At 42.1% G+C, this 72,089-nt stretch overlaps 1 protein-coding gene and 1 pseudogene across 1 annotated transcript; one reads left to right on the forward strand and one right to left on the reverse strand.

Annotated features, from left to right (window-relative positions):
- Window positions 1-23,214: 23,214 nt before the first annotated feature.
- Window positions 23,215-23,544, reverse strand: LOC102186670 (annotated as a pseudogene).
- A 28,530-nt stretch (window positions 23,545-52,074) lies between these two features.
- On the forward strand, window positions 52,075-67,795 carry IGSF1 (immunoglobulin superfamily member 1). Its single transcript, XM_013976275.2, has 20 exons — window positions 52,075-52,144; window positions 54,479-54,597; window positions 54,746-54,772; window positions 55,196-55,480; window positions 55,838-56,125; window positions 58,032-58,316; window positions 58,558-58,851; window positions 59,319-59,597; window positions 59,917-60,037; window positions 61,883-61,953; window positions 62,050-62,082; window positions 62,465-62,755; window positions 63,059-63,337; window positions 63,936-64,223; window positions 64,975-65,262; window positions 65,528-65,815; window positions 66,010-66,297; window positions 66,409-66,687; window positions 67,084-67,207; window positions 67,369-67,795. The coding sequence occupies exons 2-20, from the start codon at window positions 54,528-54,530 to the stop codon at window positions 67,502-67,504; spliced, it is 4,014 nt and encodes a 1,337-aa protein (XP_013831729.1). The 5' UTR covers window positions 52,075-52,144; window positions 54,479-54,527; the 3' UTR covers window positions 67,505-67,795.
- Window positions 67,796-72,089: the final 4,294 nt, after the last annotated feature.

Genomic DNA, 72,089 nt, shown 5'->3' on the forward strand with positions numbered 1-72,089 from the left:
TGAAAGTCATTCAGTCGTGTCCGATTCTTTGTGACCCCATGGAGTATACAATCCATGGAATTATCCAGGCCAGAATACTGGAGTGGGTAGCCTTGCCCTTCTCCAGGGGATCTTCCCCACCCAGGGATCGAACCCAGGTCTCCCACATTGCAGACAGATTGTTTACCAGCTGAGCCACAAGGGAAGTCCCTTTGACATGAAGTCAAACATCTGGATAAAAGTGAAAAATTCAGGTAAATATTCAGCTGTAGGGGCACTGCATGTGCAAAATTTCCAGGTGCTTATTTGTGTTTTTCACCATCTGAAAGAATTACACTATTCAGTCATGCTTACAAGAATGGGCTCACCACTCAGACTAGCTTCTGAGCCTTGGCTCTTTGACCTTAGACTAGTAAATTAGACTCCCTGATCTTCAAATCTCTCATGTGTAAAATGAAAATACTAGTATCTACCTTAGTTCAGTAAGCTATTATGAAGATTAAAAGAGATAACACTTGGCATGTAAAACCCTTGGCATGTAAATACTCAATATATGTTATTATTTTAGTAGTTATCATTTTGATAATGATCATTGTTATTGGATGTCATTTGGCCCTTTCTTGCTTTGAAACAGTAAAGAAATACTGGTGAAAGTGAAAGCGTTAGTTGCTCTGCTGCTGCTGCTAAGTCGCTTCAGTCGTGTCTGACTCTGTGCGACCCCATAGACGGCAGCCCACCAGGCTCCCCCATCCCTGGGATTTTCCAGGCAAGAATACTGGAGTGGGTTGCCATTTCCTTCTCCAATGCATGAAAGGGAAAAGTGAAAGTGAAGTCGCTCAGTCGTGTCCGACTCTTTGCGACCCATGGACTGCAGCCCACCAGGCTCCTCTGTCCATGGGATTTTCCAGGCAAGAGTACTGGAGTGGGGTGCCATTGCCTTCTCTGGTTAGTTGCTCAGTCATGTCCAACTCTTTGCAACCCCATGGACTGTAGCCCACCAGGCTCTTCCGTCCATGAAATTTTCCAGGCAAGAATACTGGAGTGGATTGCCAGTCCCTTCTCCAGGGGATCTTCCCAACCCAGGGATCAAACCTGGGTCTCCTGCACTACAGGCAAATTCCTTACCAACTGAGCCTCCAAGGAAGTCCAATATTGACCAAGGAGGTATCCAAATAATCATACAGCAGTCTGACAACTGAAAGCAGAAGCTAGAGACCAAGATTCTGGGGCTTCTCAGTTTTGCCAGGGCCTCAGCTTACTATCACCTTTGGCAAGCAAAATACAAGCTGGGCACCAAAATTATATATTAGTTGATTAAGCAGCTTCTGGAAGCTTTGAGTCCTGCTGTCCAGCAGCTGGCTTCTAATGGCAGCCCAAACAATAAAACCAGACTGGATCTACCTTATTCTTTTGCAAGAACCATATTTCCTTTGATATTACTTAATTACCATGTTTCCCTTACTAAAATCCTTCTGACAACAACAATTAATATGATGGGACACAAAGCAGGTGTGTAATAGGAATAGGCCAATGGAAAATGGACTTATTGTACTTCTAAGAGTTTAATCCCAGCTTAATCACACACAATTATTCTATGTTCTCTGGCCACATATGAGATCCTCTTTCAGTTTCTTGAATCTGTAAAACATTTTCTGCATCAGAATGCTCATATATGCTATTTCCTTTGCTTTGAATACTCTTCCTCAAAACTTGACTGAGTCAGCTCCCTCTTATCCTCTGTTCTCTCCTTAAATTGACATCAGATAAGACACTGCCTGGCCACTCCATCTAAATTAACTTCTCTGTCAGCACCATCACCCCCATCTGGTTAAACTTCATTTCAATATCTCTTCATTTACCTTAGCACCTAGCAAAGTTGTGATTAGCCATTTGTATATTTCTGTTTTTCATGCCTGTCTCCCAGAACCTCTGTGCCTACCCAATAGTAAGCACTCAATGCATATTTGATGAATAAATGAACAAAGGCTTTTGGGATCCTCACTCCTTGGTTGGTCAATGGGTAAGATATTCAGAGGCTGTAGTTTTGATAAATGAGTAGCTAAAGAGGGTTTGAAACATATCCACAAATTCTTTGATATTCCTGCCATCAAAAGATAGGAGTGATGTCCTCTTCTTAATCTCAAAGACCAATAGAGTAAAACAAAGGCCCCTGGGCACAATAGTAACACCCAGAATACAGGGAGTGACTTCCAAGGCTATGACATGAAGTGAGATTCAGCTTTTGCTTTGTTCACTGTAAACTTTCTTTTGGTACACTTAGATGACAGGTAAGAAGTCTGGCTCTCTTGGGGTCATCATGCGGCGAAGAAGACTAAGTCATATGGAGAAGCCACGTTAGAGGTGTTCTGGTTGATAGTCCCTAGGCAGACAGAAGCAATAGCTATACAAGGCCTATAGAGTATATTAAATATCTTGAGTTCTTTGACATTCCTTCCATTGAGAGGTGGGATCTATGTCCCTTCTTTTGAATATGCAAGACCCATGAAAGCTTGGATCAATGGAGCATGACTGGAGCATTAACAATGGGTGACAGTGACAACCAGCCTCAGCTGTCAGCTATGTGAGAGAAGATACTTAGAGATGATTCCACTTCCTAACTCTTTGGCCTCCTCCAATCATAAAGTTTTTTCAAGCTGAGGGCCCAGACTTTTAGAGGCAGAGACATTCCATCCCTGCTATGATCCCTCCAAATTTCTGACCCACAGAATTCATTAACATAATTCAGTTGTTGCTTTATTCCACTAATTTGTGGAGTACCTTGTTATGAAACAGTGGTAGCTACGATCGTGGCTATGGAATCCATGCTATTTTAGGAAGCAAAAAGTAGGCTCAGAAAATTCAGCTATATGGAAAAATATTTCTGGAACAACACTGAATGTTTAAACACATATCATTCAGTACATTGCTACATTCACTTGAAGATCATTTCCTCAAAACCTTCCCTGAACCTCCTAAGCAAAGATGTGTACTTTGTCCATCATGGGAGCCACCACTGTGCTGAGGATCCAACTCTATTAGCACCCTTGTCATACTTGCTGCACATGTTCTCTCCCCTCCTAAATTACTTTGTTTATATTACTTCTGCAACACACTGGAGGTTCAGTTAATACATTTTTGGTGATTAAACGAAGTTTCTAAGTACCATATTAATCTAGTCTTACTTGGTCTCCTCTAAATGCCAGGTTTCACTGTGTACCAAGTCGGCACCAACCTCCCTCTAACAAAATTGGAATATAGATGAGGGTCTGAACCATCTGTGCTGTTCTCTTTGATTTAAGGTCATCTGTGGCTTCAATATCCAGATTTCACCACTAGCATTTCATACATTCATTTCCTGCAGTTCTGCTTCCTACAGAAGTAAACACATGGAGGGGCAGTCACAGTAATAGAAAAAGCACCAATACATTTAATAATAAATGCAGCTGATAGTTAAATCTTACTATGCTCTAGGCAATGTACTAATATTTTACATACATGATCCCAAGAAATCTTCACAACAATATGGGATAGATACTATTATAATCATCGTTTTACAAATGAGAAATTTGAGGTTCAGAAAGTATAAATACCAAAATTTCACTGCTGGCATCCTGGTGTATCTGACTTTAAATATTAGTCTATGAACCCATATTCCCATCAATATGCTAGCTTCCTCTGGATTTTTAAAACCATTAATTTTTAATGGCAAAGGAAAAGCAGTGTATACCAGGAATTTTAAGGCATTTCAGGAATTAGCTTCATTGAATGGAAGGAGGGATGCTGCTAGAGTTAGGATGCAGCAAGGTTTTCTTTTCAGTATGAATCTATTCCCTTACAGACAGTTGCAAAGATGGTCACATTAGTCATTTCATAGGATAAGGGGCAGAGAGGAGGGTGTGTATGTGCTAAATTTAACCATTTCCCCTTTCCTTGTGGTGCACTTGTCCCTGGAGTTCCAGATAATCAGATTCAGAATCCATTTCTTCCCCCATGTTGCCATCTCTAGCCAGGGTTCTCTCCTCCCTCTCCACCTGAAATCCCTAGAGAGGGGCCACAGACTACCTTTTAAGGCTGACTAAGGACCACACGGGAAAGGGCTGGCTCTTGCAGGGCACTTCAGATGGGCCCTACGTGTGGCAGTCAGAGATCACTGTTGGACCAGATCTCAGATTTTATCCTTTGACAATAACAAGTGCTTGAAGGTGATGATTAATGACAGCTCAGTATGTGCACCACTGACGTGGGTGCAGATGAGGAATATACAAGAGCTGACAAACTCAGAAAAGAAACGGAGAATTTGATTTAACTGTGTGGAAGTAATTCTAATTACAGGCATTTATGCGAACTGTTTACAATTTATGCCTAATTGCCACCCAGCACAATAACAATTATGCATATCATTAAATATGTGTCAGATTAGTTTTGTTGTAAATTTTGATTATAACAGCAAACCCTATATGTGTATGCTCCGTCTTCATAATTTGTTGCTCAGATTGTTCACATCTTAGGAAAAAATGAGACAGAACGTTGGCTGGGGGGCCAAGAGTGGGGAGGTGGCAGAGGCAGCTGCCTGGGGTTGAATATTTACTATGGGTAGCGCACAAAGTGGGTAATCAACAAATGCATAAATCCCTGCAGCTTAACTTCACCAGAAGCCTGCAGGCAGCTCCACAATCTTTTATTCATTTATTGTTGATTCTTTGGGTTTATTCGTGCCCACGTCGTGTCCCAAACCTTTTCTAGTCTTCTTGGCCTCTCAACTTACTCCCTCCTCTCACTCTTGCTCAGTGGTAAGAATGGTCTCATCCTGGCCTTACACAGTAATGCTGGCGGATGACCCCTCCATTCTGCTCCCCAAATTTCTCTCATGTTGCAATCCCATTTTCTCAGGGATCTCTGGCTTCTGTCAAATAGATGTGTCCTTTCATCTGTGCTCTGGCCCCTTCCCCTCCCACCTCCTCCAAGACTAGTTTCTGGTTCCAGCATTTCATTATGTCTTAAATGTCTTTCCTTGCTTTTGGCCATGCACATAGTAGGTAGCAGGCCTTTAGTAAAGCTTTTGAAATTTCCTTCAGACACACATGGAACACAATGGGACACAAAGACACACACAGACAAACACACATACAACTGTCCTTGCTATTCCCCAGTTTCTACCATTTTCTCCCCTTCTTCCACTTTAACCTTGTACTTTCTTTACATCTTATTTATCCAACTAAGTTAGAGCTCAAAAAATGCTGAAAGATCCCCACTCATGGACACTCACAGGCTGTTTCCTGTAGAGGGACGGGGATGTCCAGCACTTTCTTCCCCAGCTTGCTCTTGGATAACCTGAGTAGGATAACAGAAAGCATGTGTCTTTGGTATCAGACAGACTTGAGTTCTACTCTAGATTCTGCCACTCAGTAACTAAGAAAACTTAGACAACTGCCTTCATCTCTCTGAGGTCCAATTACTTCATCTGAAAAATTGAAATAATAGTAGTACCTACCATACAAGATTGCTGTGAGGATAAAATGACAAGCTGATGAAAAAGGCCTGGTGCAGACTAGTAATGAGTCTTCTCAAGCAGAAACTTTTTGCTTCCGTGGCTCACTCATACCAATGATTGGTACCTCCCACTTTGGTAATAATATGAATTTCAACAACCTCAAGCCTTTCTTATTATCTGTATTCATCTTTTATTCTTAGCACTAGATCAGTAGTTTTCATTCCTATAAGACATAATGCTCCCTCTTGATAACAAATATTTTGTGACTCCCCCTTCACTATCCTGAAATGAAGTTCATAGATGATATAACCTACCTATGTACATAATTTTAAAAAATCAATATAGTAACCTAACTGAAATATAAATGAGAAATCCATGGAAAGTAATTTATAATAAAATGATATTTATTTCAATATAAAAATGCAAGGGCATGACTATACCAAACAACATAATGAAATACATGATTGCATCAAATCAAAATGAACAAGTTTATATTAAAGAAAAGTAAGAGGGTTGGTAGTCATTATATATATAAGAAAAGAAAACATTAAAAAAAACAGATATAGGAAACTAGCAGGATAAAAACTATTGTTGAGATAAGACAAGATTCAGATAATTATAAACAATTTTTCTCAGGTATGCTATTTAGGCTATACCAGAATATTTGAAAACTGTGTAGGATACAGGATAATTTTTCTTTATATGGGATTATTCCATCTATTTCAGAACAAAATCCCAGGGATGGGGGAGCCTGGTGGGCTTCCGTCTATGAAGTCTCACAGAGTTGGACACGACTGAAGCGACTTAGCAGCAGCAGCAGCAGCATTACTAGCCTGTATCCACTAAATGTCAGATCTCCCAACCATTGTGATAACCAAAATGCCTCTACAAATTCCCAAACATATTCTTTTTTTTTTATTCTAATAGGTGAAATCCTTTAGTTAAAAACCCATATTCTAGAGAATGGCCAGTAAAGAAAAAGGAAAATTTCCAATTTTTGCTTTCCAAGAATGTGGGAATCACCAAGGGTTGGAATTCCTTGTCTTTGCAATGTTTCTGGTGACCCTCTTGGGACTCTGAGACACAATGTTGAGAAGCTGATAGTGATATCAACCAGTTAACTACAGCCTTTGCTCCCTCATGGGCTTCTCTAGGCCCACTTTATCATCTTGAATACCTTTGACCAATTTAGCACTGTCTCACTGATATTGCCCATTATTTTTTTGTCACGTGAAGTTTTTTTTTTTTTTTCTCAAGACAGGCCAACTAGCCTACACATAACAGTAGTCTGCTAATAATCAAATGTTGTTCAGGGGCCGTAATGTCTTTGCCTGTCATTTAAGTTTCTGCCACTTTCAAGCCCCTTCACCTTTGATCACTCAGACACTCAAACCTTTAATATCCAGATAGTTAACATGTCATAGCTTATATGTTGTCTTAATTCCATCTTGACCATTTTTAGATGCTAATTTTTAATTTTAATCTGTTCTAGTATTAATAAGTCTAAAATGTACTCTGTTTTATTAGATTGTACTGAGCATTATCATTTCTTGATGTTCTATGGATACTGTTCAATTGAAATTGTTAATTTAATAACTATGTTTTCTACCAAAAAATGTTATTATAAAAATCTTCACAGTTTTCTGAATAAAGCTGAAAATATATTTCTGTCCTAGGATCAAATGCAGGATGCCACACTGTATTTACTTGCATAGTTCCTCAGTTCCCTCCAATCTATGACAGTTTCTCACCTTTCCTTGTTTTTCATAACCTTGTTACTTTTGAAGACCATTGGTCAATTATTTTGTACAAGGTCCCTCAATCTGGCTTTGTCTGATGCTTTCTTGAGATTACATTGGGATAATATGTTAAGGGGAAGAATACCGCAGAAGCAAAGTGTCCCTCTCAGCATATCAAAGGATACAGGAAATGAATTTACCAGTGGTGATGCTAACCTTGGCCACTTGGTCAAAGTGATGTCTTCTAGGTTTTATACTGTGAAGGTACTCTTCAGAGTAACATAAATACTCACTACGTATACACATACTGTTTCAATTCATAGTATTTCTAATATAAACAAGTCACTAAGTCTCACCCATATTTAAGTGGAGGATAATTAAATTCTGTCTCCTAGAGGGAAGAATACCAGATAACTTAGGGATGTTTCTTAACCACAGGAAGTTATAATATTTGAGAGAGATGCAAATATCCCATTTCTCCTTAAAGTTTCGTTCACTAATTTTGGCATTTATCAGTGAATTTCACCTAAAAGCATTCTGCTACTCTAAGGTGACTTTTCTTTTACCTGCATTCCTTCTATGTTTATTAATTGAAATTCATCTGTAAGAAAGGGTTGCCCTTTCCTCCCCCATTATTCAATTATGTATTTATACCAGTATGGGCTCACTTATTCTTTAAGTTAAAATACAATACTATCATTATTTAGTTTGTTTCTCAAACTTCAGTTACTGGGAACTCTTTCAGGTTGGGCCCTGTATCCTTTTGACATGGCCCTATCCCTTCTGGGGCTTTTAAAGTGTTTTTTGGCACCACAATATACTCCAGGGTCACCTTGTATTTTCCATGCCCCAGTCTTAGAAACACCCATTTCTTCAAAGAGACTTGGTTACTTTTACTGAAGGATGGTGTATAGAACACTATCTATGCCTAACTGTGCTTGTTGCTAGTGGGATATTATTGCTTCTAGCGGACAGAGCTAGGAAATCTGAGCATACACACCCATATCTATATTTTATTCTATATCTGTGTATGTATGAACATAAACATGAGTTTGCACTAATATCTCTTACTCTAATTCAGCACTATGGGGTTCATTTTATCATTACTCCTCTGTGGTGGTCAGAATAATGCCACCCCCCTCCAAAAATGGACACATTCAAATCCCTGAAGCCTGTGAATGTTTCCTTATACAACATAGGAACATTAGATTGCATATGGAATGTAGATTTCTAATCAACTGATCTTAAAACACAAATATTCTTCTAGGTTATCTGGATGGTTCCAATATAAGCAAGAGTCCTTAAAAGTGGAAGAGAGGCCAAAGTGGGAGTTAGAAGCAGATGTGACTGTGTAAGAAAGACAGAGATGCAACATTGCTAGATTTGAATATTGAGGAAAGGCTCCATGAACCAAGGAATGTGAGTGGCCTCAAGAAGCAGGAAAAGGCAAGGGAATAGACATCTCCTATAGTCACCAGACTCCTTCATTTTAGCCCATTGAGACCCAGGTCAGGATGCCAGTTTATCAAATGGTAATATGATGTGAAGAACCAAATCATTGGAAAACACCCTGATGCTGGGAAAGATTGAGGGCAGGAGGAGAAGGGGACAACAGAGGAGGAGATGGTTGCATGGCATCACCGACTCTATGGACGTGAGTTTGAGCAAGCTCCGGGAGGTGGTGAAGAAAGGGGAAGCCTGGCGTGCTGCACTGCATGGGGTCGCCAAGAGTCAGATATGACTTAGCAACTGAACAACAACAACATTAAGGTTGTGGCAATTTGTCGTGGCAGTGATAAACCAATTCACTTTCAGCGCTTATTTGTAACTTCTTTCTTTGGTAGAGAAATCTGACTGTCATTATCTATAATCCACTTGCTAATTTTTTTCTGCCCTATTACAGTTGAAATGTAGGTTCAGAATTACAGATTCATACCCTCATAAGAAACATATGTACCAATAAGAGTACAGTGTGTACAGGTCCATTTTTTATTATCTTTAAAACAGTATCTAGACAAACCAGTTTTGTAAAATAAGTCTGTTTCTTTTCTCTCAAATTTCTTTAGTTAAATTGTACCACATTTGTAACAGAGTTAGATTCATTTACCGTAGTCTTCATTCTATCATGGTTTCCCCAGACATGCTGGTTGATTTTTTTTTAATCTGCATACAATAAGACACTCTCCATGGGGGGCAGTTGTATGGGTTTTGACAAAGCATAATCATGCATCCACAATTATAGTACCACACAAAATTTTTCTATCACCCTGAAAATATCTCTATTACCTTGCATGGCCTCATTGCAGTCAACTCTTTACCCTCTCCCAGCTCCAGAGACCACAGATCTCTTTTCTGTCCCTATACCTTTTTCCAGACCATCATATAAATGGATTCACATACTGTGTAGCTCTTATGATCATGTGGCTTTCACCTAGCAAAATGTATTTAAGATGTATCCATGCTGTGCCGTGCTAAGTCGCTTCAATTGTGTCCGACTCTGCTGCCCTAAGGACTGTAGCCCACCAGGCTCCTCTGTCTCTGGGATTCTCCAGGCAAGGACACTGGAGTCAGTTGCCATATCCTTCCCCAGGGGATCTTCCCGAATCCCTGTCTCTTACCTTTCCCACTTTGGCAGGCAGATTCTTTACCACTCGTGACAGCTGGGAAGCCCTGAGATTCATCTATACCTTTTGAATGCTGAATAATATTTCATGCTACCCTAGTTTATCTATTCATTTTTTTGAAAGACATCTATATTGTTTCCAATATAGGGAAATAATAAATAAGGCACTTTAAAACTTCATGTATATCTTTTTATGTGAATATGTTTTCAATTTACTTGGGTAAATATTGAAGAGAGATTATGGATCATATGGTGTGTTTATGTTTGACTTCATAAGAAACTGAAAAACTGTTTCAATAAAATGTACAACTTTTGTCCATTTTTAATTTGTTTCTTGTCCACTCATTATTGAGTTGTAGAATTTTTTAAATATAACCTGTTATATGTGTATATAACAAACACTACACGAGCACATATATACATTTACATATACTATATATAATATTTTCTCCCAATTCATTACTTTTTCACTCTTAAAAATTCTTTTGATGAGCAGCAATTTAATATTTTGATAGAATCTATATTGTCAGTTTTCTATTGTTATTGTTTTCTGTTACCTGTATAAAAAATTCTTGCCTATGTAGGGTAAGTCCCCTACACATGAACAAGTTCCATTCTGAGAGTGTGTTCATAAGTCCAGTTTGTTCAAAGTCCAACAAAGTTAGCCTAGGTACCCAACTGACACAATTGACATCATAGGATTGTAATGTAATTGGTTTCTAATACTTTTTATACAAATAATATGTACATAAAAAACAAACAGAAAATAAATAAATAATTTTCAGTATAATACCTTAAAAAGCACAGTAGTACAGTTACAACAGCTGGTGTACAGGGGCTGTCACGCACATTCATATTTTTGAAAGTTTGCAAATTGAAGCTTCATATGTAGGGGACTTGTTGTATTTTGAACAAAAATATTTTCTTATATTTTCTTCTCAAAGCTGTATGGTTTTACCTTAACAATTAGGCCTATGATCTATCTAGAAATGACTTTTGCGTATGTTATGACAAAAAGTTTGTTTTTACACTTGGAATTTTTGTATGTGCTATCAAAAAATTTGAGATTTCTTTTTTATTTTTTTTCCCACATGGGTATTTATCTATCTGAGCAGCATTTGTTAAAAAGCAACACAAAACAAAAGTACTTCCTTTCCCCACTGGATTGGTTGGTCACTTTTGTCAAAAATCTCATGACCATATAAGTTTGGGTCTGTTTCTATATGTTCTATTTGGAGGATTTATCTGTCATCCCTAAGATGAATGTCACACTGTCTTGATTAGCTCATTTCAGGTCAGTCACTCAGTCGTGTCCGACTCTGCAACCCCATAAACCACAGCACGCCTGGCCTCCCTGTCTATCACCAACTCCCGGAGTTTACCCAAACCTATGTCCATTGAGTCGGTGATGCCATCCAACCATCTGTTGTCCCTCTCTCCTCCTACCTTCAATCTTTCCAAGCATCAGGGTCTTTTCGAATGAGTCAGCTCTTTGCATCAGGTGGCCAAACTATTGGAGTTTCAGCTTCAACATCAGTCCTTCCAGTGGACACCCAGGACTGATCTCCTTTAGGATGGATCCCCTTGCAGTCCAAGGGACTCTGAAGAGTCTTCTCCAACACCACAGTTCAAAAGCATCAATTCTTCTGCACTCAGCTTTCTTTACAGTCCAACTCTCGCATACATACATGACTACTAGAAAAATCATACCTGTGACTAGATGGACCTTTGTCAGTGAAGTAATGTCTCTGCTTTTTAATATGCTGTCTAGATTGGTCATAGCTTTTCTTCCAAGGAGCAAGCATCTTTTAATTTCATGGCTGCAGTCACCATCTGCAGTGATTTTGGAGCCCAAGGAAATAAAGACTGTCACTGTTTCCATTCTTTTCCCATCTATTTGCCATGAAGTGATGGGACTGGATGTCATGATCTTTACTTTCTGAATGTTAAGTTTTAAGCCAGCTTTTTCTCTCTCCTTTTTCATTTTCATCAAGAGGCTCTTTAGTTCCTCTTCATTTTCTGCCATAAGGGTGGTGTCATCTGCATATCTGAGGTTATTGATATTTCTCCCAGCAATCTTGATTACAGCTTGTGCTTCATCCAGCCCGGCATTTTGCATGATGTACTCCGCATATAAGTTAAATAAGCAAGGTGACAATATACAGCCTTGACGTACTCCTTTTCCAACCTGGAAAGAATCCATTCCATGTCCAGTTCTAACTGTTGCTTCTTGACCTGCATACAGATTTCTCAGGAGGCAGGTAAGGTGGTCTGATATTCCAATCTCTTTAAGAATTTTCCACAGTTTTTTGTGATCCACACAGTCAAAGGCTTTAGCATAGTCAATAAAGCAGTAGTAGATGTTTTTCTGGAACTCTCTTGCTTTTCCTATGTCCAGCGTATGTTGGCAATTTGATCTTTGGTTCCTCTGCCATTTCTAAATCCAGCTTGAACATCTAAAGTTCTCGATTCACGTACTATTGAAGCCTGGCTTGGAGAATTTTGAGCATTACTTTGCTAGTGTGTAAGATGAGTGCAATTATGTCGTAATTTGAATGTTCTTTGGCATTGCGTTTCTTTGGGATTGGAATGAAAACTGACCTTTTCCAGTCCTGTGGCCACTGCTGAGTTTTCCAAATTTGCTGGCATATTGAGTGCAACACTTTAATAGCATCATCTTTTAAGATTTGAAATAGCTCCACTGGAATTCCATCACCTCCACTAGCTTTGTTCGTAGTGATGCTTCCTAAGGAACACTTGACTTCACGTTCCAGGATGTCTGGCCCTAGGTGAGTGATCACACCATCGTGGTTTTCTGGGTCATTAAGATCTTTTTTGTATAGTTCTTCTGTGTGTTCTTGCCACCTTTTCTTAATATCTTCTGCTTCTGTTAGTTCCATACCATTTATTGAGCACATCTTTGCATGAAATGTTCTCTTGGTATCTCTAATCTTCTTGAAGAGATCCCTAGTCTTTCCCATTCTATTGTTTTCCTCTTTCTTTGCATTGGTCACTGAGGAAGGTTTTCTTATCTCTCCTTGCTATTCTTTGGAACTCTCCATTCAGATGGGTGTAACTTTCCTTTTCTCCTTTGCCTTTTGCTTTTTTCTTTTCTTAGCTATTTGTAAGACCTCATCAGACAACCATTTTGCTTTTTTGCATTTATTTTTCCTGGAGATGGTTTTGATCATGGCCTCTGTACAATGTCACAAACCTCTGTCCATAGTTCTTCATGCATTCTATCAGATCTAATCCATTGAATCTATTTATCACTTCCACTGTATAATTGTAAGGGATTTGATTTAGGCCATACCTGAGTGGTTTAGTGGTTTTCCCTACTTTTTTCAGTTTAAGTCTGAGTTTGGTAATAAGGAATTTATGATCTGAGCTAGTCAGCTTTTGGTCTTGTTTTTGCTGGCTGTTTAGAGCGTCTCCATCTTTGGCTGCAAAGAATATAATCAATCTGATTTTGATATTGACCATCTGGTGATGTCTATGTGTAGAGTCATCTCTTGTATTGTTTGAAAAGGGTGTTTTCAATGACCAGTGAATTCATTTGGCAAGTCTCTGTTAGCCTTTGCCCTGCCTCATTGTTATGACCTTTTAAATCTTCAGTAAGTTTTGTTACCTTAATGACTATTATGTTTGATATTAATAGAGTTGTACCAACATTTTGTGGTTTGCATTTTCCTGCTATCTGTTTAACCATCCTATTGATTTCTACATTTCTGTATTGGCATTTTTTTCATTTTATTCTTAAAAAATTATTTTTAAATCGGAGAATAATTGCTTTATAATGCTGGGTTAGTTTTTGCTGTACCACAAAGTGAGTCAACTATATGCTTGCATAAATTGCCCCCCTCTTGGACCTCCCTCCACCCCTATCCCATCCCTCTAGGTCATCACAGAGCACTGGGCTGGGCTTCCTGTGTCATATAGCAGCTTCCCACTAGCTATTCCAGTCATGGTCGTGTATATATGTCAGTGTTACTCAATTCATCCCTCTCCTTCTCCCCTCCCTGTGTCCACAAGCCTGTTGTCTACATCTGTGACTCTATTCCTGCCCTGCAAACAGGTTTATCAGTGTCATTTCTCTAGACTCCATGTATATGCGTTAATATACGATATTTGTTTTCTCTTTCTGACTTACTTCACTCTGCATGACAGACATCAGGTTCATCCACATCACTACAAATGACCTACTTTCATCCCTTTCTATGGCTGAGTAATATTCCACTGCATTTATGGACCACATCTTCTTTATCCATTCATCTGTCTAACCAAATAGAGGATTCCAATAAAGAGAAATTATAAAAAAATAAGCTGGACATAAATTCTGGAGCTGAAAAATATAACTAAAATGAAAAGTTTGCTAGAGAGTTCAAAATATATTTGAGCTGGTAGAAGAAAGAATTAGTGAAATTAAAAATAGACCAATTGAAATAGGAGGGACAGGTTCTCTAAAGAAAGCAAGTTGAGAGAAGAATGATAAAATAGGTGTAGGTATAGATTAGTTCAGATTAAGGAAGATGAGGGAGTTTTTGTCCGATGGATTCTGTTCTTTTTGGATAGTAGAGATAAGGATGAATAAGTGGGGCACAGGGCAGTTTTAGAGAAGTGAAACTATTATATATATATATAATGGTAGACATATAACATTATGCATATATCAAAATCCATAGAACTATACATTATAAAGGGTGAATCCTAACAAAACTGTGGATTTTAGTTAATAATAATATATTAACATGATTCATCCATTGTAACAACTGTATTACACAAATGCATAATGTTAATAATAGGAGAAATTGAGTGTGAATGGGATGGAGGGAGGAGAGAGGGGAAGTCTCTACTTTCTGACAATTACTCTATAAACTAAAAATTTTTTCTAAAAACTTTAAAAGAATTTAGCCTATTAAAAGTAATAAAATATAAAGGAAAATACGGGTGTTGCTAATCTAAAAATTTTCCTGTTTCGGAATAATAACAATAGAAATTTTCAAAAACTAAAAGAACTTATCCATTTGACTATACAAAATGAAAGTGAATTATATTGTGGTGGGAAATAAGTCTCTAATTATTATTATGATGATGACTCAAAAACAGGAGCCATAAGGAAAAGAGTTCTAGATTTGAGTAAATAAAAAAATTAAGCTTATGGACATGAAAAATTGCTGCAATTAATATTGAGTCAAACTACAAAAACTATTTGCAATAATCCTAACAAAGAGCTAGTAGTACAATGTATAAGAGTTCTTTGAAATCCATAACAAAATCATTTACTTCTTCCAATTAGACCAGAGATAGTAATATAAAATTCACAGAATAAGAAACACAAATGTCTAATAAATGTGTCAAAATGTTTAACATGACTGGAAATCAAAGCCATACAAAGTTAAACATTGATGAGTAACGTTTTCTTGTTAAATTGGTAACAAAGAAGGTGCAATACTCCATGTTGGTTTAGCCAACATGAAATTATTAAATTATGAGCACTTTGATACGCTAGTTGTGTGTATTATTCATATACCTTTGAAAGGGAATTTGATAGTAGTATCTACTTAGCGTTTTAACAAGTTTAGATCCTATAGAATATAATGCCATTAAAAGAAATTTAAAAAAATACTTGAATGATCTACATAAAAAAGTTAACATTCTTAAGTGATGGTATTGTTGGTGGGTTTTCCCATTTTCTGTATTTTCTAAGTTTCCTCATAATAAACCTCACCTTTATAATAAAAACAGACAAAGAAAAAATTTAATCCATCTCTCAGTGGGAAGGAAAAGCTGTCTGGTCATTTCATGAAAAGATCATGATATTGTGAACATAAAATTGCCCTAAAAAATAAATTCCTTTAAGAAAAACAGAAGATAAAAAGATAATATTGTATATATAATGTTATCTGCTCATTAGCAGTTTCCCCTGTCATAGTAAATAATTTTTAAACATCCAAAAAGACAGCTAGTGATAGGTAAAGGTCATAAAAAGATAAATTCTTCTTTCTGAATTGATAATAAGGGGAGAGATAGCTAGAGCTAAAGCAACATTGTTATTTTAAGAGAGTAAAAGTCATAGCATTAAATACAAGGAGATAAAGATTGTTACATGATAAGAACTAGGTTATCATCTCAACCAGTATAGAGTTCCCAAGGGAATTTTTTTGCTGGATGTGTCTCTCTGGTGCACTATGTTGCATTTAATATGGAACTGGTGTGAAATAAGCACCTTGTTTGAAGGTAGGGATAGGAACTGTAACATTTTATTCTCTGTATTTTCAACTTTTACAATAAAAAATGCATATACAACTACTATCTTTTGCTTGAGACATTAGAAAAAAACCACTAAACCATGCTTGGGCTTCATATTTATAAGGATTAAATGAATACAAAAGCCCAGTACAATTCTTATTCTATGTCTTGGTCTGCTCAGGCCTCTGTAACAAAATACCATAAACTAGTTGTCTTAAACGACAGAAATTTATTTTCTCACAGATCTGGAGACTAGAAGCTTCAGATCAAGGTGCCAGTATAGGAGGTTTCTGGTGCAAACTGTCTTCCTATATTGTGGACATCTGCCTTCTTGCTGTATGTCCTTAAATGGGAGAAAGAGAGAGAGACAGTGAGAGACAGGGACAAGAGAGGGAGGGAGGGGGAGAAAGAGAGAGAGATCCTCTAGTTGCCTTCTGTTGGAGAAGGAAATGGCACCCCACTCAAGTATTCTTGCCTGGAGAATCCCATAGACGGAGGAGCCTGGTGGGCTACAGTCCACGGGGTCGCAAAGAGTAGGACATGACTGAGCGACTTCACTTTCACTTTCACTTTCATAACGGCACTAACCCCATCATGAAGACCCTACAATCATGACATTTGGCAACTTACTTTCCAAAGGTCTCATCTCCAAATACCATCACACTGAGGTTTTGTTGGTGGGGTAGGGACACAACTCAATCCATAGCATTCAGGAATACAAAAATCACAAAAAGACTAAAGAACTGGTTTGTCATTTGGCATTTATTCCTCGTTTTAGTATTTCTCATTTCGACCCCATTATAGAGTATGGATCACTGATTTATTGTTTTCCTCACAGGCGTCCCAGAGAAAATAGCCTTGTATTTCCTGTGAGATGTTTCCAGAGGCCTCATCTTTCTCTTATGCATCTTTACTTTCAAAATGATCTTTGCCTAAGACATGAAATAAGTTTTTGGATTTATGAATTCCAATTTGAGCAAGAAAAAGTTACAGGACCAAGAAGAAGAAAACCACAGTGATGACTGTTCTTCTGGCTCCTCTTTCCATCACTTTACTCACACCTATCCAGTGTGAGTAGGAACACTTATCCCAGTTCCATGGAACTGGAATTCCAGTTGAGCTATTTCAAATCTTAAAAGATGATGTTGTTAAAGTGCTGCACTCAATATGCCAGCAAATTTGGAAACTCAGCAGTGGCCACAGGACTTGAAAAGATCAGTTTTCTTTCCAATCCCGAAAAAGGCAATGCCAAAGAATGTTCAAACTACTGCACAACTGCACTCATCCCACAAGCTGGCAAAGTAATGCTCAAAATTCTCCAAGCCAGGCTTCAATAGTACACGAACCATGAACTTCCAAATGTTCAAGCTGGATTTAGAAATGGCAGAGGAAGCAAGGATCAAAATGCCAACATACGCTGGATCATAAGAAAAGCAAGAGAGTTCCAGAAAAGCATCTACTTTTGTTTTATTAACTATGCCAAAGGTTTTGACTGGGTGGATCACACAAATCTGTGGAAAATTCTTAAAGAGATGGGAATATCAGACAACCTTACCTGCCTCCTGAGAAATCTGTATGCAGGTCAAGAAATGACAGTTAGAACTGGACATGAAACAAGAGACTGGTTCCAAATCAGGAAAGGAGTACGTCAAGGCTGTATATTGTCACCCTGCTTATTTAACTTATATGCAGAGTACATCATGCAAAATGACAGGCTGGATGAAGCACAAGCTGGAATCAAGATTGTCAGGAAAAATGTCAACAACCTCAGATATGCAGATGATATCACTCTAATAACAGAAAGTAAAGACGAACTAAAGAGCCTCTTGATGAAAGTGAAAGAGGAGAGCGAAAAAGTTGGCTTAAAACTCAACATTCAGAAAACTATCCTCATTTTTATCAAATTCTCTTTTTCTCTTCAGCTAGATGATTTCCACTACTATGACTTCCAGCTCACAGATCTGTTCCTCTGTATCATCTACTCTTCTGTTGATTCCTTTGACAGTATTTTTACATTTCAGTTATGGAATTTTTCATCTTTATTTGGTTCTGTTTATAGTTTTATACTCTTTGTTAAAATTCTCACTATATTCATCAATTCTTCTCCCAAATTCATTGAGTGTCTTTGTGATCATTACCTTGAACTCTTTACTGGGTAGAGTTTTTGTCTTGTTCTTCATGTGGAACATATTTATCTTTTCTTCAATTTGCCAGCTCTCTGTGATTTTTTCTATGTACTAAATAAGTCAGTTACATTTCCTGATTCTGGAGAAGTGGTCTCATATAGGAGACACTTTATGGACCACAGCAGCGCACTACTGGTCATCAGAGCTATGTGGTATAGAGGTGTCCCCTATGTGTACTTCATAGGCCCCTCTGCTGTGGCAAGGCAGATTACTGTGGACGTAATTGGAGGCTGGGCTGGCCTGGGTTTCGTTGCAGCAAAGCTATGTTGTCTTCAGTAGCTGCTAGCCCACTGATCAGTGGACCACATCTTGGGAAGCTGGGAACAAGGCATACCGGATTCCAATGCCTTTCAAAAGAAGCTTCACTGAAAGTACTTACATGTATGATTCTATTATTTGAAGTTCTAAAACAAGTAAAACCAATATGCGGTGAAAAACATAAAAACAGTGGCTGCCCCTAGGGCATGAGGATGAGGCTATTTGTGAAGAGGCCTGAGGAACCTTTTCATATGAATCAGTCAGCCAACTCCTGGATATTTACCCTAGAGAAATGAAAATTTATGTTCATATAAAAACTTATCCTTGAATGTTCATATCTGCTTTATTCAAAATTGCCAAACACCTGGAAACAACCACAATGTCTTACAATAGACCAAGGGTTAAACAAACTGTGGTATATCCACACAATGGAATACTACTCAACAATAGAATATAACTGCTGATACACACAACAATCTCAATGAACCTCAAAAGCAGTACATTTAGTGACAGCAGCCAACCTCAACAGCTGACAGACTTAATGAATCCACTTACAAGACATATGCGAAAGGTAGGTTTTTTTGAGATGGAGAACAGAGCAGTGGTTGTCAAGGACTGAAAGTGAAAGTTAAGTCACTCAGTTGTGTCCGACTCTTTGCAACCCCATGGACCGTAGCCTGCCAGGCTCCTCCATCCATGGGATTCTCCAGGCAAGAGTACTGGAGTGGGTTGCCATTTCCTTCTCCAGGGGATCTTCCCGACCCATGGATCGAACCCAGGTCTCCCAGATTGTAGGCAGACACTTTACCATCTGAGCCACCAGGGAAATCCACATCAAGGATTAGGTCTGAAGAAAGAGTTTGACAACTATTAAGAGTTTAAAGTTGTGGTCCACTGGAGAAAGGAATGGCAAACCATTTCAGTATTCTTGCCTTGAGAACCCCATGAACAGTATGAAAAAGCAAAATGACAGGATACTGAAAGAGGAACTCCCCAGGTCGGTAGGTGCCCAATATGCTATTGGAGATAAGTGGAGAAATAACTTCCGAAAGAATGAAGGGATGGAGCCAAAGCAAAACCAATACCCAGTTGTGGATGTGACTCGTGACAGAAGCAAGGTCCAATGCTGTAAAGAGCAATATTGCATAGGAACCTGGAATGTTAGGTCCATGAATCAAGGCAAATTGGAAGTGGTAAAATAGGAGATGGCAAGAGTGAACGTCCACATTCTAGGAATCAGCGAACTAAAATGGAGTGGAATGGGTGAATTTAACTCAGATGACCATTATATCTACTACTGTGGGCAGGAATCCCTTAGAAGAAATGGAGTAGCCATCATGGTCAACAAAAGAATCCAAAATGCAGTACTTGGATGCAATCTCAAAAACGAAAGAATGATCTCTGTTCATTTCCAAGGCAAACCATTCAATATCACAGTAATCCAAGTATATGCCCCAACCAGTAATGCTGAAGAAGCTGAAGTTGAACGGTTCTATGAAGACCTACCAGACCTTTTAGAATTAACACCCAAAAAAGATGTCCTTTTCATTCTAGGGGACTGGAATGAAAAAGTAGGAAGTCAAGAAACACCTGGAGTAACAGGCAAATTTGGCCTTGGAGTACAGAATGAAGCAGGGCAAAGGCTAATTGAGTTTTGCCAAGAGAATGCACTGGTCATAGCAAACACCCTCTTCCAACAACACAAGAGAAGACTCTACACATGGACATCACCAGATGGTCAACACCGAAATCAGATTGATTATATTCTTTGCAGCCAAAGATGGAGAAGCTCTATACAGTCAGCAAAAACAAGACCTGGAGCTGACTGTGGATCAGATCATGAACTCCTTATTACCAAATTCAGACTTAAATTGAAGAAAGTAGGGAAAACCTACTTTAGGTCAGGTATGACCTAAATCAAATCCCTTATGATTATACAGTGGAAGTGAGAAATAGATTTAAGGGCCTAGATCTGATAGATACAGTGCCTGATGAACTATGGATGGAGGTTCATAACATTGTACAGGAGACAGGGATCAAGACCATACCCATGGAAAAGAAATGCAAAAAAGCAAAATGGCTGTCTGGGGAGGCCTTACAAATAGCTGTGAAAAGAAGAGAGGCGAAAAGCAAAGGAGAAAAGGAAAGATATAAGCATCTGAATGCAGAGTTCCAGAGAATAGCAAGGAGAGATAAGAAAGCCTGCCTCGGCGATCAATGCAAAGAAACAGAGGAAAACAACAGAATGGGAAAGACTAGAGATCTCTTCATGAAAATTAGAGATACCAAAGGAACATTTCATGCAAAGATGGGCTTGATTAAGGACAGAAATAGTATGGACCTAACAGAAGCAGAAGATATTAAGAAGAGGTGGCAAAAATACACAGAAGAACTGTACAGAAAAGATCTTCATGACCAAGATAATCACGATGGTGTGATCACTCACCTAGAGCCAGACATCCTGGAATGTGAAGTTAAGTGGGCCTTAGAAAGCATCACCACAAACAAAGCTAGTGGAGGTGATGGAATTCCAGCTGAGATATTTCAAATCCTAAAAAATGAAAGTGCTGCACTCAATATGCCAGAAAATTTGGAAAACTCAGCAGTGACCACAGGACTGGAAAAGGTCAGTTTTCATTCCAATCCCAAAGAAAGGCAATGCCAAAGAATGCTCAAACTCCTGCACAGTTGCACTCATCTCACATGCTAGTAAAGTAATGCTCAAAATTCCCCAAGCCAGGCTTCAGCAATACGTGAACCGTGAACTTCCAAATGTTCAAGCTGGTTTTCGAAAAGGCAGAGGAACCAGAGATCAAATTGCTAACATCTGCTGGATCATGGAAAAAGCAAGAGAGTTCCAGAAAAACATCTCTTTCTGCTTTATTGACTATGCCAAAGCCTTTGACTGTGTGGATCACAATAAACTGGAAAATTCTGAAAGAGATGGGACTATCAGACCACCTGACCCCTCTTGAGAAAACTATATGCAGGTCAGGAAGCAACAGTTAGAACTGGACATGGAACAACAGACTGGTTCCAAATAGGAAAAGCAGTATGTCAAGGCTGTATATTGTCACCCTGCTTATTTAACTTCTATGCAGAGTACATCATGAGAAACTCTGGGCTGGAAGAAGCATAAGCTGGAATCATGATTGCCGGGAAAAATATCAATAACCTCAGATATGCAGATGACACCACCCTTATGGCAGAAAGTGAAGAGGAACTAAAAAGGCTCTTGATGAGAGTGAAAGAGGAAAGTGAAAAAGTTGGCTTAAAGCTCAACATTCAGAACTACCCTTACTATTTAGTAAATTCTTATTTTAGCACAACTATACTTTTATATGGGCTTCCTGGTGGCTCAGTGGTAAAGAATCCCTCTGCCAATGCAAGAGAAACAGGTTCAATCCGTGGGTGGGGAAGGAAATGACAACCTGTTGCAGTATTCTAGCCTGTGAAATTTAATGGACAGAGAAGACTGGCAGGCTACAGTCCATGGGGTTGCAAAGAGACATGACTGAGCAACTAAACAGCATGTTTTTGCATATTTTAAAAATATCTTTTATGTTGTATATTATATATGTATCTCATATATGTTTCTAATTCTTCTAACCATTATTCTGAAATGGTGGGCAGATATTTTGTTCTCATTATTTAGAATGAAGAAATAAAAGGTCAGTAAAAGGCTAGTACCCTATCAGGGAAGCAGCAATAGGTATAAAGTTTCTTACTAATCAAATCCAATCTACCTAAGGCATAAAGAAAGAGCATTAATTTTAAAACGTGGGTCTCACACATGTTTACTACTCCAGCTTTCTAGGCTAAAGGTCCATTTCCACGGTGATATGCAAATTAAGTCGCCGGAGGCGGAGCCTGGCCCCGCAAACGTCACATATGCAAATTGAGGGCAGTGTCATGGCCCGCCGTTGCTAGGTGATTTTTTTTATGTAGGTTGCCAAGCAGGGCATCTCCTGGCATCTCTAAAGGAATGTGACTAAAAAGTTAACTCAACCCCACATGACCCTGATTCTGACTTTCCATACGTGCTGGTTGTGTCCCACCCACCCCAGTCCCCAACCCACCACAGTCTTACTGTCTAGGCCCCTGCCCCCAGGGGAATTCATGTCAAGCACACTGTCCACCCACCCCTGCATCCCGTGCCATGGCTTTGTCCGTCACCTTGCCATCTTTACCCTATTACAATACCGCCCGCACGGTCCTGAGCGTCACCACCAGGACCCGGTCCCTCTGCAGACTTGGCCTGGCTCCCACTTGCTCAGAGCCAATGGGGGAGCCTTCCGTTCCCTCGCCTCCCCCGAGACCCCACTCCACCCCCACCTCTGCTGCAGCCAGCCTCTCCCACCCAAGGCCACACCATGCACTATCACCATGAGCGACTTTTCCTCTCTGCCTGCCATCCCCGACTCCGCCCACACCAGCAACACTCCCCCTCTGCTCCAATCAGACCGCCGACCTCCATCCCTCAAACAAAACGTGTCCCACCACCACCTTCCAGACCAAGTGACTGAAGCACACAAGGATGTCTTGAAACACTTTATTGATTTGACATTACTGGGCCCAAAGCACCGGCCTATGCAATCGGTCGGTGAGCAAGACTGGCACCGGACAGCCAGAGGAGGCCTGTCCGGGGGCCAGGGAATGGCCATTAGGGACCCAGGTGTAGTTGGGCAGCTAGTGTGGACCCAGGGCCACCAGGGAGATGGTTGTCATCCCAAAAAAGCTGCTGAGCAGAGCATTGTTGTGTATCGCCATGTCCACCAACTTGGGGGTGATGTGCTTCTGACCGTTATTCTGGGCCTCATCGCCTGCCAGCTCCAGGACCTTGGACGTCAGGTCCTAAATGATCGCTGCTAGGAAGACTGGTGCAGACGAGCTCAGGCGTTAGGCGTAGCAGCCTTTGCGCAGGAGATGCTCCATGTGGCTCACAGAGAAGGACAGCTCAGCTCGGGCGGTGCGGGAGCGGATACCAGACGACCTCTGATGGCACCTTTTCTCCGGCATGCTGGCTGTTGAGCCCACTTTCTCCAAGGCCTTGCTCTTCTTTGCGGTGGGATAAGGTGCAGTGAGATAAGATACAGTGAGATGAGATACAGTGAGATGAACCAGTTGGTTCCAACCTCTCAAGACAACTGCTACTCTCAGATCTCTACTCTGTATCACCGCTGGCCGGTGCTTCATTGGTCGGGACGCATGCTCTGTGACACCTAGACCCTGCGAGGTCATTCCTTTCTCGTGCTCCCCACCCTTCCCCCAACCCCCACAGGGCTGGGCCTGCAAAGAAATGATGCTGGCAGAATCCTGCTCACCCTGCCCACTGGACCCTCTCTTTGTCAAAACCCTCCTTTTCCACTGCATGGGATCTTTGTGCAGAAAAGGCAGCAGACCACCCAGTGGCACCAAGTATACACTGGTGGTGCTGGGCCACCATCATGACTGTATCTAGTTCCAAAATGTTGGCACCACTGCAGAGAGAAACCCCTGTACCTGGCCAGGCAATCATTCCCCACTGCCCCCTCCTGCAATTTCCCCTACCCTACCCCACCCCATAGTCCTCAGGCAACCACTCATCAGCTTCCTGTCCACAGCCCTTTGCCTTTCTGGAGACTTCCTAGAGATAGAGGCATACAATAAATATGTGGCCTTCTGTCACTGAGCATAGAGTTCATGCACATATGAATGAATCAGTAGCATGAATCAGTACTTCTTTCCATTTCCTGGTTGAATAGTATTCCACTGCCTGGCTAGACTACACATGTTTTGTATCCACTAGGCAGTGGATGGACATTTGGGTGACTTCTCCTTTGTCCATACTGGGAATAGCACTGTGATGGACATTCCTGTACAGGTTTCTGTTTTCCACTCTTTGGGATTTATGTCCATGAATAGATTTATGGGTTTATTTCCATACTGTTAATTCTATTTCACTGATCTATGTGTCTATCCTTATGCTAGTACCACACAGTTTTGTTAACTGTAGCTTTGGAGTAAGTTTTGAAATCCAGAAGTAGGTGTCCATCATGCCTCGGTACACTTTACTGAAATATATACTGTTAGTCTGTTTCCCTGCCTTCCTGAAAGGGACCTAGAGTTTTTTAGTCAGTTTGATTTTGAATTAGGAGAATACCTTTTGGTGACTATTGGACACTGGCTCTGATCTCACACTAATTCCAAGATGCCCAAGTGTCATTATGGTCCATCAGTCATAGTAGGAGCTTATGGAGGTCAAGGGATCAGTAAAATTTCAGCTCAGGCTCATCTCCATTGGGGTCAGTGTGTACCCAAACCAATCCCATGCTTATCTACACAGTTCTGGAATGCAAAATTAAGATAGACATATTCAGCAATTGGCAGACTCCACAACAGACCTGCAGAGTGAGGGTTATTTTGGTAGGGATGGCCAAATGAAAGCAATTAGAATTGCCTCTATCTAGAAATATAGTAAACCAAAAGCTTTGCACATACCTGAGTGGATTTCAGAGATTTGCAGCACCATTAAGGACTACAAACATGCAGGAGTGATGATATACTCCATACTCCCATTAAAGTAGCCTATTTGGCCTGTGCAGAAAACAGATGGTCTTGGAGAATGACAGTGTATTTTCATTAGCTTGACCAGGTGGTGATTTCAATTTCAGGTGCTGTACCAATGTAGTTTCATTGCTTGAGCAAATTGACATCCCCAGTGCTGCTTGCCCCCTTCATGGATCACAGCCTTGTTGTGGTGAAGGTGCTTGCATAACTCAGTGAAGCTATGAGCCATGCCATGCAGGGCCACTGAAGACAGATGGATCTTAGTGGAGAGTTCTGACAAACTGTGGTCCGCTGGAGGAGGAAAATGGCAACACACTCTCGTATTCTTGCCTCTAGAACTCCATGGGCAATAGGAAAAGGTAAAAAGATATGACGCCAGAAAATGAGTTCCCCAGGTTGGAATTTGTCCAATATGTTACTGGTGAAGAGTGGAGGGCAATGACTAATAGTCCCAGAAAGAATGAAGTGGCTGGGCTAAAGCAGAAACGATGCTCACTTGTGGGTGTGTCTGGTGGTGAAAGTTAAGTCTGAACTGTAAAGGACAATATTGCATAGGAACCAGGAAAGTTAGGTCCTTGAATCAAGGTAAACTGGACATGATCAAGCAGGAGATGGCAAGAGTGAACATCAACATCTTAGGAATCAATGAACAAAGTGAATAATGGGAATGGGCCAATTTAATTCAGATGACCATTATATCTACTACTGTGGGCAGGAATCCCTTAGAAGAAATGGAGTAACCACCATAGTCAACAAGAGTCTGAAATGCAGTACTTAGGTGCAGTCTCAAAAATGACAGAATGATTTCAGTTTGTTTCCAAGGCAAACCATACAATATCACAGTAATCCAAGTTTATGCTCCAACCACTGATGCTGAAGAAGCTGAAGTTGACTGGTTCTCTGAAGACCTACAACACCTTCTAGAACTAACACCAAAAAATTATGTCCTTTTCATCATAGGGGATTGGAATGCAAAAGTAGGAAGTCAAGAGCCACCCAGAATAACAGGCAAATTTGACCTTGGAGTACAAGATGAGGCAGGGAAAAAAAAGGCTAAGAGAGTTTTGTCAAGAGAACATACTGGTCATAGCAAACACCCTCTTCCAACAACACAAGAGATGACTCTACACACGGACATCATCAGATGGTCAATACCAAAATCAAATTGATTGTATTTTTTGCAGGCAAAGATGCAAAAGCTCTATATAGTCAGCAAAAACAAGACCTGGAGCTGACAGGGCTCAGATCAGGAGTTTCTTATTGCAAAATTCAGGCATAAATTGAAGAATGTAGTGAAAACCAATAGGCCATTCAGGTATAACCTAAATCAAATCCCTTATGATTATACAGTGGAGGTGACAAGTAGAATAAAGGGATTAGATGTGGTAGACAGAGTGCCTGAATAACTATGGATAGATGTTCATAACATTGTACAGTAGGCATTGACCAAAACTATCTTCCCAAAATAGAAATGCAAGAAGGCAAAGTGATTGTCTTTGGAGGTTTTACAAGGCAAAGGAGGTTTACCAACAGCTGAGAAAAGAAGAGAAGCAAAAGGAAAAAGAGAAAGGGAAAGATATACCCAAATGAATGCAGAGTTCCAGAGAATAGCAAGGAGAGATAAGGAAGACTTATTAAATGAACAATGCAAATAAATAGAGGAAAGCAACAGATTGTGTGGATCACAGCAAACTGTGGAAACTTATTAAAGAAATGGGAATACCAGACCGCCTTACCTGTCTCCTGAGAAACCTGTATGCAGGTCAAGAAGCAACAGTTAGAAAACAAAAAGAAACTGAAGAGCCTCTTGATGAGGGTGAAAGAAGAGAGTGAAAAAGCTGGCTTAAAACTCAACATTCAAAAAACTGAGATCATGGCATCTGGTCCCATCACATCATGGCAAATAGAAGGGGAAAATGTGAATGTAGTGACAGATTTCCTCTTTGGGGGCTCCAAAATCACTGTGGATGGTGACAGGAGTCATGAAATTTAAAGATGCTTGTTCCTTGGAAGAAAAGCTGTGACAAACCTAGACAGTGTTGAAAAGCAGAGAAATTACTCTGCTGACCAAGGTCCATATAGTCAAGGCTATGGTCTTTCCAGTGGTCACATACAGTTGTGAGATCTGGACCATAAATTCAGCAGCACACCAAAGAATTGATGCCTTTGAACTGTGGTGCTGGAGACAACTCCTGAAAGTCCCTTGGACAGCAAGGAGATCAAACCGGTCAATCTCAAGGGAAATCAACCATGAATACTTGTTGGAAGGATTGATGCTGAAGCTGAAGCCCCAGTATTTTGGTCATTTGATGGGAACAGCCGACTCATTGGAAAAGTCCTTGATGCTGGAAAAGATTGAGGGCAGAAGGAGAAGAGGGTGTCAGAGGATGAGGTAGCTGGATGGCATCACCAATGCAATGGACATGAACTTGGGAAAACTTCAGGAGATGGTGAGGGATAGGGAGGCTTGGGTGTGCTTCAGTCCACGGGGTTGCAAAGAGTGAGACAAGACTGGGAAGAAGGAACAACAACAACAATGGTAATTCTATGTTTCTCTTATTGAGTAATCACCCACCTCACTGATTTCCACAGTGGTCTTCCATTTTTGCAATCCCAACAGTATGTGAGGGTCCCAATTTCTCTGCATCTTCTCCAAAACGTATTATTTTTGTTTGTTTTACTTGTAATAACCATCATAGTGGGTGTGAAGTGGTATCTCATGGTGATTTTTATTTGCATTTCTCTAATGGCTAAAGATGTTGAGCATCTTTTCTTGTACTTCTTGGACATTTGCGCATCTGCTTTGGAGGAATGTCTATTCAAGTCCTTTGCCTGTTGTTTAATTAGGTTGCTTGTCTTTTTGTTGTTGACCGTTAAGTGTTCTTTATGCATTCTGGAAAATAGACCCTTATCAGATACATGATTTGCAAATGTTTCTCCCATCCTGTGGGTTGTCCTTTCAATTTCTTGTATTTTAAAGTCAGACAGAAAGGAGAAATATCTATGGCATCCCTTATATGTGGGAGCTAAAAAGAAATGACACAAATGAACTTACAAAACAGAAAGAGACTCACAGACTAAGAAAATGAACTTATGGTTACCGAGGGGAAGGGATAGTTAGGGACTTTGGGAACGTCATCTACTTACTGCTATACTGAAAATGGATAACCGACAAGGACCTACTGTATAGCACAGGGAACTCTGCTCAATGTTATGTGGCAGCCTGGATGGGAGGGGAGTTTGGTGGAGAATGGATACATGTATATGTATGGCTGAGTCCCTTCTGTATTCTGGGAAACTACCTGAAACTACCACACCATTGTTAATTGGCTATACTTCAATATAAATTAAAAAGTTTTAAGTTTGGGTAAAATTTTTTTAAGATTTTTCTATTTTTCATATCCTCTCCTGATTTTCCCTCCTTTTTTTCAGTTTTTCTGTATCTACATTGTCAGAACCTATAAAGGCATTACATACTACACACTATCTACTTTATAACCATAATTTAGCCTTGATTCTTAATCATATTTTTTTCCTTCTTTCTTTTCAATTGGAGGATAATTGCTTTACAATGTTGTGTTGATGTCTGCCATACATCAACATGAATCAGTCATAGGTACACATATGTCCTCTCCCTCTTGATCCTTCCTCCCTCCTCCCACTCCACCCCATCCCTCTAGGTTGTCACAGAGCACCAGATCTGAGCTCCCTGTGTCATACAGTAAATTTCCACTGGCTATCTGTTTCACATGTGGTAATGTATATGTTTCCAAGCTACTCTCTCAATTCGTCCCGCCCTCTCTTTCCCCCGCCATGTCCTCAAGTCTGTTCTCTATGTCTGTGTCTCCATTTGTTATTCAGTCGCTCAGTCGTGTCTGACTCTTTGTAACACCATGGAATGCAGCATGCCAGGCTTCCCTATCCTTCACCATCTCCCGAAGTTTTTTCAAACTCATGTCCATAGAGTTGGTGGTGCCATTCAACCATCTCATCCTCTATCGTCCCCTTCTCCTCCTGCCTTCAAGCTTTCCTAGCATCAGGGTCTTTTCCAATGAGTCGGCTCTTTGCATCAGGTGGCCAAAGTATTGGAGCTTCAGCTTCAGCATCAGCCCTTCCAGTGAATATTCAGGGTCAATTTCCTTCAGGATTGACTGGTTTGATCTCCTTGTAGTCCAAGGGACTCTCAAGTCTTCTCCAATACCACACTTCAAAGGCATCAGTTCTTCAGCACTCAGCCTTTTTTATTGTCCAGCTCTCACATCCATACATTACTACTGGAAAAACCATAGGTTTGACTAGACAGACCTTTGTTGGCAAAGTAATCGCTCTGCTTTTTAATACACTGTCTGTTTGTTGTAGCTTTTCATCCAAGGAGCAAGCATCTTTTAATTTCATGGCTGCAGTCCCTGTCCACAGTGATTTTGGAGCCCAAGAAAATAAAGTCTGTCACTGTTTCCATTCTTTCCCCATCTATTTGCCATGAAGTGATGGGACCGGATGCCATGATCTTAGTTTTTTGAATGAAAAAACGGAGATCCTCTGTCACTGTGACAGGCCACTGCCAACTCATGCCTCTGCAGGAGACCCTCAAACACTCAAGGGCAGGTCTGGCTCAGTCTCTTGTGAGGGTCACTGCTCCTTTCCCTTGGTCCTGGTGCGTCTCCATCGATGACCTGCAAATAGGCTTATCAGTACCATCTTTCTAGATTACATGCGTGCTAAGTAGGTTCAGTCATGTCTGACTCTTGCGGCCCCACAGACTGTGGCCCACAAGGCTCCTCTGTCCATGGAATTTCCCAGGCAAGAATCCTGGAGTGGGTTGCCATTTCCTTCTCTGTATATCCTTATTAACCACAGATTTAAAAAGATGCTGCCAGTTTAGGTTATATTTACAGGAGTAGAATATCCAAAATGAGGGATATGATAATCTTACTGTCCTCCGTCCTTTCACGATGATGCCTGGAATTCTTTACTCAGTTTTGGGTGCCAGAATTCATGAAGACATAAATAAACCAGCACATACTTAGATGAGCAACTAGGATGGGTGGGGAAGGCAAAACTGTATCATATAAAGAGTCTTTGAAGAAACTGATCAGAGTGGCTTAGAGAACAGAAAACTGAAAGGACTATAATCTCCACTCTTTAACATGTGAGTGAACAATACATTAATTAACCACTTTACTTTTTGGAGACATAATTAAGTTGATTATATAAGGAAGAACATTCAAGCAGAGTTCTCTGAAGATGAAATTAGTATATGTTATTTCTTTTGAGAAACTATTCTTGACAACTCTGTTCCTAAATTTCGGTTTTTCCTTTCCTCTGTAGTACTAATACCATGTATTTTCCACTACCATACATAACCCTTTCCATACTGCATAGTAATGGCCAGCTCTGGGAAGACAGAGACTTTAGCAGCCTTAGTAATGTGTCTAATTATTAAAACTTGGCACACAGTAGGCACTCAATAAATGGGTGGACAAATGAGGGTAAGGCATACCAGAACATAGAGGGTAAATATGCAAAAGCAAAGGTAAGTAGATTGAAATAAGCATGGCACATGCATGCCAGGAGATTAAGCAGGGAGGGCATGTTGTATGAAGTGAGAAGAACTGCCTGATAGTAGTCAAGAGTGTATATATATATGTGTGTGTGTAAAATCAAGCTTCCCAGGTGGCTGAGTCATAAAGAATCCACCCTCAATGCAGGAGGCACAGGAGACAAGGGTTCAGTCCCTGGGTTGGGAAGATCCCCTGGAGAAGGAAAGGGCAACCCACTCCAGTATTCTTGTCTGAGAAATCCCATGGACAGAAAAGTCTGGAGGGCTTCAGTCCTCCGGGTTGCAAAGAGTCAGAGATGACTGAGCGGCTGAGCATGCATACATACTCAAAGCTGCTAAGGCAGAGTGGAATCAGATTACGAAATATCTTGAATGCCAGAGTGAAGAACTTCAACTTAATGCATAAGGCACCAAGAAATCATGTGAACAAACACTTTTAAATCTCTGCTTTAGACCCATAAATATCTGTTTTCTACATACTGATCCTCATTAAAATTAAGGACCACTTATTAGTAAGTTGATCTTAGGTGATTTTTTTTTTTTTTTTTTACCAACCGTTTTTTAGGTATAATTTAGAATTCACCAATTGTAAGCAGACAGTTCTATGAGTTGTGACAAATGAACATAGACATGCAAATACCACTACAATCAAAATAAACAGCATTTCTTTCTCCCCCAAAAGGTCCCTCATTCTGCTTTGCAGAAATCTTGTACTTCCGACCCTTGTCCCTGGCAACCACTGATTTATTCTCCATTACTTCAGTTCAGTTCAGTCAGTTCAGTCACTCAGTCGTGTCCGACTCTTTGCAACCCCACGAATCGCAGCATGCCAGGCCTCCCTGTCGATCACCATCTCCTGGAGTTCACTCAAACATCCATCGAGTCCGTGATGCCATCCAGCTATCTCATCCTGGGTCGTCCCCTTCTCCTCCTGCCCCTAATCTCTCCCAGCATCAGAGTCTTTTCCAATGAGTCAACTCTTCGCATGAGGTGTCCAAAGTACTGGAGCTTCAGCTTTAGCATCATTCCTTCCAAAGAAATCCCAGGGCTGATCTCCGTTAGAATGGACTGGTTGGATCTCCTTGCAGTCCAAGGGACCCTCAAGAGTCTTCTCCAACACCACAGTTCAAACGCATCAATTCTTCGGTGCTCAGCCTTCTTCACAGTCCAACTCTCACATCCATACATGACCACTGGAAAAACCATAGCCTTGACTAGACAAACCTTAGTCGGCAAAGTAATGTCTCTGCTTTTGAATATACTATCTAGGTTGGTCATAACTTTTCTTCCAAGGAGTAAGCATCTTTTAATTTCATGGCTGCAATCACCATCTGCAGTGATTCTGGAGCCCAAAAAAAGAAAGTTTGACACTGTTTCTACTGTTTCCCCATCTATTTGCCATGAAGTGATGGGACCAGATGCCATGATCTTCGTTTTCTGAATGTTGAGCTTTAAGCCAACTTCTTCACTCTCCTCTTTTACTTTCATCAAGAGGCTTTTTAGCTCCTCTTCTCCATTACTATAGTTCGCCTTTTCTAGAATGCCATATAAATGGAATCATACAATATACAGCCTTTTAGGTCTGGCTTCTTTCACTTAGCATAATATGTCTTCAAGATTCATCTATGTTTGCTAGAAATATCAACAACCTCAGATATGCAGATGAAACCACCCTAATGGCAGAAAGTGAAGGGGAAATAAAGAGCCTCCTGATGAAGGTGAAAGAGGAGAGTGAAAAAGCTGGCTTAAAACTCAACATTCAAAGAATGAAGATCATGGTATCTGGTCCCATCACTTTATGGCAAATGGATGGGGAAAAATGGAAACAGTGACAGATTTTATTTTCTTGGGCTCCAAAATAACTATGCACGGTGACTGAAGCCGTGAAATTAAAAGACATTTGCTCCTTCGAAGAAAAGCTATGACAAACCTAGACAGCGTATTAAAAAGCAGAGATAACACTTTGCCGACAAAGATCTGTATACTCAAAGCTATGGTTTTTCCAGTAGTCATGTACAGATGTGAGAGTTGGACCATAAAGAAGGCTGAGCACCGAAAAATTGATGTTTTGATGCTGGAGAAGACTCTTGAGAGTCCCTTGGACAGCAAGGAGATCAAACCAGTCAATCCTAAAGAAAAGCAACCCTGAATATTCACTGGAAGGACTGATGATGTAGCTGAACCTCCAATACTTTGTCCACCTGGTACAAACAGCCAACTCATTGAAATAGACCTGATGCTAGGAAAGACTGAGGGCAGGGGGAGAGGAGATGACAGGGGATGAGTTGGTTGGATGGCATCACCAACTTAATGGACATAAGCTTGAGTAAACTGTGGGAGACAGTGCAGGACAGTGAAGTCTGGCATGCTACGGTCCATGGAGTCACAAAGAGTCAGACACAACTTAGTGACTGGAAAACAACAACAACAAATATTTGCTACATCTATCAGTAGTCTGTTCCCTTTTCTTGCTGAGTAGCATTCTGTAATTCATATGTAGTGCAATTTATTTATCCACTCACCAGTTGACGGGCATTTGGAATGTTTACAGTTTGAGGCTACTATAAATAAATTTGCTGTGACCATTCAAATAGCAATGGTGATATGCTTGTTGAGCCCTTCAACTCAGACCAAAGGCTCCTAGCAAGAGTTGAATAGCCCTGGAAGTGACGATTGGACTAAGAATCCATCAGGACTTACATTTATCTCTCCCTCCCCCTGATCTAATTCATCAGTATTATTATAGTGAAAGTGAAGTCGCTTAGTCGTGTCCGACTCTTAGTGACCCCATGGACCGCAGCCCACCGGGCTCCTCTGTCCATGGGATTTACCAGGCAAGAGTACTGGAGTGGGCTGCCATTGCCTTCTCCAAGTATTATTATAAGGGTATTGTTATTGATGACTCCAAGTTGAAACACATTGATTTCTCACTTCTCTTCTGAAGACTTTTGTGCATACAGATATATTGTAACCACTCAAATATTTGCATCTTCTCTCTCTCCCTCCTGTTTTGTCTATTTTCCCTCTATTTCTGTGCCTCTTTGCCCTTTTCTTCCTCTTTTCTCATTTTCCACCTCTTCCTATCTTTTCTATCTGTCCCTTTCCTTATTATCTTCTACCTTTTGTTTCCCTTCCATTTCCTCTCTCTTTCCCTGTCATCTTCTAACATAGCAATTTATATTTACAAAATGTTTAAACCAAGGAAGTAGCCAATTTGCATGAGCTGTTACACACCATAAGCATTTTGTGCACTGTCAATTCATTTTATTTACTTGTTTTAACTATGAGGATATGAAGCACTCAGTCCCATTCCTATTACGTGAGATCACATCAGTCAATTACACCTAATTTCCTATAGTGATTCTGAGAATTTCAGCTGGATAGAGCTTTTATGTTTTGCTTTAAAGTACGCAGTTGTTGATTCCTATGCTGCATACCAACGCCAACCCTTCCTGCCCCCCCATTAAAACTCCTATGTTTTGACAAATTGGAGTCATTAGTATTTCAGCCCTCTGAAATAGGTTTAATCATTCAGGCGGTGATGTTCTATGTTCAAACTTTTGTATTAACAAACTCTCTCTTTTCTTCTTCTTGTTAAATAAGAACCTGATATTTAAGCATCCTAGATTAGTGTTACAAGAGCACTTTCAGCCCACCCATGAGGATCTGTGCTCAGATTCTCATGTCCAATGCCAGAAAGCATTAAGGAGAATAAAGAAGTTCATTTTATAGCTTTATTAGAATTGCTCCTTTTGTACCTAGGCCTTTTTAGTCTACAAGACTTTGTCTTAAGAATCTGTGCTAGTTAACTCAGATTCTCTTTCCTTTCCCAGGGTCATGAAGGCTTTTCTAAAAATGAAATGTGGAGGAGGTGGGGCTTACTGTGGTCCAGTCCTGCTAGGTATGAGTGGGGAAGCACAAGAGTAAGGGGGAAGTGAAAAGGGGTTGCAGAGAAGCGTGGTGTCTAGGATATGCAGGGAAATTATACACGTGTCATAGAACCAAACTGGAACATCATCAACTTGGGATACAGCTTTAGGGAGGAAGTATAAGTGAACGAAAGTGGAAGGAGAGACAAGGGACCAAAGAGAGGGAGGAAGAGTGTGAGGAGGAGACAATGTCGAAGGAGGATTCAAAGACAACTACCTTCTGTTCCTCCTCATTTCTAGGCTAAGGTAGCCCTGGCCTACTCAGCATCCCCTCTTCTGCATTTCAGATTTTAGCATCTTCCTCTTGCCCTTTTAGATGCATTTTAGTTTGTGGCTGCTATCCAAATGTTGTTCCCATCCTGCTATTTTCACTGAACATTTCAAGTACAGGTCTGCCAAGCACAGAGCTGGGCTGTGCTATCACTCCCTTCTTTCTGACTCTATCTTTCTATTAATGCAGATAAAGATGAATTTAGTTTTTGGCGCAACCACAACACACAACTGAATAATATTGAGCTTACAGTCCCTGAAAACCCCTCAGTCTTTTTTATGTGTGTTGCTCCTTAGCCACATCTCATCCTTTGCTTGTACATCCGGGGGGTTTTGGATTCAAATGCAGAATTGCACATTCATGTTTGTGAATATTTAAGAATCATTTTTGAAGCATGTACTATTAAGCTCATTTCAGAGTTATTTTGAAAATAACTCTCATCAATTCTGCAGTCAAGTAAATGTCCTATTTTGTTTTGTTTTCATTCTGGCAATTAATTTTCAGAATGAAAGCATGTGTAATTAGACATTCAAGGGCATTTAAATTTTCAAAATTCATCTTTTAAATGTAAATGTTCTCAAATTTAACCTGTTGATAAATAACAGATTTAAATTCATTTTGCTGTCTGTTTCAGCCTAAGGTGGAAAAAAAGTGGTATATGCCTAGTCTGTCCCCAGCCTCCTAAAGTGGTGCAATGCTGCAAAAACAGCCACAGTCCCTCGTTGCTGGGCAATGGACAGCGTCACAAATCAAACTCCCTTCATTTTTGCATCTACTTGTCTAGCTTAATGTTGAGACAGTCACAAACAAAGTATTTGTTATATAAATGTGATTGTTAACATATTTCAGGAATATTTTAGATCTTACTTCATTTGTGTGTACTTAATGTGTTTTTAACCTTGGAAGAGATGCAAATTATTTACAGCCAAAATTTAAATTACATTAAAAGAACTCAATATAACCTTATTACCTTGTGATAAACATGACTTTTAGAAAAGCCTCCCTGTTTATATTTTCCATTTGAATGACTTCCAGCAGATGACATTAAGTTATAAGGTGATAGATTAATAAAATCATAGAATGTTCTTCTCATTTGAAAGGAAATTCAGGTTGTTGTTACTTTTTTTTTTTTTTTTTGCTAATCTCCTAGGGAACACAAATTTAAAGAAAACTCTCTCAGTCTGGGATGCCTTATTAATATATTTCCATTTCTGCTCAGCTTATGTCTAGTTCTTTAGTGTATCTACTAACAATACTATTCAAGAACATCTTTCAAAAGTATCACAAGCTGTTATGACCATTATCAGTTATAATAGCTTTATTATATATGGCATGTCAACATTCAGTCCAAAGATAACATTGCCTCTGAACAGATTATTTTTCCTGCAATTAGGTGCTGTATACTAAGCTAGCTAAAAAAAATAAAAATTGCCTCCATGTACCAAGGCCCTATTTAGCAGAACTGTCTTGAAAGAAAATGAACAACACGGATCTATGAGCACTTTGTAGGAAAGGAGCGATGTGCAATACATAGATAGAGTATTATAATAAAAATAATAACGGTAGTCAGATCTGACCTAAGGGAAACTGAACAGCAAAAGTAAAAGCAATTTCACAACCCTTATATAACCATCTTCTTCTTTTTCGTTGTTGTTTTCTTTGGTTTCCATGGTGAACTGTATTTGCATGAAAGGCTTACCACTTGGATTAACTGCCCCCATTAGTCCAACTCCACCTCACTCTCCAAAAGCACCTTACCAATTTTCCATTTAACCAAATATCCAGAGAAACTCAACTAAACAGCTAATTAGTTCAGAAAAAAAGTGGTCAAAATAAACACTGACTTGACTATCTCAAGACAATTTGGAAGAAGTTGAACAGAAGTTGGCCTTTGAAATGATACTGTAGGTGATATGGCCAACTGTGCAAACTAGGGATGAGTTTTTTCTGGTACAATTGACAACTTTAAGAAGAATAAGTTGGCAGCGCCAAAAGAAGGAAAACTGACGGAAATAAGTGCTGTTGAAAGAGTGGAAATTTGATGCTCTGATGATTATTTTTCTTTATTATATTTGAAATTGTAATATTTCATATTTATGAATCACAAACTAAATATATGAACTATAAATGTGCACACTATATATATCTAGTATATAGTAGTTGTGCATTATTTATAGTTTATATATGTGTGTGTGTATATATATATATGTATATATATTTCCTCTGGCTTTTTTGCTTTACCTAGTTGAACATGTGTTTTTCCCCTAATTTTATTTTATTTTATTTTTTTTTTGAATTGATACTTTCTTTTTTTTAATTTTTTTAAATTTTTTATTTTTTTTTAATTTTAAAATCTTTAATTCTTTCATGTGTTCCCAAACATGAACCCCCCTCCCACCTCCCTCCCCACAACATCTCTCTGGGTCATCCCCATGCACCAGCCCCAAGCAAGCTGCACCCTGTCCCCTAATTTTAGAATAAATTTAGACTAAGAGAAATGTTGCAAGGATAGTAAAAAAATTTCAGTTCCAAAATTCTCAGATTCCCTAAATTTTGACATTTTTAATATATTTGGTTCCTCTGAACAATTTAAGAGTAAGTTGAAAATTTAATATCCACATCACTCATAAGTGCGCTTCCCTGACAGCTCAGTTGGTAAAGAATCCACCTGTAATGCAGGAGACCCCAGTTCGATTCCTGGGTCAGGAAGATCCACTACAGACAGGAAAGGCTACCCACTCCAGTATTCTTGGGCTTCCCATGTGAAGAATCTGCCCGTGATGCAGGAGACCTGGGTTCAATCCCTGAGTTGGGAAGATCCCCTGGAGAAGGGAAAGGCTACCCACTCCAGTTTTTTGTCCATGGGGTGGCAAAGAGTCAGACACGACTGAGCGACTTTCACTTTTCACTCTTAAATATTTAAGTGTGTATTTCTTAACAACAAGGAGTGCTGATTATTTTTTAAATATACCCTAAAATATTACTCAAGCTTTTAAAAGTTCCTTTTGTAATCACAAATTTGTTTTCATAGTAGAAAATAAAAGGATGAAGAGAAAAGAACATCACCAATAATTCTCTGCAACATAAAGAAATGACCAGCATGAACGTTTTGTCTGGTCTTTGAGGTGTTTTCTATGTAACTTTTATGGCCTATCACTTATGCTGTGTTCAGTTGCTTCAGTCGTGTCCGACTCTTTGTGACCCTATAGACTAGCCTTCCAGGCTCCTCTGTCCATGGGATTTCCCAGGCAAGAATACTGGACTGGGTTGCTATTTCCTTCTCCAGGGGATCTTCCCAACCTAGGGATAGAACCCACATCTCTTATGTCTCCCGCATTGGCAGGTGGATTCTTTACCCACTGAGTCATATCACTCATATTATAAGTTAAAAAATCATAATATTTCTCAAATGTTTTATAAAAGTTATTCTTAAAAATCCAGTACATTGACCCTCATCTTTTTCAGAGAAACAATATTGACATTTCTTAGCTTAGGCTGAAAATTCCAAGGCAGTTTTGCCTCTCTTTCTCCCTCAAACAGTTTGCAATTCATTGGTTCTTTTTTTTTTAATTTTTATTTTTACTTTATTTTACTTTACAATACTGTATTGGTTTTGCCATACATTGACATGAATCCACCACAGGTGTACATGAGTTCCCAAACATGAACCCCCCCTCCCACCCCATATCATCTCTCTGGATCATCTCCATTCTTATCTTCACAATATCTCTCTTCTTTCCTCTTTCAGTTTTCATTCACCTATTTATTCAAAATTTCTAACTACTTTCTATGGGACCTAGATTCAAATTGTAGCTCCCCCTCTGACTAACTTGTGTGATCTTAAAAACAGGTTGCTTAGCCTCTCTGGGCCTCACTATTCCCGTGTGTAAAACAGGGATACTAATACTGATACACAGTAGTCGACTCCCTCTTAGCCATGGTTTTGCTTTCTTCCATTTCCATTACCCAAGGTCAACTGTGGCCCAAAAATATTAAATGGATAACTCCAGAGATAAACAATTCATAAGTTTTAAATTACATACCACTCTGAAGTAGTGTGGTGACTCTCAGGCTGTCCAAACCCATCCCACCCAGGATCCCCAAGCATCGACATTGTCTGCTCCTAACAACCAACCATTGACATCATCATAGCCGGATGATCCATGATTTCCTGAAGCAGATGATCCTCCTTCTGAGAAACATCACACTACCTCCATCATTCACCTCACTCCATCTCATCACATAGGCATTTTATCACAATAAGATATTTTTGAGAGAGAGAGAGCACATTCACACAACTTTTATTACAGTTGTTGTTTAGTTGTTAAATTGTGTTCGACTCTTTGCAACCCCATGGACTATAGCCTGCCAGGATCCTCTTTCCATAGGATTTCCCAGGCAAAAATATTGGGGTGGGTTGCCATTTCCTTCTCCAGGGGATCTTTCTGACCCAGGGATTGAACCCGCATCTCCTGCATTAGCAGGTGGATTCTTTAGCACTGAGCTGCCAGGGAAGCCCTTTATTACAGTATACTGTTATAATTATTTATTTTATTAGTAGTTATTATTAATCTCTTACTACGTCTAATATATCAATTAAACTTTATCATAAGTATGTACGTATAAGGAAAAAAACATAGTATATATAAGATTTGGTACTCTTGGTGGTTTCAGGCCTCCACCAGGGGTCTTGGAAGGTACCTGGCTCCCAGTCAGCATTCCACAAATGTTGTTGCTGTTGCTGCTGCTACTGTCCCTATTGCTGCCACAGAAGTGCTGTCAAGGTAAATGTGACAATGTATAGAAAATGCTTAACGTGGTGCCCCACAAATAGTAAGCATGTGATAAACAGAAATTATTATTAGCACTCTGTCTGTGTTAAGCAGAAGAGGTACACAGAGGAGTAAGTCACCCTCTCTACTCTTGGAAAACTAACCATCCAGTATTTACAGCCACCAGATTAATCCAACCGTAGTTCAGAGTTCAGTTCAAATGCGGCCTTATCCACAAGGCTTTCACTGATCCCTTCGGCTAGAAAGAATATTAAAAATATTGCCTTTTACTAAAATCTTCATGACCTTTTTTTCCTGCACTTTTCTTATCAAATTTAGCACATTCTTCTTTTATTTTTACTTGTTTACGCATCTTTGTTCTATTTCTAGACTTTTAGTTACAGAAGGGCAGTGGATGTGTTTTATTAATCTTTTAGCTGCCAGAGTACACGCAAAGGGTTCTGTATTCTTTTTTCCTTCCCTCCATCTTTCACTCATCTTATCCCACTAAATATGTGAGCGTTGCTTGTTCATAGTGGACATTCGATAAAGGTTGGTTAAGTAAATAAGCAATGAGGTTAACCATTTGAAATTCAAGAGAGTGCACGTATTTTCAAAAAGTATAAAATTTAAACTACTTCTTGAGATCATAAGAACAAACTTCCACTTCATTCTGAGTTTGTGCTAAGTTCCACTTGGTAACTTTTTGGCGCCATCTTACAGCTATTTCAAGTGGGATTCTTTCATGGTGTACATATTTTTTAAATATTGTCATGCTGTGCCCAGGATAGTCACAGAACTTCCACAGCAAGTGCTCCTTGTTGAAGTACAAAGTTATTAATAATGACAAGTCATTTGGATACTTTAATTAGTGTCTAGCACTATTTCCATTAGTTAATATATATTTTTAACATCATAATGCCCAATGACAATTGTACTGTCAATTTCCCTGGCACTGCAATTTCCCCAGTGGATTATGCCATCCTAAGTTTCCGGAGATCTTGTTAAAAATATTAAGAAAATATCATCTGTAGGTAAAGGTCACACAGTTAATCAAAAATATTTTTAATGCCAGCTGGCCAAACCTTTTCCTCTACTTCTTTTTAAACATGTATAAGGCTTTGATGATCTTTCTCTTACAATCCCACCCTTCCTCTTCCTGTTGTTCACTTGGTTCTGAAGAAAGGGGTGCAGGGAAAGTAGATTAGACAGGGCCATACAAAAAACCTCTTTAGTTATCCACCTGCTAACCAACCCTAGCCACTGACATCCGCAAATGCAATTGTCACAGCTTGCAGAAAAGTCAGTTCTGTATCCTTAGTAACTTAAAGTTGTGAAAATTGCTTCTTCTACTAAAGCATTAGAAAGTTTGTTTATCCATATACTTAGTAAAAATATTCACTGATTAACATGTGGAAATTTTTCTGTTTTGTTCGCTCATGTATCCTCAAAACTAGAAAGCAAAGTATGTGTGCAATACCCCATTTGCCTAAGATCTCACAGTACCTAAACACTATAAACTCTAAAGACCATTTTTTAAGTTGCTTTGAATGAAGAGGTACGAAGCAGCTGTTCTAATCTTTAGTGGGTGAATCTGATAAAGCGTTTTACTAGTTTCCAATAGTAATTTTCAGTGTTTCTGAGAATTGACATGAAAATCAGATGAAATCACCTTTTGCCTTTGAATTTACTGCACTTAATTTTTATTTTTTTCCCCCTACACAACATCTCCTTCTCTAAACTGTCCTCCTCCAAACCCATTTAAAGTTATCTACTTTGACACATTGCAGACTGTGATAGATGCTGATTTTACATTACAGATCTCTGAAAGTGCCAATATTTTCACATATGGGTATTTAATATGCATAACTGTAATTGTAAGCTACCCTGTCTCTGATTTTTTTTGTTGTTTGTTTTCTTTTGAAACAGAAACCTGAACTACTAGGAGACTGAATTAGAGGGACAGGTGGACTGTCAGCTCAAAGAGCGGCCTCTGAGCCTTGTCCCTGAGGATCTGTGCCCAGGATAGCATAACTAACGTCAGAAGGTCATTTTCTGCTTGGTTAGAAGCCCTTCCCTTGGACCTAGACCATGACCTGGCCTTTCAATTTAGCACAAGGAAGAAATTTTACTAAAATTCACACATGGCCCTTAATGATCTGGCTCCTGTCCATGTCCCTAGCCTCATTTCCAGACACTTTCCACACACCTTGTGCTGCCATACTTTGTACTTCTTTGCCCTTCTATTCCCCCCAAAAAGGAAATCATATGGTGGAAAGTCAGGGCCACATCGGGTGTGTGAAGCAGATGTTTTGAAGTAGGAAGCCTCGTAAGTGCCCTCACCATGCCTGATGATGGGAATGCTTCAGTCCGGAGGGCTCGGATGAAGAACTTCCTAGGTGCTGCCAAGCAGAATTAACTGTTTTCTCCTCTACAGTCCCATAATGTTTTATCTGATGTCTGTCTTTCAAAACTTACCATGCTCTGCCTTATACTTAGCTGTGATATGGTTATATCTCCCATTAGGTCATAATCTTGAAGGCAGAGTTCATCTTTATTTTCTCATCTCTTTCATCCATTTCTACACTACTTTGGATATAATCAAGCTGCATCCATATTTTTTTTAATGTTCAAAAAGAAAAATGATGCTCTGGGACCTGAGAAGATATCCATTTGAGTCCTATTCAAGTTTTCCCTTCCCCATCACTGTCCTGTCTCTACCGCTGCCATCAACACCAAGCTAAATCCAAGATACCACTGTAAAGAGATATTAAAAAAAAACACACATGATTAGGCTGAGGGTAACAAGAGTTCTATATTCAAATTTAACTCACAGTTATTGAATACTCATTTGACTGATGAGGAGACGGAGACTCAAGTAACTTTTAGTAGCTTGCCAAATGTCACACAATTACACAGCTAATAAGTGGCTCCGCCAGGCCTGAAATTCAAGCCCCCTGACACAAAGTCAAAATTTCTTTCCACAAACACTGAAATGTTTAGATGAACTTCTCTCACTCTCTACTTTATAATTCTAATGCACCTAGCTGTTTAATCAGAAACATATTCTGTGTACCCTCAGTCAGGATATTTTGAACACATGAGGCTCATTTTAATGTACATTTATATTTCCATGTTTGTGTTTTTGTGCCTTTGTATAGTGTTTTTTTGTGTCTGTATATTTATGTATTCAGGTATTTAGTGTACTGATGTCTTTATATATGTGCTTATTTTTTATTTATGCATTTATCTATTTCTTCATCTTACCTGTAGGGCTATGAAACTCTTTCTCTCAGTGCTATTAGAGGAGAGCACATCAGTTAATTATACCTTAATTTCCTATAGTTTTCTGAGCATATCATAGATTAAAATAGGTATTGGATTTTGATTAAAAGATCCCAGCCCTTGAGCTTCTGGGGAACAGGAGAGATCAGCTGTGTACAGAACCAAATTGCTGAGCTTCAGAAACACCTTGAAGCCAACAGAAGCTTTAGCTACAAAAGCAGGAAAAAAAGAGAGCAAACACTACTCAAACTTAAAAGAGAATGAAGAAAATGATGAAGACAAGCTTAGGAGCAAGCAAGAAGCACTGTGATGCTGCAGAGGAACAAGGGACCTCAGAGGTTTTAAGAGATAAAGCTGGCCTGGAGAAGCAGCAGGCAGAACCCAAAGAAAGGGCCAATATGAGGGAGATGTTGTTTTCCACCTTGAAGGTGATTCAGGACCATGTGGACATTTTAAAAAGCACACAGGAAAAGCTCATCAAAGATCACAAGTCTGAAAGAAACCCTGAGAGAGGAAAATTATTGAATAAATACCATGGAAGAGAGAATCAGTACAAATGAAGAGCAAACTGAGCTTCAGTCTCAAAAGAAAAAAATTTTAAGCAAACAGCCCCTCACATTAGAAGAAAAGGTGATGGATTTTGAAAACACATCAGGGAGGTATAATATTTGTGTGCCTGGCATCTCTGAAGGTGAGGAAAATGAGAGTAACCTTGAAACTGTTAATGAAATTACTGAAAACTTTTCCAGAGCTAAACATAGATCTCAACTTACACACAGAACAAACTCTCAAACTAAAAATCCAAGTCACATAATTGTGCAGTTCTTGAATTTGGAAGGAAAAGAAATAATCTTGCAAGCTGCTCAGAAAAGAAGAGAACTGATTTTCAACAAATATAGGTCTAACACCTAACTATGTCTTAGTTACAGTGCAAGAAAGACAGAGTTGGAACCAAGATCTACTACCAGCTGAAGTCCTTGGGCCTGAAGCCTCCAGTGAACCATCCAGCCAAGCTATCTTCCGTATTTGAAGACGAGAGAAAAATCTTGAACAATCAAGATGACTTCAAGGCATTTATCAGCAATATTCCAAAACTCCTGGCTTTACTGCAGACAGCCGCAGCCCAGGGAGAGGGTGCTTCTGGAGATAAGTGACTAAATTGATTTACAAAGCTGTTTCTTTAAAAAATGCAGATCTTAGTTTTATGATTAATTGCGCTTTTGCCAAGGGAGTTAGGGGAAATGATGTACAAATGTCATGTTGACATTTGTTACTAAGAATGTATATGTACCTCTACATCTGTATCTATCTCTATTCTGCTGAGAAAGAGAGAAAAAAGTAAAGAAAATGGAAGGGATGGAGGAGGGATACATAGGAGAGAGGCTATGAACACAGCAAGATAATTAGTGGTGAGTGGGATAGGGAGATATTGGAATATGATAGATAAAATAAGAAAAAATAATTTTGTTGTGAATGTTAAAGTAATAACCTATACAAAATTAACAGACTTGTTCAGAGAAAGAACGTTTTTCCCTACCCTCTGTCAAGGGTACTTGGATCTTTTAGAAAATTTGACCATATCTTAGAGCACGAAACAAATAAAACTCAGAGATGCATGTACATTGAAATGATTGCCTATAAACTGACATTTTAAGAAACAGATTGTAAACAGTGGGTGATGTTGAAGTGATGTGTTTTTAAACTGCTAATTTGTATTGCTCTTGCAGTTTAGATGTCTCCATTTAACTCTAATTATATAATTAGTTAATCATACAATAAAGGGAGCTAAAATAACCCATTTGTTGACTTCTTTACTTTCCTTTGGACAACTGATTAAAAGTTCCTGACTGACATTACCTTCCTTTTTCTCCTCAAACTCCAACCAACCCGCCACCTCAAATCCCTACAATTTAGACACACTGGAGGCAAGTCAGACTCCGAAGCAGAAAAACAAACTTTCCTGGCACTGGCACTTTAAAGCATTCTGCCTGTGTCAGACCTAAACTGCTCATTGAAGCCACGCCGCCTGCCCACCAAGGCAGTGGGATGGAGCCCACCTCCTTCCTTCTGGGGCCATCGACTTCATCCAGTATATGAAAAGCAGACAATGAGACACTTCACAGGCCACTCTCAGAGGTTCCCTTCATTTTATAAGTCTATACCAACACCCTCACCCCCATGTACACAGATGCTCACAACATACAAGCACATACATAGGTTTTCTTCTCATTGTTTCTTATATAAACAAAAGGCATCTTGTGATGCTGGGAGAATTATTACATGGGGACAGTGGGGCAATAGTTTACCTTTCTGGTAAATAGTATATAGGTCAAACAGAACCCATAAGGTTCTGTGAGATGAGAACACCACAAAACATCTGTTTTTCTCTCCACCCATTAACCTTAAGTTATATTCACCTAGGCAATCACACTGTTGATTTGCTTTATGACAGGCATTTAGAAACCTGATCATGCAGGTCTCCATGCCTTATGGCTCACCATGAATCCTTTGATTAAAGAAGTTTCAGTTCTGGTTCATCACTTGCATTTGATTTATTCTAGGAATCTTCCTTCAGAGTCCTAAAAATACCCTCAGTTATAGCTTCAGGGAGTGACTTAATGCCCCAAACTGTGCCCTTAGTAACTGAAATCCTGGACAAAGGATAGGGTGAAACTCAAGCTCCGTGAGTGGGGCCCAGCTTCTCTTTCTACCTCTCAGAGAAGGTATTTCCCACCTCCAAAGCTCTGCCCCCACACCCCAGGTCTTGCTGTTGGAACCTAATTGGTCCAGTTGGGCTTTCTCACTGTCCCAGAGCACCACTTGCCTAGTACTGCCTCCCTTCCTTACTTGTCTACTCCATGTATCCATTCTACCATGAAATAGAATTGCGGCTTAGACTTATTGGGAAGTGGTATCTGTTAGTCGCTCACTTGTGTCTGACTCTTTGCAACCCCATGGACTAGGCTGCCAGGCTTCTCTGTCCATGGAATTCTCCAGGCAAGAATACTAGAATGGGTTGCCATTTCCTTCTCCAGGGGATCTTCCTGACCTAGGGATAGAAGCCGGGTCTCCTGCACTGCAGGAGGATGCTTTACCGTCTGAGCTACTATTGGAAAGTGGGAAGTGGGAAGGGTGCTAAACCATATTTGCACCTCTTGAATGCGCCAAATACTCTAGAAATCTGACTCACCCCCAAGGTGGCTTTCCACAGCAGTAAAGTAGGGGGGACAAGGAATGCTTTACAATGATCATAATTCTCTTGAGAGTATGAAAATCACCAAGATTCTTGGTAGTTCCTGTTTACCACTGAGAATCACTGTCCTCAAATTTAAAACTGGAAGCGATTTGCTAGTGGATGTTTAACAAACGGCTTTCTGAGGGGAAAAAAAGCTCTCATTTGTAGCATTTGCCTGTTCGTTGGTGTAAATTCTCTGGCCATGGCCAATTTTAAGCCATGATATTACTGAACCCTGGGTTAGGATGAGATGTACACATTCAGTTAACTGTAGCCGGTGCCAGCACATCACTGGGAGGAAGCCAGTGCTCCTTTGCCCTGGGCTTCCCCTGGTGGGACTACTATAATACCAATTTAGCTTAAAAAATCTCATTCGGTTCAGTTCAGTTCAGTCACTCAGTCGTGTCCAACTCTTTGCCACCTCATGAACCGCAGCATGCCAGGCCTCCCTGTCCATCACCAAACTCCCAGAGTCCACCCAAATCCATGTCCATTGAGTCGGTGATGCCATCCCACCATCTCATCCTCTGTCGTCCCCTTCTCCTCCTGCCCTCAATCTTTCCCAGCATCAGGGTCTTCTCAGATGAGTCAGCTCTTCGCATCAGGTAGGCAAAGTTTGGAGTTTCAGCCTAAACATCAGTCCCACCAAAAAATTTCATCAAACTGGACTTAATTACTGAGAAAGGCTCCCCAGACCACCCTGTGCATGTATATGGCATTTGGTGTCTCACTTCCTTTAAGCTCCACTTTCTCGAAGCTTTTCTAGCATTCCTCTGGTCCCAAATACAGTTTTGTAAAACAGCTGCTCTTTTCTTTTCTCTAGGTTGAGAGTCTTTGGACCTTATAAATCAATTAGTCCCACCTCTACACTCTAGACTTCCCTGGTAGCTCAGATGGAAAGCGTCCGCCTACAATGTGGGAGACCAGGGTTCGATCCCTGGGTTGGGAAGTTCCCTGGAGAAGGAAATGGTAACCCACTCCAGTACTCTTGCCTAGAAAATCCCATGGATGGAGGAGCCTGGTGTCCATGGGGTCGCAAAGAGTTGGACACGACTGAGCGACTTCACTTTCACTTTCTTTCACTTTCTACACTCTATCATACTCCCTACTTCATATGTACTCAATGAAACCTTGTGTTTAACAGTTGTTTCATAAATCATAAGGGGTAATTCTGAAGCTTTTGCAGGAGGAGCCCTTTTCTAGTCCCCCAGACTCAAGGTGTCAAAGTGCAAAGGGGTATAGCTCAGGAATATTTTCTGGTATTAGCACCTCCCAAGACAGCAACAATGAGAGCTCTCATACCACCCCATCTCCTGTACATCCCACCAGTTTAAGGGAATGGAGAATTAGAGGGGGCCCAGCCATTAGGAATTAGACTGACCACTCTCAAAATATTCCTGAAAGAGGAGTTATTTAATATCAGCCAAATATAGAGTAATCAACAAGGAGAGAAACTCAGACTTCTTGAAGTGTGTGTGTGTGTGTGTGTGTATGTGTGTATATAGGGAAGGCCAATGTCAAGAGCTAATGTCAAGAACTCTACCTTTTGGTCTTCATCACCAGTTTTATAAATATTGAGCCACTCAAGTTTCCTCTGGGGAGCTTGGCCAGAGAATGTATCTCCTTCTACAGGCAGGCTACAAGGTCCAAGAACCACAGAGGTAGCCTAGAGATGGAGCTTCTAATATCTCAATTGCCAAACATAGTTTGAATGAGGGGCTTCTATGAAGCCTGAATAGTAAGTTCCTTCAAGATTCTACAGTGACCTGGAGCTAAAAAAAGAAAAGAAGAAGGATGAGTGGTATTCTCACCTACACAGTCCCAGAACATTTTACAGGCTTCCATGGTGTTAGTGGGGAATCTGGACTCTAGATTCAGGTTCTTGGTCCAAGAGTACAAGCTTCAGCCTAAGGACTTGCAGAGAGCAAGAAAATGTTATCACTGCTTTCTTTACTACATTATTAACAAAGCGTTTGATTGGTGCTTTTCTGTTTCACTTCCCTGGTGGCTCAGACTGTAAAGAATCTGCTTGCAATGCAAGAGTCGTGGGTTGGGAAGATCCCCTGGAGAGGGAAATGGCTGTCCATTTCAATACTGTTGCCTGAAGAATTCCATGGACAGAGGACCCTGGTGGGTTACAGTCCATGGGGCCGCAAAGAGTTGGACATGATGGAGTGACTAACACTTTCACTTCAAGTGCATTCACACCTGTTTTTTAAATTAAAAATTTTTTATTGATGTAGTTGATTTAAAATGTTAATTTCAGGTGTACAGCACAGTGATTAAATGAGATATATATATTTACATATATAAAAGATTCTTTTATGAATATATTACATCATATTGAGTATAGTTCCCTGTAGTATACAGTAGGTCCATGCTTTTTACCTATTTTATATATACTAGCGTGTATATATTAACTCCAACTTCCTTATTTACCCCTCCCCCACCCCTTTCCTGTTTGGTAACCATAAGTTTATTTTCTGTGTCTGTGAGTCTATTTCTGTTTTGTAAATAAGTACTTTTGTATCTTTTTCTAATTCCATATATAAGCAATATCACATATTTGTTTTTCTCTGTCTGACTTATTTTACTTGGCATGATAATCTCTAGGTCCATTCATGTTGCTACAAATGGCATTATTTCATTCTCTTTTATGGTTGAGTAACATTCCATTGTCTATATATACCATATCTTCATTATCCGTCCATCTGTTGATGGACATTTAAGTTGCTTCCACGTCTTGGCTATTATAGATAGTGCTACAATGAACATTGGGGTGCATGTATCTTTTTAAAATTTTATTGTTTATTTATTATTATTACTTTACAATATTGTATTGAATTTTGCCACACATTAACCTGAATCCCCCACAGGTGTACATGTGTTCCCAATCCTGAACTCCCCTCCCACCTCCCAATAAAGTAAGTAATTTTTAAAAAATGAAGAAGGAAATGGCAACCTACTCCAATATTCTTGCCTGGAGAATCCTCATGGATGGAGGAGCCTGGCGGGCTGCAGTCCATGGGGTTGCAAAAAGTCGGACATGACTGAGCGACTCAACAACAACAACAACAACAACAACAAACATGGAACCATGGAACTGTATATGCAGACTACCTGGATGTGAATCCTAGCTCTTCCACTTACTGGCCGTGTTGGTCTTGGGCAATTTGTTAATGGATCTGTGTTTCAGCTTCTTCATCTGTAAAATGGGACTGATACTGATAACTATTCCCTAGTGTTGAGACTGAGATAAAATGAGTTCATATTTATAAAGCACTTAGGACCTGATACAGTCACGGTGATTTCTCTCTCCTTTTTTGAATGTTCTGGGTCACTGTTACTGCACGGGCTTTTCTCTAGTTGCGTCGAGGAGGGTCTACTCTCCTGTTGCCACGAACGTGCTTCCCTTGTTGGGGCACACGGGCTTTAAGGCACACAGGCTTCAGTAGTTGGGGCATGAGGGCTCAGGAGTTGCGGCTCCCAGGCTCTAGAGGACAGGCTCAATCACTGTGGTACAGGAGCTCAATAGCGCCGTGGCATGTGGGATTTCCCCAGATCAAGGATGGACTCTGTGCCTCCTGTGTCTCAGCATTGGCAGGCTGAGGCTTTACCACTGAGCGACCAGGGAAACCCTATCATAGTGATTTCTATCCAAATCTTTTTAAAATAGACATGGATATTTCCACCCTGACAGATAACGAAATGAAAAATGAAATGTTAGTCACTCAGTCATGTCCGACTCTTTGTGATCCCATGGACTGTAGCTCACCAGGCTCCTCTGTCCATGGAATTCTCCAGACAAGAATACTGAAGTGGGTGGCCTCCTTCTTTATTCCCACTGCCCTGGTTTGGCCACACAATAGGTGGCTCAGTGGTAGAGAATCTGCTTGCCAATGCAGGAGATGCAGGTTCAATCCTTGGGTTGGGAAGATTCCCTGGAGAAGGAAATGGCAACCCACTCCAATATTCTTGTCCAGGAAATCCCATGGACAGAGGAGCCTGGTGGGCTACAGTCCGTGGGGTTACAAGAGAGTTGGACACAACTTAGTGCCTAAACAGCAACAGTAAATGGCTTGCTGTTCTCCGTGCCTTACCTGCTGGGTGTTCCTGTTGCAATTCTCTGATTCCCATGGCACCTCCTTCTTTGACCGTCTTCTACTTGTTCTCTATCACTGTTTACCCTCAGCCTACAAACTCCCTAAGAGCAGAAATTGTTATTCTTTCTGTATTGTCAGCATCTGGAACAGTGCCTGGCGTCAAGAAAATACTCAACAAACATGTTGAATTAATGGATGATTGGCTGCTGTGTCCTAGTCAGTATGTAGTAGTTTATGGTGGGGGGGAGTTCATTCAGTCCTACCCAAAAGTCTGTGTGATATTAAGTACAATTATTATCCCCATTTTACAAATAAGAAAATGAAGGCCTAGAAAGGTTAGATAACTTGTCCCCAAAATACCTATTTATATTGATATGGCTATTCTTTTTTTTTTTTGGCTATTGTATTCTAATCAATACTTTATAATGGTATGTAGGAATAGAGGATGGCAGGAAGCCACAACTGATATCCCCATGAAGACATGATATTCAGTTTTCCTATTAAAACAGATGTTACTTTATTTTTATGTAGTTTGTTCTCAAATTACAGTATTTTTTCTTTAGATGTTTTAATCTTCTATGAATGTAAAACTTGTACACAGAGAAAACTGTGTCATTTTCTTACAATAATCCCTTGATCTCTGAGTCCACTGAATGCTCTACTTTAATCCCATCATATAATATATGCCAGGAGCTTTGGTTAGTGCCTCACTCACACATCATCATTTGAAAAAGTCATTGATGGTCAAGTAAATTTATGAATAGTCTGCATCACTGAAATCCTATTTCTCTGGGGTATTCATGGAAAGCTGTACAGATTAATAGCAGTATTATTAGTGGTAGTAGACGGGGCAACAGCAGCACCTATACTGTAGCAGGCCTACTGTGCTGCCAGCTTTACCTGAACGCTCCCATCGAAGCCCTGTGCAGTAACTTCCGGTGTTTGACTTTGCAGATGGGGAAACTGAGACTCAGAAAGTTTATCACACTTTCTTGAGGTCACTCAGCTCTGGAATAGAAGAAACCAGACTGAAATCCAAATTTGTATTAATATGTTTAGCCTGGGCTTTCATCCCGTGCTGGACTTTGAAGGCTGTCCAAGTTACTCAATCCTCTCTGAGGTTCAGTTTCCTCGTCGGTAAAACTGAGGGAAGTTAACACGTCTTTTAGGGGCTATTAGGCTCAGACGGTAAAGCGTCTGCTTGCAATGCGGGAGACCGGATTCAATTCCTGGGTCGGGAAGATCCCCTGGAGAAGGAAATGGCAATCCACTCCAGCACTCCTGCCTGGAAAATCCCATGGACGGAGGAACCTGATAGGCTACAGTCCATGGGGTCGCAAAGAGTCGGACACGACTGAGCGACTTCACTTTCACTCACATGAAGATTAGAAATAATGGATGCCCAAGGCCTCAGGGGCACATAGTAGGCATTTAAGCTTTGGTGGCGGTGTTTATGCTTCAGTGGAGGTGTGAAAGGAAGATCTGAGATCCCTTTAAAGGCATTGGGGAGCTGGAAAGAAGGGATCTACAGCTTTGCCCGACTTGAGAGCTGGCCCTCTCCTCTCCTGAATACAATGACCCAGTGAAACTCTGAGCGATGAGCGAGGGGGTAGGGGCCTGAATTTGGCTCCAGCAACCTCTGCAGGGAATAGAGAGAGGCAGGAGCTGAGGAGGGGCGTGGAAATCTCAGCCGTCAGAGGACTGCAGGTGTTAGAGAGTTGGTGTAGGTGGACTCCCAGAGCCTGGCGGAGGGAGGGGAGGAGGTTGGAGCGGCCGGGAGGGCGGGGGAGAGAGGGAGGCGGGGCCCTGAGGCTGAGAGGCTGTCCTTAGACCGCTCTTCTCGTGCCGGGCAGTTTGCGGCATCTGGAGGAGCTCACTGGAGAATCTCCAACAGCGGAGCGGGCCTTCAACTACCGTAAGTACCTGCAAATGCGCGCACAGTCCAGTGGCTGAAGATTAAATACTGCCCATCAGATCCTAAACAAAACCCCGAAATAATCTCCCTGAAGTAATTAATTGCCGTAAACTTAAAGGCTCCCAGGTCTTTCCTCCCCGCACCGCCTCAGTCCTCCTTTTCTCCTTCCCTCCCCGGATCCCAGCCATGCCTCGCTGAGAATCTCTGGGCACTCAGATATCTTCCCTTTTCCTTCTCAGTCTTCCCTCAAAACCTCTAGCGGAACACGTACCCGGCACCCCGCCGAGCCCAAACCCTTTGATTCCTGGACCCCTCAAAGCCATGCAGGGGGCGAGCCATTAGACATTTCGGGTCTTTCACCCTCGAAAGCACTGCGGCGCTGCCTGAGGGTGTGTGAAGTGCTTGGGGTGGAGTAGAAGGGGAGAGAGAAAAGCCTAGACTGCCGAAGATGGGGGTGGGGGGAGTGCTGGGGTGGGGGCTAGTGTGAAAGGCCAAAAATGGGCGTGGCCAATTAGCCCGAAGCCCGCAACTCCTTCCCTTGTTCCCTGGACGGAAGATTCCTTTTGGCTGGATATAAACGGTAGAGTTTCCTCAGGAGGTGGAGGAGGGGGTCAGCCATGCTGAGAAGCCCAGCTTCCCTTATTCCCCTCAAGCCCCCAGGAAGTGAAACCCCGGTTTAGGGGTCCACCTGGCAGGACTGGACTCTCAGATGGCCTTCCTGGGTGGAATCCCAGTTAAACCTTTCCCTTGGCAGTAAAACCTGAAGTCCCCCCCCCCTCCCCGAATAAACTGGCCCAAAGCCTCAGGGGAACAAAGCAACAGGGTGTCACCAAGACTGGGCCTTGGCCTGGGAGTCTGTAGGAGCTGAGATGGAAATAGCATCTTTAGGGTCCTATGCCAGGTTAATATCCCCTTTGGGAAGAAAAATAGCCAGTCTTAAAGAAATGTTCACTATGTGCCTAGCACTGTTCCGGTATTATCTCAGATTCAACACAACAACAAGGCTAGCTAGATATTAGATAAGAAAAGTTCAAAGAAGGTAATTTGAGCATCCTTCAATACAAAGTAAGAAATGCAAAAGGAAACTGTTCTTCCTTGGATCTCTGACTGTTCACCTGCTCCCTACAGCCCAGATGTTTGAATCTTCCCCCTTTTTCCTGCTCCTTCATCCCTCCTAGTCCTGGAGCAAATTAGAGGCTTTGATATCAGGATCAGTTTGGTGAAGTAAAAGCACCCCTTTCTGCTCTGGGAGCTGCCTTTATCCCACTCTTTTGAAATAGAATTAAACAGCTAGGGTCAGACACAACCTCAGACCCTAAGTAGAGAGGCAATAGAGGAGAGTCATCCTTAGTTTGTGTGATGAGCATACATCTTTCTTTGGCCAAAGGATACTCTGGGCCCAGGGTGGGTAGGGTAGGAGAGACAGAAAAGCATAAGGGGTCTACTTATGGACATGTAGAGCCTGTGGTCAATAGTGATTTTCAAGAAAATAAGAAAGCCTCCCTGAACTCAAATATTTTTGCCACATTCCCTGAAATTCAATTCTTTTTTTTTTTTCCCTTAGGGGCAGTGAACAAAAATGATTACAAGTTTTGGGGTGCCAATGAATCATGTACATTTTATATCAATTAGTTCAAGTAATTTGATTCTCCAACACCTACTCAAAATGGAGGTTTTGAGCTTTGGACAGGGGATACGAGATAATAATGAAAGTAATACTAAATTTGAAGCATTCTACAGAAAGGAAAGCCTGGATGGGATGAGACAGTAAAAGTGAAGGAGGGTGAGAAAGTGGGCGAGGGCTACCTCTGAAAGTTTAATTACTGGTTTTAGAGCATAGGCATTGGAGTTCAACATGGATCTGAATTTTGGCTCTGATATTTAATATCTTTTGACTTCGGGCAAATTATATCTCCTGCATAAGCCTCAGTTTCCTAGCCAGCAAAATGAGGATGTAGCACTCTTCCTTTGCTAGGTTGTTGGAGGACTCTGACAAAAAATATATATATACGAGTAAAGAATCCGAAAAGTTTCTACACCTCCCATCTCCCTCATGGCTTAGGGCTTCTGCTGGCCTGGATTAGGTCACACTCTGGGCCTCTGAGACCCTAGGGACAAACAGACATTTCAATAAATCTGATATGGTAGATATACCAGCAAAGACCTTGAGTGGAAGAAGGGGAAGTGGGGAAAGGGAACAAAGAGAACAAGTAGCTGATAACCCTGCATGCCTGTGGGGGAGTGGAAGGTAGGTGTTCAGGTGCAATTTAGTGATCCAAACTAAACTTTCAGGAGAAGGAGCAATCCCCTGAGTAAAAGTACTTCTGCTTTTAGATCTTACCACCTTCTGAGGGGCAAAGCCCTTCAAGACTCCGGAGGCTCCATGGCCCTCGGCAAGCCAGGGGAAGGGGCCACCATGCTGCGGACATTCACTCTCTTACTCTTTGGTGCTGGTGAGTACAAGGAAGGCGTGGCAGGACAAGTGACCCTGTCATAGGCACCCCTGTGAGTGGGCCCCTTGGGGAGGGAATGGGGAATACTGAGGTTTGAGGGTGATTGGGACAACGAGGGGTTCTCCTTTACCATAATCTCTCTTTTCAGGACTGAGTCTGGGTGTGACACCAATGGGTAAGTGAGTCCTGCCACATCAACTACCTTCCTTCCTGAAGGCTGCAAGACACTGAGCTGCCTCCATGGCCCCAGACATAACTGCCTTGAGATGCCAAAGGCAGTTTCCAGACTCAGCTTGTTAGGAATCAGGACTGCTCACTTCATGACTTGGTTTCCTACAAAATAGTGAAGACTTTGTCTCTTGCATTTTGTTCCCCAACTCCAACTCACTTGAATTCCTTAAAACAATGTCCTACGGTCCCTATCCCACCCTCCCCCTCCCATAAAAGTACACACCCCGTGCCCAGGAAAGACCAAAGGAGGAATTGGGGGGGGCAGGGGTGGGGGTTGGGGCTCATTTAAAGGGACGTTGCAGGGGGCGTGTTATGGGAGGGAGAGGGTTGGAACTGCTGACATCTTTGTTTTCTTTCGGAATGACAGCAGTGATGCCATCTCAACCAGAGCTATGGATAGAGTCCAACTACCCCCAGGCCCCTTGGGAGAACATCACACTCTGGTGCAAAAGCCCCTCTCAGATTTCAAGCAAGTTCTTGCTGCTGAAGGATAAGACACAGATGACCTGGATCCGCCCTTCCCGAAAGACCTTCCAAGTTTCATTCCCCATCGGTGCCCTTACTCAGGCAAATACAGGTCTTTACAGGTGCTGCTACTGGAAGGAGACAGGCTGGTCAGAGCCCAGTAAAGTTTTAGAGTTGGAGGCACCAGGTAAGAAGACAGAGAGAGATAATCAAGAATAAACTCCAACTCCTGGGACTCAAACTTGCCTTCCCAGAGCAGGGTTTGTTTAATTCATTCATTTGCCTCAGTCGCTTGCACACATAATACAGATATTCCAGTTGGTAAATAAGTGTCTCATCTCTATAGGTAATGCAGAGTGAGGCTGCAGACTCTGGAATGGATCTAGAGGGCAGGCTCCTCAACCTAGGGGATACTCTAGATGGGGAAAGAGGGGTGACAAATAAGGATCATACCCAAAAGACTCATTTAAGTAGAGCTCTCTGCTGCTCCCTGAGCCGTGCTACCCTTGCTCTACCTGAATTCCAGTTCATTCTCTCCTTCCAGGCCAGCTGCCCAAGCCCATCTTCTGGATCCAGACTGAGACCTCCCCTCTTCCCGGATGTAATGTTAACATACTCTGCCATGGCTGGCTGCAGGATTTGGTATTCATGCTGTTCAAAGAGGGATATGCGGAACCCGTGGATTACCAAGTCCCAACTGGGAGAGTGGCCATATTCTCCATTGCCAACATGACACCTGAGAGTGAAGGGGTTTACATCTGCCGCACTCATATCCAGATGCTCCCTACCCTGTGGTCAGAGCCCAGCAACCCCCTGAAGCTGATTGTAGCAGGTGGGTGTGGCTATGGCTGCTGGGGTCTGATGATCATTGTCCCCGGGATCATGGTTGGGTGAGCCAGGGTTTCTGATATGACTTTCCTTGCCCAGTTCTCTGCAAGGCCCATGAGCTAGAGTCATTTGATATTTTACTGAGATGCAAATGAGAATCACACATGCTAGGAGGCAGCTGTCTGGGAGCCAGTCACTTGGCTAGTGAGTGAGTCCAGCCAAATGTCCAGCAGCTTCAGCTCATCACAGCTTTGTTGTTCTCTATTTGTTGAAAATCATGTGTTCATTCATTCATTTGGCTAATGTTTATTGAGCACTTAATATGTGCCAGGCACTGCCACTGCAGTCATGTAAACTGATTTTTTTTTATTTAAATGTATTTTTCTTCTAGTTGTGATTTTTATTTTTAAGTGTGGAAAACAGAGTGAATTGCTTGTGCTGGCGATAAAAAGAAAAAATGACAAGGAAAGTGATAGTTCATATTTCAGAAATGGTTTTATAAATGAATTTAGTCTTATATATACGGATCCAGTAAGGCAGTACCAAGCTTTAAACATAGTAGAAGGTTCTTCCAAACCCCTAATGTTAGACCCACCCCCACCCCCAACTCCTCCACCCCATAGCCCAGATGCTTCTAGACAGAATTGGCCACACTTGCTTTAGCTCCCTTCATCAAGTTAAATAGGCTTGGGGAAAGCTGTGGTGCTACAGAAAATATCCTGGACTTAGAAGTTGTAATCCTAGTTTCTAGTTCCACCTCTGACACCACCTCCCTGTGTGATATTGAGCAAGTTACTTCAACTCTGTGTTTCGGTTCCCCCACTCTAAAACGGGATAACAGTATCTACCTGATCCACTGTATGATGCCTCTCTGTGCCTCAGTTTTCTCATTTGCAAAACTGGTATAATCGTAATACCTACCTCACAGGGTTGTTGTGAGGATTTGCCTAATATGTGTACAGTGCCTGGCATATAAGTTCTCAATAAATGGTAGATATTAATTTTATTAGTATAGCTTTTTATTGAGGATCAAAGAACAAAAGCCTGTCTGTTTGAACTGCGTGTTATGGATGCTTGTTGTACGAATGTCTTTCTGGTATACATGTCACTAACACACACTTCTGCAGTTACCTGTTCGCAGGTGTCCCCCACTAGGCCCTGAGCACTTGGCGAACAGGGACTGTGTCTGTCTCCTTTACTTGTTTCCCCCTAGACCATGATGCCTGATGTATCCTCAATGCTTACTGAACCTATGATAGAGCTGATCCTTCCAATAATGGGTGGGTGGGCCTACCTGGGATTGGGGTGGGTAAGAAGGAGTGCTTTGGGAGTGAGGTTTACCTTCTGTTTTGCAGTTTAATCTCTTTGGAGAAACAGTATGTGAAAATGAGGGTGTGGTCCCATTAACAAATGTTTCTTTGATTTGCAGACTTACTGGCCAATCCTGACTTGTTGGCCTCTTTCAGTCTCCTCTGGGAAGTAGGGTTTTCTGTGAACTGAATGTGTTCAAAAGCCAGCCTTAATACTGCAGTAACATTCATGCTTTATGAAGAAGGAATCAAAGTAATTTTCAGAAGTTTGGTTTCTTGGGTGATTGGAAGAACCACATTTGGCGTTTCAGAGACCTAGACCTAAAGATACAGGGAATTACAAATATAGATACTCCACTGAGACATACCCCTATACTTAGTTAGAGCTCAGTGCAGTGATCGAGTCTGGTGAGAGGGAAGGAATGGAAGTGAACTTCCCCTTGGTTACCTTCTAGAAGAGGCAGAGATTCAGGGAAGAGTGAGGGAGCAGAGGGTATACTTCAGCTACCACTTGCTATCTAAAGAAAGTAGGAAAATAAAACCAGAATATGATGAGGAAGAATCACCCTACTTCTAACTCAGGGTCTCTTCACTTTCTAGGACTCTATCCCAAACCAACTCTGACAGCCTACCCTGGGCCCATCATGGCACCGGGAGAAAGCCTTAATCTCAGGTGCCAAGGGCCAATCTATGGAATGACCTTTGCATTAATAAGGCTTGAAGACTTGGAGAAGTCCTTTTACCTCAAGAGGCCAATAAAAAATGAGGCATATTTCTTCTTCCGGGCATTGAAAATCCACGATGCTGGCCATTACCTCTGTTTTTACTATGATGGATCATACAGGGGTTCACTCCTCAGTGATATCCTGAAAATCTGGGTAACTGGTAAGAGAGGGGGCTGCTGTGGGACCTCTGTTAGGGGGTAAGGGTGTTCGGCTCTCTTTGGGCCCGCTGGAGAACTTCATCATGCAGCCAGGGTTAATGGTGGGGGAAGGAGCAGAATTTGTATAACTGGGCTTAGGCTGGGATTTGCCAAGGGTGGACTGGAAGAAAAGGAAAAGAACCTTAACTAGTGGGAGGGGTAAGTCAGACTTATTAGCCTTTGATATTTTGGGTCTCATCCTAGACACTTTCCCCAAGACCTGGCTACTTGCTCAGCCCAGTCCTGTGGTCCAAATGGGTCAGAATGTGAGTCTGTGGTGTCGAGGGCCAGTGGATGGAGTGGGGCTTGCACTCTATAAGAAAGGAGAAGACAAACCACTTCAACTCTTGGATACCACCAGTATCTATGATGACACGTCATTCTTCCTCAACAATGTGACTTCTAGTGATGCTGGCATCTATAGCTGCCACTATCTCCTCTCCTGGAAGACCTCCATCAGAATGACATCACACAATACCGTGGAGATTGTGGTTGTAGGCAAGTGCTAACAACTATTCTTTATTTTTATCTTCATTCCAGTGTTATTACAAGGAGCTAGTGTTGCTATACCCTTTTGGATTTATGAGCCAAAGGAAACCAGACTAGGAGGGTGGTTTTCTCCAAAACTTAGGGAACTTCTCTCCCAGTATTTTTACTCAAACCTTACCTCTAGACATGGACAAGCCCTGATGGGACTCCTAGAAAACTCACTTTACTTAAGACCTAGGGAAACCTACAGGTATTGTTAAGTTTCTGATTGAAGGTAGGAGCCTAGGAGTCTTTGGAGGATCAAGTAATGGGCCAAGGAATTCTGATGCACAGTCAAATTCTGAAGCCGCTTGAGCTAGTAGAGCAGAAAAAAAAAAAAAAGAGAAGACCAAATAAGGAGATGAGAAACATTTGTTGAGAGGAGGCAATGAGGTCAAAGTCACTTGTTCTAACTCTGGTCTCTGGATTGGTTGCAGATAAGCCCCCCAAACCCTCCCTGTCAGCCTGGCCCAGCACCGTGTTCAAGCTAGGAAAGGCCATCACCCTTCAGTGCCGAGTACCTCATCCAGTTCTTGAGTTTTGTCTGGAATGGGAAGAAAGAGCAACATCCCCAAAATTCTCAGTGGATGGAGACTTCATCATCAGTAATGTTGAAGGGAAAGGCGCAGGGACCTACAGCTGCAGCTATCGCATAGAGGCACACCCTAACATCTGGTCACATCGCAGTGAGCCTCTGAAACTGATGGGGCCAGCAGGTGAGAGGAAAACTCTTCACAGAGGTGCCCCCACCATGCCTTTGGCCATGATACCCCTGGGATCCCAAAGCAATGCCCAGCAGGATATGGAAGTGGTAGTCGGGGGCTGGTTTGGGCATCTTTCTCCTGGGGTGGTCTCACGATCACTCAAAGGCAGTGAGCAGGATACTTCCAAGGGTCCCTTTCTTCATGTAAAGGAAGGTCACTTTTGCTTCAACTTCCCTTTGCCTGCAGGAACCGGATTCCCCTCCCCCCATGACTGTGTCCGTCTGTCCCTGTCCCCATCAAGCTCCATGTTTCTGATCTTCTCTGGTCACAGGCTTTCTCACCTGGAATCACGTTCTGAATGAAACTATCAGGTTGTTTCTAGTCATTCAGCTTGTTGCCTTGCTGTTTGTAGTGCTGTGGATAAGGTGGAAGTGTCGGAGACTCAGAATCAGGTAACTGTCTTATCCCAATCCCCTGCTCCTAAATCTAGCTGAGTTCAGGCTCCCCAGAGGTTCAGGAATGGGGTGTGCTGCAGTTGAGACAAGCCCCATGGGCACACCCTTTGTATCCTCCACCTTCAGGGATGAAGATACAAGGCTTTCTCATTCCAGCCATTTGTCTTTCATCTCATGGAGGGGTCAGCACCCCAACCAGAAGGTAGAGAAATGAATATTTCTCAGAGGCTGGAAGAAGTCCTCAGAAACTCCTTCACTGATCCCCCCCAGGAGGGTGCCCAAATCTCCCTCCCAAGCCACCTTGCCTCTCACAGATGATCAATGTCTTCCACATTAACTTCATCTGAACTCTTTTTTTAAGAATCAACACTGTCCTGTCTCCCAGGATATTATCCAACTCCCATCCCAACTATTCAGCCTTACCTCAGCTCTTAAGGGCTAGCAAGCCTTGTAGTCCACCCTCACTGCTATGGAAGCCAGTGTCTCTGCCACTCTGGCCCCCAACCACTGTGCAGAGCCTTCTGAGAATAGAGCCTTAGCCTGGGTGTGCAGCTGATGAGAGAATGGATTGGGTCAGGGAATCAGACTGCTTCCCCTGATCCATAAAGTGTCAAGTCAAACAGGTTCTCCTGCTGTTTACTTTTATTATTTTGTGTCTCCTGGGTCATCCCCTTCTCTCCCTTATCCCTGTATCCTTGTGCTCAGGCTATTCTGCCCCAAAATGAGAAATGACAGCTCCTAGCTCGGTGGGGGCTTCTGCTCCTGAATGCCACTTTTCCCCACTCTCTGATCCTGGCTGTACCCCTCCCCCACCATGAGCAGAGGCCTTTGTGTGCCTGGGAGTATTCAATACACAATGGATGATGACTATGATTGTGTGTGTCTGTGTTCTCCTCTGAGATCTGAGGGACAGAGTGCTTGGGTAATGGGAAGGGAGCCACCTAAACCTTCTGCAAAACCACTACCCCTTTTGAGTTTTCAAAACGTTTCAGTGGGGGTCAGGTTCACAGAATCTGTTCTGAGTTCCACATACACTGGTAGCCTTCAAGCCAGGGGTTAGAAAAAAATGTAGCTTCAAGTGCCCCCCCCCCCCACCTCAGCCCAGGACCACTGCATCAAAGAATGAGTTCAGAAACCAGATATTGGAGAAGGCAGTTTGAAAAGCATGTTGTCCTGACCAGGAAGGAAGGTCAGTGTTTTCTAAGTCAAAATTGTCAGGTAGACATTGACCTAATAGAAGCTAAATCTATAGGATCTGAATCTATAGGACCTGAAGCTGCAGCACATATCTAGTCATGATCTGGGTGGGGGTAGAGGAGATCCCACTGCTGCTGCCTAAGCAACCCTTCCACAACAAAGGCAGGTGAGGCAGGTCAGTTGGAGGACCAATAGTGCCATAATAAACACTGCTTCCAAACTTAAGCTTGATGACTGAGAAACACCCAAGATTTCTCCCTCCAGCCCCTCACCCACCACCCAGAGCTTCTGATCACACTGAGCTCCAGGGGTTCTGAGAGCTGGAGTTACAAAGGTATTTTCACATCTGACATCTCAATTCCAGCAACGGCCTAATCAGGGCCCTTGGGGAGCTGACATTTGATATTGTCTGGGGAGGGGGGAGGGGTGGGGGCCCGTGGGTCATGAAAGAGCAAGAGGTTTGTAGGTAGTGAGGCCCTCAAAGAGAAAAGTCATCAATGTCAGAAAAGATGATATCCCATTATTCTGGCCATATCCAATCCCTATTGGGTGGCAAGTAAGCCAATGACATAAATTGCCGCCCCCTTCTCTCCGCCCTCCCCCTAATCCCAGCAACTCCTCTCATCTCTTTTCTGGTCTTGCTAGAGAAGCCTGGTTGCTGGGAACAGCTCAAGGGGTCACCATGCTCTTCATACTCACAGCTCTTCTCTGCTGTGGTGAGTACAAGGGGGTGGGGAAGGGGCCTGGGCAGAAGGCCGGGGTGAAGTCCCGTGGGGGAGGGGGCAAAGCCCTGGCAGCAATTTCTTTTGCAGGACTGTGCACTGGGGTATTGACAGAAGAGACTGGTGAGTTTTTCCTGCTCCAGACTGGGACATTCCTCCCTGGAGATCCGAAATAACTACAGAGTGTCAGTGTCAGTGGCCAGGGAGTGACTGGTTGGGAGGGAAGGGCAGCCAGGAAGGGGCACTTTGCTGAAGCTGCTGGCAAAATTGAGCCTCCAACTCTGCTTTTCTGCCTGCAAAATTTCCCCCAAGCTTCTGCATTTTTCTGAGGCTCAGCTGAGACATCAGCGTCTTCTTTCCCCAGCACCTGCAGAAGGGAGGAAAGAGTTTGGATTGGGGCTGAAAGGGGAGGTGGGCAGTGTGATCTGGGGAGGGGGGTTCAAGGGCAAGGAAAGGGGGAGGAGGAGGGGAGGAAGGATGCCTTCATTAACTCTGCTGTTTCTAGAAATAATCATGCCAACCCCTAAGCCTGAGCTGTGGGCAGAGACCAACTTCCCTCTGGCCCCGTGGAAGAACTTAACCCTCTGGTGCAGAAGCCCGTCTGGTTCAACTAAGGAGTTTGTGTTGCTGAAGGATGGCACCGGGTGGATCGCAACTCGCCCGGCCTCAGAGCAGGTCCGGGCTGCCTTCCCCCTTGGAGCCCTGACCCAGACTCACACCGGGAGTTACCACTGCCATTCCTGGGAGGAGATGGCTGTGTCTGAGCCCAGTGAGGCACTTGAGCTGGTGGGGACAGGTAAGAAAAGGCCGAGGGTCCGCTCGGCATGATCCTTGGTGCCGCTGGGACTCCAGCGGTGCTCCGAGGCATGGGGAAATGCTCAGAGATCCAGAGCCCAAGGGACTTCTGCTGCCTGTAGGAGAGGAGGGGCACGAGAAGGGGGGAGGGGTGGGGAGGAGAGTTGAGAGGAGACTGACAGGAAGAGCCAAGGCCCGGCCAGGATGGATCTCTGTTTTGCTGACCGAGTGACTCTGCGTGTCCCATCTGGGCACCTCCTAACTTCGGATTCCTTCTCCTTGTCCTCCCTGTTTTGTTTTCCAGATATCCTCCCCAAGCCTGTCATTTCTGCTTCCCCCCCAATTCGGGGCCAGGAACTGCAAATCCGCTGCAAAGGATGGCTGGCAGGCATGGGGTTTGCTCTGTACAAGGAGGGAATGCAGGAACCCGTCCAGCAACTTGGTGCCGTTGGGAGGGAAGGCTTCTTTACAATCCGGAGAATGGAGGATAAAGACGAAGGCAATTATAGCTGCCGAACTCACACTGAAAAGCGCCCCTTCAAGTGGTCCGAGCCTAGTGAGCCCCTGGAGCTTGTCATAAAAGGTAGAGCTGAAAGGGGTGTGTGAGGGAGGAGGGGGGAAGCAAAGCTCCAGGTCAGACGCTCCTTTCCCCACAGCGAACTTTGCTGTTGGTCCTAGGAGCCTGTGTCCAATCTTAGAGCCAGGCAGGCGTGGCGCTGGGAGTGCCAGGGCCTCTGGCTGCACGATATTAATAGCCATAATCGTTATTAATAGCTGGGGTTTGTGGAGGGTGATTTAACTTTTCTAATTATTTTCATATCAATTATCTCATTTAGCTATAGAGCAAATACTCAAAGGAGGTGGATCAGGTGCAATTTCCCCTTCTTGTCCCAATGGGCAAACTGAGGCTCAGGGAATCAGCAGAGCCCCAGTAACTATCCACTCTTTTAGCTAGTTTTTGCTGACAGTGAGGATTAGACTTGAGGAGGTGAGAGGTGGGGTGAGGGGGTCCCTGTGAAAAGTCTGTCTGCAAAGTGGTTTTGGCTGGATTTTTAAATGCACCTTCTTCTGAATGAAATATTACAGGAAGCCAAGCTGCTTTCTGGAACCAGTGTTTGCCATATTATCTAGCTTGCTTTCTATTGATTTGTTTTTGGTTACGTTTGGTTTTTGCCTTCTAGAAATGTACCCCAAGCCCTTCTTTGAGACCTGGACCAGTCCTGTGGTCACTCCTGGTTCCCGGGTGACTTTTAATTGCTCCACCCCCCACCAGCACATGAGCTTTATTCTTTACAAAGATGGAAGTGAAGTAGCATCCAGTGACAGTTCTTGGGCAAGTCTGGGAGCCAGTGCAGCCCACTTTCTGATCATTTCGGTGGGCATTGGTGATGGAGGGAATTACAGCTGCCGCTATTACGACTTTGCGATCTGGTCGGAGCCCAGTGACCCTGTGGAACTCGTGGTGACAGGTCAGGACTGGGGAAATGCAGGTGGAGGTGGTACTGTCCCTGGGACAATGGGCAAGAGGGATGTCAGTGGGAGAGGAAGAGTCGCCCCTTCTAAAAGTCACCAAGAATGTGCTCAGGACAGTGCCTGCATGTAGCAAACAGTCCATGTAAGGCAAATGCTTATATTATCACTAATATGGGAAGATGAGAAGAAGGAGGAAAATAATCCACTTCTGGGGAAAGAAATGAGGCAGATGGGGATGTTTCACATGTTGCCCTGTTTCTGAAGTCTTTTGTAGCTTGGCCTTGAGCTTTAGGCCCAAGGTCCACTTTTTCTTTAGCTGGGCTACCAGATATGGGTGGGCTGGATGCCCTCAGAGAAAGGGCAAAGACCCTGAAGGGTCAACTGCATACTATGCGGCCATTACAAATGATAGTTTTCAAAGGCTGTTTAATGTCATAGGAAAATGTTTACAATATAAAGTGAAAAATATTAAACTATACAACTGTGTATACAGTAAGCCCAATTATACAAATACTTATAGCCACAATGATATAGGCGTGTACAAAAATAAATGGGAAGTAATACGGAAACGTGTACAAAAAATGGCCATCTTTGAGTGGTAGAATTGTACTGTCTTCATTAGTTTTTTTCTATATTTTCTAGTTTTCTACAATAAGCATATAGTTTCTTATAATAACACTAAAAAAAAAAACAGTGCTCGGAATGTATGAGGCAGGATTCTCTCATGTGTGTTCTCTTTAATTTCAGAATTCTACCCCAAACCCACTCTCCTGGCACAGCCAGGTCCCGTGGTTCTTCCTGGGAAGAATGTGACCCTGCGTTGCCAAGGGGCTTTCCAGGGCATGAGGTTTGCCCTCCTGCAAGAGGGAACCCCGAGTCCCTTACAGTTCCGGAGTGCCTCGGGGAACTCGGCTGACTTCCTCCTCCATACTGTTGGAGCAGAGGACTCTGGGAACTATAGCTGTGTCTACTTTGAGACCACTATGTCAAACAGGGGATCATATCTCAGCAAGCCTCTTATGATCTGGGTGACTGGTAAGGACAGACAAGACATGGGGCTGGGACAGAAGCAACTGGAGTAGAGGTTCAGTTCAGTTCAGTCGCTCAGTCGTGTCCGACTCTTTGCAACCCCATGAACCACAGCACGTAGGGGTAAGGGAGGGTAATCCCTCTTGGAAGGCAAGGCTAGGCTAGGCTAGGACATGGAGGGGAACGGTTGTGTCTGGAAGGAGAAAGATAAAGGGTTAATTCAGTGATAAGTTTGCATGCTCACCACTTTCCATCTTTGGTCTCTTCCTAGACACATTCCCCAAGCCACGGTTGTTTGCTGAGCCCAGTTCTGTGGTTCCCGTGGGGCAGAATGTTACTCTCTGGTGCCAAGGGCCAGTACAGGGAGTAGGGTACATTCTGCACAAAGAAATAGAAGCCACTTCAGTGCAGCTCTGGGGATCCACCAGTAATGATGGGGCCTTCCCCATCACCAACATATCTGGTGCTAGCATAGGTCGTTACAGCTGCTGCTACCACCCTGACTGGACCAGCCTTATCAAGATACAGCCTAGCAACACCCTGGAACTCATAGTCACAGGTAAGGGGAAGATGCTCTGGAATGGGCAGGGGAGTATAGAAAAGAGGGAACTGAGCTGGCTGATAGTTCACGGGAAATGGTTTTCCAAGGGCTCAAGGAGAGGCAGGCAGTAACTCTCCTCTTTATTGAGACTTCAGGGGTGATGCCCTGGTAAGTGGCCACCTCTCTATGAACCAAGAGTTCATTTCTTCTAGGTTTGCTCCCCAAACCCAGCCTATTAGCCCAACCTGGTCCCATGGTGGCCCCTGGAGAAAACATGACTCTTCAGTGTCAGGGGGAACTGGCAGACTCAACATTTGTCCTGTTGAAGAAGGGTATTCAAGAGCCTTTAAAGCAACAGAGGCCAAATGGGTACAGGGCTGACTTCTGGATGCCAGCAGTGAGCAGTGAAGATTCTGGGATGTACAGCTGTGTGTATTATTTGGATTCTGCTCCCCTTGCAGCTTCTAATACCAGTGACTCCCTGGAGATCTGGGTGACTGGTAAGGTCTTGGAGATTTCAGTAAGACTGTAGTTTTTTTAGTTGTTATCCCTAAGGGGATAAAGGGCTGGGTTCGAGGCCATTTCTAACTCTGTATCCTGGTTGGTTGCAGACAAGCCCCCTAAACCCTCCTTATCAGCTTCGCCTGGCACTGTGTTCAAGCTCGGAAAGGACATCACCCTTCAGTGCAGAGGGCCCCTACCAGGTGTGGAATTTGTCCTGGAACATAATGGAGAAGAAGCACCTCAACAATTCTCAGAGGATGGAGACTTTGTCATCAATAATGTCGAAGGAAAGGGCATTGGAAACTATAGCTGCAGCTACCGTCTGCAGGCCTACCCCGATATCTGGTCAGAGCCTAGTGATACTCTGGAGCTGGTGGGGGCAGCAGGTGAGATGATAATCCCTCCATGATTCTGGCCTGACACACCTGCGACCCCGGAGACAGTCTCCATGGAGGCAGGCCACACATGGAAGGGGAGAGGTTTGGAGTCAGAGACCTCAAGTATGGTCATTTTTCTTTTTCTCCTAGGGATGGTAAGGAGGTGGAACCTCAGATTCACTCAAAGATAGTGACAAGGATACTTTCAATGCATCTTCCACCCCACAAGGGAGGGCTGCCTCTGCCTCAGCAGAAACACTGCCTCTGACCACCCCATCTCTTGTCCCAACACGTGGTTCCCAAGTGAACCCCAGAGGAGGCCAGATGAAGGGGCAGCAAGAGAGCAAGGAGAGCACACGTGTACTAAACTCTATGCCATTGGCTTCTGCTCTTTTATCATCACAGGGCCTGCTGCTCAGGAATGCACTGTGGGGAACATTGTCCGAAGTACCCTGATCGTGGTGGTGGTTGTAGCTTTGGGGGTGGTGCTAGCCATAGAGTGGAAGAAGTGGCCTCGACTCAGAACCAGGTAATTGCCTCATGTCACTCCTGCTGTGAACCCAGCGCTTCTGTGAAAACAATGATCCAAATGCTCCTCTAGCATCTGAGCCCCATAACGCAGCCTGTTTTCAAGTTGATGGCTCTGTATCCTCCCTTAGTCATGTTTTTTTTTTTTCTTTCTCTACACAGGGGCTCAGAGACAGATGGAAGAGACCAGACCATAGCCCTGGAAGAGTGTAACCAAGAAGGAGACCTGGGCACCAACACCAACTCTCCCTCATCAGTCTCTCAGGGCACTTCAGTAGAGCAGCCAGTCCCGATATAATCATCTCCTACTTTACAAGAGCTTTTCTCTCCTCTTTTTTTATCCTCAGAGACCTGCAAATCTGATTGGTTTCCCCAGGAGTCCATGCCACCTACTGTTCCTTGGCCACTAATCACCTGAGATGGGTCAAGGGGATTTTAGGAAGTGAGAGCTCTACCAGGGTGAGAGGTTTCCTGAAGAGAGATTCCCCACCCCTGTAATTCCTCACTGTACTGATTTACTGGTGCATGAAAATCTATTAAAAATGTATTCTTCTGAATAAAAAGAGTATTCTCTATTTAACTGCAAAAACTATGGCAGTGGTTTTCCATTGGTTTGTTATTTAGGATTTAGTGAAAAATGGTGTATTGGAGCTGACCCTCATGGCACAGTAAGAGAGCAGGGGGCTGCTAGCACAGAGAAATGAGCTCGAGGATAGGGTCAGGGAGGGAAGGCTCCAACATGTCCAATTTGGTTTCAGACATGGTTGCTGAACAGAATGTCCTGTCATCCCTTCATTCCCTATTTCATTACTGAATGAATGAATGTCAATATTCTCTCCAAGTTGAGCCTAAGGACGGCAAAGACTTCAGTTACATACTTTCACTGCGGAACTTCTAGGTCTGTAGTACATCTGCTTTCAAACATTAGGATTAATCCACTGCAGAACCTGGAAATTGGGAAAGCGTGCTTTGTGGCCCTTTCCTACCAATCACAAGTGTACACTAACTCACTCTCAAACGTAAATGATTGATAAAAATGGAATACTTTGCCCCTCCCTACAGAAAGCCCTGTGTTTTTCTGGATGGCGGCGGGGTGGGGTGGATCTCAGGGAGTGAGTAAGCAGCTGCGGTGGTTGGTTTCAAGCAGGGGACCTCCCAGGGTCCTGTCCACACTCTGAGCCCCTGATCTTTCTCCTTGCGTTGGCATGCAACATGCAACTTGCCACACTGGTGAGCATCTAGCACACGTTAGGAGGCTTGCACTGGGAAAAGGGGCTTCCCTAATTCCTTAAACCTGTTCAAGACCTCAGAAGGATTGATCTGTGGGTCCTAGAGGAGGTCGTAATCCCTTCAAATCTGACCCTAAAGTTCCTTAGCTCCCGACACTGTTTAATTTTAAGCTATCACTATTTAATAGAGCAATGTCCAGGGGTGCTGCACACAGTGAGTTATTTAACCCTGGTTACTATAAAATTTAGAAAGTAACTCCTGTATTCTTATATCAGGAAGCTTATTTACCCAGCAACTTAATGAAAAAAATGCATCACATTTCCCTTAATCCTTGCAGAATGAAATACTCCGAGTACTATCGACTAATTTGTATTAAGCTGTTTGGAATGTAGAAGTACAAAGTCTCACTCCAATTTTCATTTGATGAGATTCTATTAGTCACTTATACTAATTTCTTATAGTGTTTATAAAAATTGCATTTCAAAAGTGCTTTTGCATATGAATTTAGCAAAAACTAATTGTTGCTTTTTGCCCAACACCACTCACTGCCTTCAAACTCTCCAACCCTAACCTTCAATCAAGCTGTACATTTTGAACAGTGGAGGGAGGCCTGTTTTCGGTCCTTGCTTTTCAGATGGAATTCCTTTGATCAGGTCTGATTTTGTTTTCTAACCATTGGATATTCCAGCATGTATTGTCAAGGCTAGCAGTGGGGCTGTGCAAGTTAGCAAGTGATCACTTGGTTGCTTTAGCTGTTCACCAAGGGAAAGAAAGATGGAAAGAAAAGAGAAGAGGGCCAAGGACTGAAATTTATAGAAGCCTCTGAGTTAGAAAAGCAGGACAAAGATGAAACAAAAATGACAGAAAAAGACTCGTGAAATCTTGTGAACCAGGGTCTCCTGTATCAAACAGAGATATCCATGCAATCAGAAAATTTTGATCAACCTTTCAGTGAAAAACAAATATAAACACGTGACAGTGGACTTTTAGTTGGTTTTCTGAAAGTATTCACATATACCATTCTTTCACTGAGAGAACCAAGTTTTATATGATTTAGAAGGGGAAAAATAGTTGTCAATTAACTGAAATATTTAAAGAGTGGCTTTGGGTTTTAACTTCCCTCCTCACTGTCAGAGCTATTTCAATGAATTAAATATCTATTTATAATGCAGAAGTCGTAGCAATCTATCTCAATGAATTAAATATCTATTTATAATGCAAACGTAGCTTGTTGCTGACAATGCTCCACATGGTATGTTTTTTTCAACCTGGTTGCCATGGGAATCAGTCCCTTTACCCCTGGCTGGCCTCTAATCAGCACAGCATCAGGTAATCTCTGGGAAATGGAATCTCAATTAGGATGGAATGGACCTTTGAGAGAAGAACGTGCCTCTGGGACTCCAGAAACAAAAGCCAAAAATCCTCCCTTCAGTTCTGAAAAAAAAATGTAAATTACCCTCCATCCATGGGCCACATCTTTGCCCTCAGCATCTTAGAGTTACAAAGATTGTCAAGGTGGTGTGGTCGAATCCCCAACCCAGTACACAATCTCCTTTATAGCAAAGCTGACAGGTAGGTACACAGCCTCTTTCTATATACCTCCAGTGATGCAGAGCTCACCACTCCATGAGACAATCTGAGAATTTCAAATTGCTTGATTGATCTCCTATCTGTGTATATTCCTTTCATACTCATTGGCTTGATTGATCTCCTATCTGTATATACTCACTCCCTTCATACTCATTGGCTCTAGTTCTGACCCAGGTTGCAACCTAGATGAAATCTACTTCTTACACATAGCAGTCTTACAAAGTTTGGAAGATATGAGTTGTCTTCTTTGAGTCCAGAATATCTCACTCAGTGTTGTTTCCAGGGTTTGGCCAACATTCAATTGCAAATGTATCTATGTGTAGTTAACTCTTAATTATCTGGGTTTTGGACAAGGCAGAGTTCATGCCTACCCAACTCCTGCTGGATTCAACCAGAATAGCTCTTTTATATATTTATTATGTTATTATTTATTGATTTTATATGCCCAATACAGTATTGTAAAGTAAAAAAAAATTAGAAAAAATAATAAAAAAATAGAATATTAAACAATGATAAAAGATGTGATGAAAAACAAAGTAGAGAAAGGAGGTACAGAAGTGTGTGTTTTGGGGGGGAAATTGTTTCAATTTAAATAGGGTGACTAAGAATACCTCACTGAGAAGGTTAACATTTGACTTAAGATTAAAGGATATGAAAGAGTAAGCCATACAGATATCTAGGCAAAGTGAGTTCCGGTCAGAGAACAGGAAGTACAAGAGCCCTGAGACAAGAGAATGCCTGACTGGTTTGAGAAATGGTGACTAGACTACAGTGGCTGGAGCAGTGTGAACAAGGGGAAAAGTAGGAGATGCAGTCAAAGAGGTAATGGGAACCAAGACAAGCAAGACTTTTGTAGATCTTTGTAAGGACTTGGGCTTGCAGTCTGTATGAACCAGGAAGCCACTGACGTGATTAGACTTACAGAGACCTGGGTTCCATCCCTGGGTTGGGAAGTTACGTTGGAGAAGGGAAAGGCTACCCACTCCAGTATTCTGGCCTGGAGAATTCCATGGACTGGATAGTCCATGGGGTCACAAAGGGTCGGACATGGCTGAACAACTTTCACTTTCACTTTCATCCCATCTTCAGGCTTCCCAGGTGGTTCAGTGGATAAAGAATCCACCTCCAATGCAGGAGACACAGGCAGACAAGGGTTCAGTCCCTAGGTTGGGAAGATTCCCTGAAGGAGGGCATGGCAACCCAGTCCAGTATTCTTTCCTGGAGAATCCCATGGACAGAGGAGCCTGGCGGCCTATAGCCCATAGGGTCGCAAAGAATCGGACATGTCTGAAGCAACTGAACATGCATCCATGCCTCCTGTCTTCTGTATAGAGAATAGACTGAGGGGCCAGGGTGGAAACAGAGATATCTACAAGGAGGTTACTCCAATAATGAGGCAAGAGATGGTAGGTTAGGTCAGCCCAGTAGCAGAGTGGTGACAAGAAATGGCTGGACTATTGATATAAGCTGAGGAAACAGCCAATGGGATTTGCTGACAGATTGAATGTGGCGTATGTTCTATAAACATTCTCATTAGAAAAAAAAAACTGTTTCAAATATTGCCTTACTGCTTCCTTTCTGGAGTTATTTTAATCTCATCCTCAAGAAAGGGTTTTCTAATGCTCCCCAATCCAGGTCACCACTTCTGGCAGTTTGTCAGTGAGCTTGTCATCGTTCATCCAGAAGTGTAAACAAAATGAAGCCTACATGTCTAATGTGATCTGACCAGCACAGGGTACAGAGGACAGTGAAATGACCATTTTCTGGGATCTCACCTCACCATTTCTTTTAATGCCATCTACATTTTCACTAGTTCTCGGACAACCAGATTACACTGTAGCCTCAGAGGAAACTTGGGGTCAACCAAAACCCACAGCTCTTTTTCACACAAGCTCTTGCCAATTCAATCCTTTCTCGTCCTTCTCCTGTACAAGGGATGTGTTATTTTGCAATTGTCTTAAACTCAGATTTAAGATTTGATATTTATTCCCATTAGGTTTCATCCTATAGTCCCCAGCTTATGGGAGTCATGTATGAACACTTAGTGAGCCCCATTATATATA

The sequence above is a fragment of the Capra hircus genome, assembly GCF_001704415.2.
Source record: "Capra hircus breed San Clemente chromosome X unlocalized genomic scaffold, ASM170441v1, whole genome shotgun sequence".
In the NCBI taxonomy this organism is placed as follows: Eukaryota; Metazoa; Chordata; class Mammalia; order Artiodactyla; family Bovidae; genus Capra; species Capra hircus.

Excerpts from the sequence above, each read along its gene's own strand:
- IGSF1 (XM_013976275.2), top strand. The coding sequence starts at position 54,528 with ATGGCCCTCGGCAAGCCAGGGGAAGGGGCCACCATGCTGCGGACATTC. Across the intron at positions 65,816-66,009 it reads CCTGGAACTCATAGTCACAG|GTTTGCTCCCCAAACCCAGC; the intron begins GTAAGGGGAAGA and ends CATTTCTTCTAG. Across the intron at positions 66,298-66,408 it reads CCTGGAGATCTGGGTGACTG|ACAAGCCCCCTAAACCCTCC; the intron begins GTAAGGTCTTGG and ends GGTTGGTTGCAG.